This window comes from Ranitomeya imitator, chromosome 2 (genome assembly GCF_032444005.1).
Source record: "Ranitomeya imitator isolate aRanImi1 chromosome 2, aRanImi1.pri, whole genome shotgun sequence".
Lineage (NCBI taxonomy): Eukaryota > Metazoa > Chordata > Amphibia > Anura > Dendrobatidae > Ranitomeya > Ranitomeya imitator.
In genome coordinates, this window is record NC_091283.1 from 443,319,842 (window position 1) to 443,391,930 (window position 72,089).

The 72,089-nt window shown below is 46.7% G+C and overlaps 1 protein-coding gene across 3 annotated transcripts; it reads left to right on the forward strand.

Annotated features, from left to right (window-relative positions):
• Positions 1-6,317: 6,317 nt before the first annotated feature.
• RAE1 (ribonucleic acid export 1) lies at positions 6,318-33,990 on the forward strand. 3 transcript variants are annotated; one of them, XM_069750947.1, is made up of 13 exons: positions 6,318-6,433; positions 6,631-6,727; positions 8,688-8,792; positions 11,002-11,094; positions 11,199-11,285; positions 11,373-11,459; positions 13,655-13,726; positions 13,843-13,950; positions 32,549-32,655; positions 32,731-32,806; positions 32,913-33,107; positions 33,182-33,267; positions 33,618-33,990. In XM_069750947.1, coding segments are annotated over exons 2-13 (1,107 nt in total). In that variant the 5' UTR covers positions 6,318-6,433; positions 6,631-6,637; the 3' UTR covers positions 33,619-33,990. The 3 variants fall into 3 exon arrangements, with proteins under 3 accessions (XP_069607048.1, XP_069607050.1, XP_069607049.1); XM_069750948.1 differs by having other exon boundaries at positions 6,385-6,522; XM_069750949.1 differs by lacking the exon at positions 33,618-33,990 and having other exon boundaries at positions 33,182-33,268.
• Positions 33,991-72,089: the final 38,099 nt, after the last annotated feature.

A 72,089-nucleotide genomic window follows, 5' to 3' on the forward strand; every position in this document is an offset into this window, starting at 1 on the left:
GCTGCGACGAGGCCTATTAACAGGTCCTCCGCCTGTGGGACGGGGTCGGCGGACTCACCAGCTGGTACGGCTTCCTCCATCGCAGCTGGCTCCGGTGGTGGCAAAGGAACCGATGTCGGGGGGTCCTCCGCCGGCGCCTCCTGGCACGAGGCCTTGGTCTCCAGCCGCAACTGGAGGAGCTGCTCCATCAAGTCCTCCATCTCAACCTGCAGGAGACCGGTCCCAGCCGTGGAGATCTGGCTGCTGTGCTCGTCTGGGTAGCTGGGGGAGCCCTCTGCTTCAACCCCGCATTCTGGGTCTGGGCGACTGGCCATGGCATCGTCCACGTGGGTCGCTTCCTGGTCTCTTTCCCGCTCTCTCCTTCGTGGGCGGTTCCGTTTTCTCTGTCTTTGCCCTCCATTGAGAATCAGGAGGCGGATTTCGGTCGCTGACGGACACGTCCTCAAGGTACAGAAATATTTAGACTGGGCGGTCATGGCTTTTCGCGCTTCTCAGTTCTTTCACGCCCACAACTCCATGCCCTTCTTCTTCTCCTGCGCTCCTCATGGCGCTATAATGGCGGCGGTTTTGGCGGGAATCTTGCGGCAATTAGCAATACACAGTCCTTGCAATAAATCACGGTTCAAGCACAATTCAATCACAGTTCAAAGGCACACATGACCCAATTCTTCAGGCTTAAGTACGATCCTGTTCGTGACGCCAAGTTAGAGCGCCCCCAGACGCAGGGCCGCGGGTTACTCGGTACCGGTCCTCTGCTGGCTCAGTTTTTGGGATGTCACGATGGCTGGACCCGGTCCGTGACCTTGCTAAGGGGCGTCCAATGAAAGGTGATACGAGTCTGTGAAGGTTTTGTGACGCCACCTGTGGTATTCGGTCAGAGTGACCGACACTGCTTGGGGTCCACTGGGGTGCTGTGATGGCAGCTAGATGGTAAACCTTCCCACAGGTGAAGTATGTCCCCAGGGCTTCCCAGTAATGGTGATGGTGTGAGGTGCAGACAATAACGAGGACACAGGGTTGCAGTCTCTTTACCTCTTTACTGATGACTTCAGGATCCTCAATCCAGAGCACAGTTAACAGGGCTGTCTGAGACCAGCCAGTCCGAAGGCACATCCAGAGTTCCCTTTGCAGGTGGAAATCGTTGCCTACCACTAGCGCCTGTGTGTTGTAGTGCTTCCTTGCTGAGCATTCGGGATAGTCCTCACAACTTCTATTCTCGTTCGTTCCAGTTCTTTCTAGTTCTTTCTATTCTCCGTCCCCCAGGTATGTTATGGCTAGGACGCACCCGTTTGACGGGTAGGCTCGGAGCTCTTCCGGGACCCTAGAGATGCCCCTCTCCACGCGTTGCGCCCTATGTCTGCTTAGGTGATGTAAGGTAGACAGCCAACCTATAATTAACTGTCCTGCGGTATTTGAAGTAAGGCCTAAAGTCAGTTACTTCCTCGGTGTTCCGGGCACCGGCTACGCGCCTCAGTAGGATGTTGCCGTTCTCCGTGCACGACTCCTACTGGCTCTCCTTTGTGCTTGATCTCGTTTCTCACTGTCCACAATATCCTTCGCTTCGTGTCCTTTCTTAGGATACCGCCGCAAGGTAGTGCAGGCGCGGTTCTGTAACGTTCTGTCTTGTTGCTAGGTACCTGCCAGGTTCCCACGCCTGACAGGGACTCCCCTGATTCTTCCCCGCAACACCCCCTGCCACGGGATGTTGCCTGGACAAAACCCAGTCAGCTTCTGATCTAACTTCCTATCCAACCCCTAGTTTTACCAGTGTGAGGAGTGGCCTAATAAATAAAGCCTTTTGCTCCCCCTAGTGGCCGGAGTGTGAAGTGTAATGTGCGCTGGTGATACCTGGTCAGGTGAACTTCTTTAGTGCCATCAGACGTACCATCACTCCCCTTAGTGGCAGAGCGACATTACTGCAACGACCAGGTCTCTGAGGCACTGCACATTATACTACATGTATTACTATGGACTGTGCATTATGCCACATGGATGAATATGAGCTGTGTATTATACTATATGGAGGACTATAGAGTGAATTATACTATACTAGATGGTGACCCGATTCAGGTATTCTAGAATATGTATGTATATGGATCGCCCCCAGTGTAGGGCAATGGGGTACTCGGCACCGGGTCCTGCAGTTCGGGGGGATGTCACGGTGGCTGACCCGGTCCGTGGCCCTCAGGGGTATCCAGTAAAAGAGTTTATATATGGGCAAGGTCTTTAAAGGGATAGTGTTAGTGACGCCACCTGTGGTATTCGGTCAGGGTGACCGACGCTGCTTAGGGGTCCGCTGGGGTGATGTTATGGCAGCTAGATGGTATACCTTCCCACAGGTGAAGTGTGTCCCCAGGGCTTCCCATAGTGTAGTTGGTAGATGGTGAATGTTGTAAGGCGCAGGGAATAACGAGGACACAAGGTTGCAGTCTCTTTACTTTTACTTAAGGTTTCAACATCCACAGTCCAGGGCACCAGACCACAGGGCAGGCAGAGTCTGGCCGGTCTGAAGGCACAGCCAGAGTCCCCTTATCCAGGTGGAATTCAGTAGCCTTCCTATTAGCGCCTGGTTGTTGTAGTACCTCCCTGCTGAGCAACTCGGTAAGGTCCTCACAACTGTTGCAGATGTTCTAGATGTTATTTCTTCCTCTCTGTCCCCCAGATGGTGTGGATAGGACAAACCCGTATGACTGATGGCCTGAGGCTTGTTTATAGGGACCCTAGAGACGTCCCGACCCCCACAATTTGCCACCGTGTCTTCTTAGGTATTAAGCCAACTTGGAATTGACTGTTCTGCTGGTCTCTGAAGAAAATCGTAGAGTCTATTACTCCCTCGGTGTTCCGGCCACCGGCTACGCGCCTCAGAAGGAGGCAGCCTCTCTCAGGGCAGAACTTCTTCTGGTTTTCTTCTCATTGTGCTATGACTTTGTGTCTCACTTTCTACAATACAATTCTCTTCGTATCCTTTCTTAGGATGCTGCCGCACGTGGGGCAGGCGCAGCTCCGTGTATTTCTATCTAGGCTTCCGACAGGATCCGACCCCTGTCTGGGGCCCTCTGTCCGCAGCTTTGTGGTGTTCCTCCTTTCCTGCTGTCTGCCTGACAGGAACTCCCTGGGTGAAGCCCAGGCAGCGTCTGACTCACTTTCTATCCAACCCACCAGTTTTACCCTAATGTGAGGAGTGGCCTAGTAGATAGAACCTTTGCTCCCCCTGGTGGACTGGAGTGTGAAGTGTAGTGTATGGTTTGTGATACCTGGCAGGGTGAACTCCTTTAGTGCCATCAGACGTAATATCACTCCCCCTGGTGGAAGAATAACATTACTGCAACAACTAGGACTCTAGGGCAGAGGTGTCAAACTGCATTCCTCGAGGGCCGCAAACAGGTCATGTTTTCAGGATTTCCTTGTATTGCACAGGTGATAATTTAATCACCTGCACAGAATGATTCCAGCACCTTGTGCAATACAAGGAAATCCTGAAAACATGACCTGTTTGCGGCCCTTGAGGAATGCAGTTTGACACCTCTGCTCTAGGGCGCTGCACATATAGCAGCCACATAGTATATAGCACAGGCCACGACATATTCTTGAATACCCGATGCGTTAATACAGGCCACGCAGTATATAACAGTGGCCACGCAGTATATAACACAGCCCAAACAGTATATAACACAGCCCACGCAGTATATAACATTGCCCACATAGTATATAACACTGGCCACGTAGTATATAGCAGCCATGCAGTATATAACGTAGCCCACACAGTATATAATACTGCCCACATAGTATATAACACTGCCCACGTAGTACATAGCAGTCATGTAGTATATAACGCAGCTCACGCAGTATGTACAGTAACACAGCCCATGTAGTATATAGCAATGTGGGCACTATATGTGTGGTTAAAAAAGACTTAAAATAAAAAATAAACATATACTCACCTTCCGAAGGCCAATTGAAGACCTGGCGCCTGTGTGCGGTGCACGCGGCAGCTTCTGGTCCCAGGATTGGTATGAGCGCAGGACCTGTGATGACGTCACGGTCACATGACCGTGAAGTCATGGAAGGTCCTTCTCGCATAGCATCTTTGCCACCGGAACCTGCCACTTGCACTGCCGAGGACAGCGCGCACGTCGGAGGGAGAGAATAACCTTTTTTTTTAATTATTATTATTTGTAACATTAGATCTTTTTACTATTGATGCTGCTTAAGGCATCATCAATAGTAAAAAGTTGGTCACACAGGGTTAATAGCTGCGTTAATGGAGTGTGTTACACCGCGGCATAACGCAGTCCATTAACGCTGCCATTAACCCTGTGTGAGGGCTGACTGGAGGGGAGTATGGAGCGGGCACTGACTGCGGGGAGGAAGGAGCGGCCATTTTGCCGCCGGACTGTGCCCGTCGCTGATTTGTCATGGCTGTTTTGCTGCGACCAATCAGCGACTTGGATTTCCATGACAGACAGAGGCCGCGACCAATGAATATCCGTGACAGACAGAAGGACAGACAGAAAGACGGAAGTGACCCTTAGACAATTATATAGTAGATGGAGGACTATGTTATGCATTATACTATATGGAGGACTATGGGGTGCATTATACTATATTGAGGACTATGGAGGGCGCATTATACTATACAGAGGACTATAGGATGCATGATACGATATAGAGGACTATGGGATGTAGTACACTATATGGAGGACTATGAGATGCATTATACTATATGGAGTACTAAGGGATGCATTATACTGTATGGAGGACTATGGGGGTGCATTACACTATATGGGGGATTATGGAGTGCAGTATACTACTATGCTATATAGAGGACTATGGGATGCATTATACTATATGGAGGACTATGGGGTGCATTAAACTATATGAGGACTATGGAGGGCGTATTATTCTAAATGGAGGACTATGGGACATGCATTTTTACTATATGAAGGACTATGGGGTATGAATTATACTGTATGAAGGACCATGGGGATGCATTTAACTATATGGAGGACTATGGGCTGTGCATTATACTGTGGAAGTCTATGGAATGTATTATACTATATGGAGAACTATGGGCTGTGCATTATACTATATGGAGGACTATGGGCTGTGCATTATACTGCATGGAAGACTATGGGATGTATTATACTATATGGAGAACTATGGGAGGTGCATTATACTATACAGAGGACTATGGGCTGTGCATTATACTGCATGGAAGACTATGGGATGTATTATACTATATGGAGAACTATGGGAGGTGCATTATACCATATGGAGGACAATGGTGAGTGCATTGTATTTTTGCTGAGAGGCCCCATGACTTCTATGTACGCCACTGGTGAATATAATCATTTATGTTTTTCTATACATCAAAGAACAGCATCAGAACGGGGGACATATTACCAGAATGGGGGATATATATACCAGGATGGGGCCCAAGATAAGGGATGTATATACCAGGATGGAGGACATATACATATAATCAGGATGGGGGGACCAGTCCAAATCGTGCACCAGGGCCCATCAGACTCCACATCCGTCTGATTATTTTGATCAGTGTTATCAGTTTTTCTCGGATGTGGAACATAAAAAAAAACAAAAACATTTTTCTCCACCTTCTCCTTTCTGACAGCACCGCATTCGGATGTGATACTAGTGTGGTCAGATTTTTTTCACGGACCCATATATTTTGATCCAGCACTCGGCTCAAAATTGGATGTCTCTGATTTTTCCACGGATCACTCAGTCTGAGGAAAAAAATCAGATCTGTGCACAGCCCCATAGAATATGATAGTGAGAACCAGTGATGGCAGTCGTACAGGATAATCACTTATCTGATCTATTTTATCAGTTCATCATTTTTTGCCTGCAGTGTCACTCAAAGATTGATTTCAATAAGATGAGGCGATGATTGTCACTCTATACTGGATTCTCCCAGTTTATGACGACACCAATCCGGATATGTGATCGCTTCTCCATCTTTAGTAGTTTTCAATGGCAGGTGATTCATCTTGCACAAGCTGATACCAGCATTTCACTGAAGCGTTCTATAATATATCATATAGCTGGAATAAATACATTATCTTAACGAGAAGATTAATTCCTGGTCATTATCTACTGATAACCAGCAGCAGTTGACATTCACTTACTCATTAATTCACTCGTTCATTCATGTGTCAATTCCTTCTTATTCCAGCAGGTGGCACGCTGTCACTATTCCTTTGACGACATCAAGCAGTTCTAGCGTGGGGGCGGTAGGTGGCGCGCTGCAACGTGAATACGAGCGACGTTCTAGCACTTCCTCACTCAGTCCACCAGGCGGAGCTACTCTTGTCTAAGAGCTGAGCGTCGCTGCCGTGACGTCACTGGTCGCCTAGGAAGCGTGGAGCGCGGGAGGTACTGCCGGCCGAGTCTGACAACCGGAGAGAGCAGGGTGAGGACCGGGGAATACCGGAAATACAGGCGGCTGTGTAATTCCGCCACATGTGCGATGGTCTAGCTCAAGTCTTCACGTGCTCCCGGGTATTTCCCTCTGCAGCTTCTTCCCCCAGTGTCTCCGCCATTGGCTCGTACATGTGGGATGTGCACATTCATGTCATTCACCCTTTCTTGTGTCTTTTTACCTTCCAGGACCACAATGAGCCTGTTCAGTTCTACAGGGGGATTCGGGACTGGAGGGGCGGGGATGTTCGGCACTACGACCACTGATAACCACAACCCTATGAAGGTGGGTGCTGTGCCTGGGCGGCAGGAGGGTGCGACTGGGGGTGTCCTGGGGCGTATGTAGGGTGCGCGGGGGGTACGGAGAGGGAGCCACCGCAAGGTGCACTGGGAATCACATAGGGGCATCGTGGGTACGGAGGGTATACCGAGGCGTATGTAGGGTGCATCGGGGGGTGTATGTAGTGTTTGCCGGGAGTCATGAAGGGGGTGTCGGAGGGTGTACCCGGGGATGCCTGGGGTATGGAGGAAGTGCTGCAGAGTGTTCCAGGAGTCACTCAGGGGGCACCGGAGGGTGTACGTTGGTGCATCGGGTGGGGGGTACGGATGGGGTGCTGGAGGGTGTACCAGGGCATACATAGGTGTACGGGTGTGAGGGGTACGGATGGAGCGCCGGAGGGTGTACGTAGGTGCACCGGGTAGGGGGTACGGATAGGACGCTGGAGGGTGTACCAGGGAGTACATAGGTGCACGGGTGTGAGGGGTACGGATGGGGTGCTGGAGGGTGTACCAGGGCGTACATAGGTGTACGGGTGTGAGGGGTACGGATGGAGCGCCGGAGGGTGTACGTAGGTGCACCGGGTAGGGGGTACGGATAGGACGCTGGAGGGTGTACCAGGGAGTACATAGGTGCACGGGTGTGAGGGGTACGGATGGGGTGCTGGAGGGTGTACCAGGACGTACTTTGGAGCACAGGTGTGAGGGGTACGGATGGGGCGTCGGAGGGTGTACCAGGACGTACGTAGGTGCACTGGAGGGGTACAGATGGGGCTCCGGAGAATGTACCAGGGCGTATGTAGGTGCATGGGGGGTGGTATGGATGGCGCGCAGGAGAGTGTACCAGGAAGTTCGTAGGTGTACCGGGGGGGGGGGGGTTATGGATGGGGCACCGGAGGGTGTGCCAGGACGTACGCAAGTGCACTGGAGGGGTACGGATGGGGCGCCGGAGGGTGTACCAGGGAGTATGTAGGTGCATTGGGGGTGGTACGGATGGAGTGCCGGAGGGTGTACCAGGAGGTACGTAGGTGCACCGTGGGGTGTACCAGGAGGTACGTAGGTGTACCGGGGGGGTTACGGATGGGACGCCGTGGGGTGTGCCAGGAGTCACGGAGGGGTGTTGTAGGTACGAGGGCTCCGTCTGGAATGGATGTACTATGGAATGATTCTGCAGGGAGATTTGCACTATATCGGGAACAGATTTTTTTATTTTTTTTCCCCGATTTTCTTGCGGAATATACCCTGAATATTTAAGGAAAACCCAATATAACTCCTCAGGTCACGTCCATGCTCCCTGCCATTCTCTACACTCAGCTATTTTTTTTTTTTGTCTGGAACGCTCCAGAGTTTCAGCACATAGTTTGCAGAGCTGGTTGGGGACCTTACGGATAGACAAGTCCTGTCCTGCTCCTGGCAGCTTTTCCAGCGCCGCTCGTAGTGATTGACAGATCCCTTCTATGAGTGTATAAGGGAGATACCTGTTAATCAAGTAGAGCAGTACGGGGAGAAGCCAGCCGGGGGCGGCACTGGACCATTGTGTTGATGTACTGCTAATAAAGCATTTAAACCTATGGATAACACTCCAGCGTCTCCTATAAGCAGCCATAGTTATTTTTTATTGTTTTTTAACATAAAGCAGAAATCAAGCCCTTATAAGCCTCTGTTGGGGATAATCTAAAAAAGTTACAGCTCTTGGAATCTGGAGATAAGTGAAAGTAAAAAAAAGAAAAGCTGGAACCTGACTAAAAAGATCAGCGTGGCTAGAGATGAGGAGGCCTATGACTCTGTTACCTTCTGGGGTCCCCGGCGTGGGATGTAAAGCATGAATTTAAAATGAACAAATCCAATATATGGTTTTAAAACCATGAAGTTGGACCTACCTCCTCTATATTTGACATTGTCCCTGCTCTGGGGGAGTTGGTCCCTGTACATGTGCTCCAGCTTCTAATCTCTGCTCTCCTCATCCCCAGGACATAGAGGTCACCTCCCCCCCTGATGACAGCATCGCCTGCCTTTCCTTCAGCCCCCCAACGTTACCGGGGAACTTCCTAATTGCTGGCTCCTGGGCAAATGATGTAAGTGCTCCCACAAGAATTGAGGTAATGGGTAAATTATAGGTGGAAGCCTACAACTCCCAACATGCCTCCGTGGGTGTGCTGGAAGTTGTAGTCCGGCAGTAGACAGCAGTCTGGTGTGTGATACTCACTTTTGGGGTAATGTGATGTTCCATGGCTTTGATATTCAATGTGCAAGACTAGGATTCTCCATGAATATCCATCAGTTCTCCAGTCTCATGTTCTCTCCCCTCCAGTGCCTCTTTGGACAATGGTCCACAGCTATGAGCCCCCCTACAAATATAAATGACATGAAATTGCCCCCAAGACTATGACCGTGCTTTATCTGTGCCTACAAGGTATTTACAATCCTGTGCAAAAGTTTGTCAGGTTTTGGGGAAAAAAGAATGCTACACAGAATGATTTCAAAAAGTGTTAATAGTTTAATTTTTATAAATTTTGAAAGTGAATAAATAAAAGAGAGATATAACTCACATCAATATTTGGTGTGACCGACCTTTGCTTTCATCAGTTCTTCTAGATACTTGCACACAGTTTTTGGAGGAACTCGGCAGTGAGGTTGTTCCAAACATTTGGCCACGGTCGGTATTTGGTCAGTATCTGTAAGCCAAAACCAGGAGTGGGTGATTGTGATTGTTCCTTTCCTGGTTTTGAGAACTAACCACAGATCTTCTGTGGATGTCATTTGTTCAAATCTTTCTGTTTCTTCATGCAATCCCAGACAGACTGGATGATGTTGAGATCAAGACTCTTTATTCTTTACGCTGCAAATAATTATTTAAAGGGTTTTACACTACTCTGGCAACCTTTTCTCAATTACCATATCCCCCCTCTCTTTTAAAAATAACAGCAGCCTATACTCCCCTCCAGTGTCAGCGCTAATCCAGTGATGACAGCACTGAGGCTCACGTGATATTATGACATGTGTGCCCTGCAACCAATCAGTGGCCTTTTCATTCACTTCCTTGCTGCAGAATAAATTTGGAGCCAATCAGACGCCTGCCTGATGATATTTAATGACCAAAATAAGTATGTGCCTGTATTTCTCAGCATTGAGGACATCATTATTCCTGACAAAATTGCAAACTCCATTTGCTGAATTGCAGCCCCAAACTTGCATGACCCTCCACCATGCTTCACTGTTCCTGCAGACACTCATTGCTGTGCCGCTCTCCAGCGAACAAGCTGCCTTCTGTTAAAGCCAATTATTTCACATTTTGACTCCTCTGTCCAGAGCACCTTTTTCCATTATTTTACACCCCAGTTTCTATGTTTTTGAATAGTTGAGTCACTTGTTCTTGTTTCCATATCCAAGATATGTTTTTGTTTGTTTTTAGCCAAAATTCTTCTAGTCCTAGCAGTAGATGTGAGTTATTGGGTCCAACTGATTGCAGCCAGTTCTGAGTTGATGGCACTGCTGGACATATTTCAATTAGAAAGAGACACAAGCATGATGTCTTTCATCTACTGCACTTTTGCGTCTTCAATCCTCAGTGTTTCCCGTTTCTTGGTGCTTCTTCCAAAGAGCTAGATTAGCACATCTTCAAACCCCAGCCTTCTTTTAAATCTTTACTTGGGAGAGGCGTTGCTGATGAAGTATAACTACCTTGCATCTTCTTACTGTGCTCAGTCTTGTCGTGGTGTTTGATCTTAATGTGATGACATTTGTATCATGTTTTGCTGTTCCTCACCCAGTTTTAATCCTCTTATACAGCTGTTGTTGTTTAATGACTGGTTCATCCTATATATGAAAATGATGATCATTATCACCTGTCTGGTATTGTTGGTTTCTCGTACACCTGACTATAATCCTACAAAATCGCTGACTTTGTGCAAGTGTACCTAGAAGAATTGATGCAAAGGCGACACCAAATGTTGATTTGGTTTAAATGTATCTTTTGTTCCTTCACTTTACATGTTAAATAAGCAGACACTTGAGACTTCAAGCTTAATACACACACGCTGTGGTCAGCACACTGCGAGTAATGAATACATGAGTCCCGCCATTGCTATATACATAGGTACTTTTCACAGCCCCGGTTCTCAGTATCGATGGGGGCCCTAGTGATCAACATAAAGTTATTCCCTATGCCACGGTACAAGGTTCACTCTCAAGCTTGAGAATACCCTTTTAAAATGCGGTGTGTGTGTGCTGGGTTCATTTGACGGTTCACATGTCTTTTAGTGAGAGCGCTCTTCCTTCTTACAGGTTCGTTGCTGGGAAGTGCAGGACAATGGTCAGACCATCCCTAAAGCCCAGCAGATGCACACAGGACCGGTGCTGGACGTGTGCTGGAGTGATGTGTGTATCCCCATTATTAGGTTATACTATAATATGAGACTATGTACAATGTCTGCTCCGAGAATGTGACTACTGAGCCATTCTTGTGTCTTGTGTGTCCTCAGGACGGCAGTAAAGTGTTCACAGCATCTTGTGATAAAACCGCCAAAATGTGGGATCTGAACAGCAACCAGTCCTTACAGATCGCCCAGGTAATGTCCCCTCCATATAGTGTGTGCGTAGATGGCGTACAACACGTACCAATCATTAACCTAATCTCCATCATTTCCTCCTGTCAGCACGACGCACCGATAAAGACTGTTCACTGGATAAAGGCTCCGAACTACAGCTGCATCATGACCGGAAGCTGGGACAAAACTCTAAAGGTAGAATTCACACCCCAGGAGTCCGTTGTCTCTATTGTACGTGGAACAATATTTGTGATTATAGTTTTAGGGTAAGTTCACACAGGGCATTTTTGCTGCGTTTTTTTAATGATAATTTTCAGCTGCTTTTACAGTATCAGCAAAGCCTATGAGATTTCAGAAATCTCATGCACACACATTGGGTTTTTGTGTGATCAGTATTTTGTGCTTGGCTGCGTTTTTTTTTTTTTGTTTGTTTGTTTTTTACATAGGGCATGTCACTTCTTTCAGCGTTTTCCACCCATTGACTTGAATGGATGGTGAAAAAACACTGCAAGGTTGACTGTTCTTGCAGCGTATTTGCTGCAGAAAAGTCAAGGACAGTCAGCTATGACGTCACACTCGGCTCTGCTACATCTAGATGGCGTCCATGCAGACTGACATCCAGCAGAGCGGACCCGATCCCCATTCACTTGAATGGGGGGGTCTAACATTACAGTGTTTGACATGCTGTCATATGCATGACAGCGCCGCAAACACCGCTTCTGATTGTCGAGGAAATCCTGAGCGGGGAGCGCTTAGCTGTGATCAGAGGTATAAACTTACGTCCGATCACTGGTGTCAGCTGATGGGACTACTGATCACATCATCTGACACCTACAGCTGCTAATTACAGTGAGAGCAGGAGCAGCGGATGAAAGTTTTCATCTGCCGCTCCTGCGCTATAAAAAAAAAAAAAAAAAAGCGTGGGTTCCCTCCTAATTTTAATAACCAGTCAGGCAAAACTCACAGCTGGGGGCTGCAACCCCCTGCTGTCAGCTTTAGCAAGGCTGGTTATCAAGAATAGAGGGGTCCTAACGCTTTTTTTTTTTTTTTTAAATGATTTAAATAATTTTAAAAAACGGTGTGGGGTCCCCCCCTATTTTTTGACAACCAGCCTTGCTAAAGCTCACAGCTGGGGGCTGGTATTGTCAGGCTGGTAAGTGGCCATTGATATAGATGCGCCAATTCTGGCCCTTTGCCCTGTGGCGGTGGGGGGGGGGGGGTAATGCAGGTGACATTAACCTGGCTTATTAATGGAGACGCGTCAATAAGACACCTATCCATTACTAATCCTATAGTAATTAAAAGGTTAAATAAACACACACATGCAGAAAAAAGTATTTTAATGAAATAAAACACCACACAGTTTTGACCATCTTTTTATTATTCTGCCATTCCAAAGCAAAGCCTTTGATCTTATGTGATAAAAAATAAAATAAAAAAGCAAAAGTATACTCCCTGATCCGTCGTAGTCAGATATATCGAGTGTCCCACGCAGTATCTGGGGGAGATACTTCTTGGATCCCGGTCAGACGCCTCTCAATCAGCCAAACCAGATCTCCACTTTGCACTGACGAGGGGCAGTACCCCGAAAGTGTCTACAAATTGAGATTTTGGTTTGGCTATTATCCTAAGTCATGTGACAAGGCTCATTAAAGCAGGGGTCCCCAACTCCAGTCCTCAAGGCCCACCAACATGTCATGTTTTCAGGATTTCCTTAGTCTTGCCCAGGTAATAATTGCATCACCTGTGCAATGCAAAGGAAATCCTGAAAACATGACCTGTTGGTGGGCCTTGAGGACTGGAGTTGGGGACCCCTGCATTAAAGGGTCGACATTGACTGTTAGGATTGCTACTTCCAATAGGTGGCACTAGAGTTCTAGTCCTCTTCCTCTCTAAAGAGACAATGTGCATATTTCCCAGAGGAGTATTGCGGCTTTAAGTCTCCTCACCTCGACATGCTTATCATGTCACTCTCCGCAAGGAGAAACGATACTTCTTGGATCCCAAGATGAATGTAAGCATTCCTTCCCTGTTTATTTTTTCACCCTTATCTGTAGAGGAGGAGCTTCACTACTTATCATGAACATAAACTGCAGCACAGATGCATCTCGGCTAAAAGTCTAGACCTTAGATTAGGAAGGAATAGGACAGACATTTATTGGACATTTCATAACTTTCCCAAATTCTTATGAAAAAATATTCCCCACAAACTGCATTGAACTTCTGTACCCAATTTATAATATATTTTAGGAGTCGGCCCATTTTATACCGACTCCAACTCCACAAAAATGGGCTCCAACTCCACGACTTCGACCCCACAGCCCTGATGAAAACCACTCAGTTATACTTCTATCACCGATAAGTCTTGAGTCTTTCTTCTCTTCCTCTAGTTTTGGGACACACGTTCTCCGAACCCACTGATGATGCTGCAGCTCCCGGAGCGCTGTTACTGTGCGGATGTGGTAAGTGTGTCCAGATCTGCTTCATACTCACAATCTTATCTGCTGGATGTGATTTCTGTTAGAAACAAACCACGTTGTCGCTCAAAACATGCTCGTTTTTATGTTCTCCTCCTCAGGTCTATCCTATGGCCGTTGTAGCCACTGCAGAAAGAGGTCTAATAGTTTACCAGCTAGAGAACCAGCCCTCTGAGTTCCGGAGGATCGAATCCCCATTAAAACACCAGGTATGTGACCTGTACTCGCCTAGTCCTATTTACAGGTATAAGGCTTGTAAGTGTCCCTCCGATTCCTGAAAACCGTTTTCATCCTTAACCCCTTTGCCCCCAAGAGTGGTTTGCACGTTAATGACCGGGCCAATTTTTACAATTCTGACCACTGTCCATTTATGAGGTTATAACTCTGGAACGCTTCAACGGATCCCGGTGATTCTGACATTTTCTCGTGATATATTGTACTTCATGATAGTGGTAAAATTTATTTGATATTACCTGCATTTATTTGTGAAAAAATCGAAAATTTGGCGAAAATTGTGAAAATTTCGCAATTTTCCAACTTTGAATTTTTATGCAATTAAATCACATAGATATGTCACACAAAATACTTAATAAGTAACATTTTTCCATCATACATGACGACACCACGAGAGAGGGGATCCGCCCATCAAGGACGGGAAACCTTCAAGATAAAAGGGGCGGCTCCTCTCTCCACATCAGTTGGTTTCCTGTCCTTGACGGGGAACCCTCAAGATGGAAGACATCTGATGAAGATTGAAGAGGATGCCGGGATCTGGGTCGGGTGGATTTGGGCAGGCGCTGTCTGCTGCACCCGTCACCAGGTACCCGTAGTCGCCTCGGGGGTCAATGTATACCATGCCCCCCCTGAGCGAAGCATGGCCACAGCCCGCGAGGCGAATGCCCGGGTGAAGTTGGAGCCTCGGAGGCCCTCCCTTTTATCAAAAAAAATAAAAAAATCCACCTGCCAATTGTACTCGGAGGTCACAAAGGTGCTCCCTCCCTGTTGACTATGGTGGCCATGCAGCCTGTGAGACACATCGGTGCCCAGGCTAGGTAAGGCTCCTTGGAGGTTTTATGCCATCCCTGTTGAGCACTGCAGATGGTCCCCCCAGCCCACCCCCTCCCCTTCCCCCCTCTCCTTCCTTCCTGGATCGGTACCTGAGACAAGCGGAGAGGTGTGGAGCGGTATCTGACAGCATGGATCTGGAGGTGAGCGTGGCGTGTCGGACGGAGGGGACACTGCAGAGTTTCCTGCCTGGCCGGCGCCATGATTCCAGGAGGCGGCCGCGCGTGCGCACATCGCTGGGCAGCAGCGCTCGGAACGTTTGTGCAGGGCACTGGGGCAGAAGGGCAGGAATCTTCGACGCGCACCGGAAGTAAGGGCCGGATGCGCGCCTGGAAGGTGAGTGCATGGACGCTGGAGGGCGACAGAGCAGCGCGCACCGGAAGTAAGTGCAGGGTGCGCGCGCAGAACCCAGCGGTGGCACTTGGGTCAGAGGCAGGATCAACCAGGTGAATGATTAAGAGCGCGCCCCGGAAGTGGTGCCAGGGGCACGCTTTGTTTATACAGCAGCAATGCGCTAGCGGTGGCAGATGCAGGATCAACCAGGTGTTTGATTGATTACATGCACGGAGGTGGTGCAGGCACGATCAGCCAGGTAGTTAATTGGATTAAATACACCTGGTGCTGAGCAGCCAATAAAGGCAGGATCAACCAGGTGATTCATTAAAAAAAAAAAAAAAGTGAATCTATTTAAACGAGCTAGAAGTGCTGCCCTGTGTCACTAAAACCAGATCAGGTTGAAGGTGACTACTCTTGTTGTGTGCTGGTGTGTATAATGGAGAGTTTCTCGCCAGAGCATTTGATGCCACAGCAGGAGGTGCAGGAGAGGCGGTCTCGCTCAAGCGAAAAGAGCCAGACCCGCCATGTCAGCAGCAAAAGCCGCTCGGACAGTATACGGACGGATCGGCGTAACAAGGAGGGGTCCCTAGTCTCATTGGGAGACACGGAGAAAACCAGCCAACCTCCGGATCCGGTGCCCGTACTTTGAAAACGTCCGAGTGGTGAGTGAACTACGAGAAAGTCCAGCACGCTAATGTCTGTTCTTTTCTCTTCTCTTATCTCCGTCTCTCCCCTCTTTTCTTACATACATTGCGGGGTGGAGTATAGGAGGTCCCCAAAAAGTATAAGGCGAAGACGAAAAATAGAGAATGTCCCTTATGTAAAAAACCTTTAATGTCATCTTGGGGTAAAAGACTGTGTCAGGACTGTATTAACCAGACTGTGGCGGAGGAAACACCCTCCTTTACGGACAGCCTAAGATCTCTGATTCAGTCCGAAATCTCTAAGTCCATAAGAGCATTACAGACACCTGACACAGATGCCAGATCTAGGGACAGATCCAGCCCCTCTATAGCATCCCAAAGGGATTCCTCGGGGTCAGAGCAGGATTCTGATATGGCCCGCTCTTCTGATAGTAGCTCTGAGGAGGAAGACACCTTTCCAGCAGAGGCTACAGATAAACTTATTAAAGCTGTTCGCTCTACCATGGGGCTGGTAGAGGAGAAGGCCAAAAAGACAGCCCAAGAACTCATGTTCAGTGGCCTACAAAAGAAGAAACGGAGATCATTCCCTGTTAACGATCAAATACAAGAACTGATCAAAAGGGAATGGCAAAAGCCAGAAAAAAGGTCCCAGATATAACTACCTCCCTAAAAAGAAGGTATCCCTTTGAAGAGGAAGCATCCTCATCTTGGGACAGAGCCCCAAAAATCGATGTGGCGGTCTCAAAAGTGGCCAGGAAATCCTCCCTGCCGTTCGAGGACCTAGGTTCTCTAAAAGAACCTCTGGACAGGAAGGTGGACAGTTCCCTGAAGACAGCTTGGGAAGCCTCAGCGGGAGCACTAAGGCCAGCTATCGCCGCCACTTGTGTCGCCAGATCCCTTAAGATCTGGATAGACAACCTGGAGGAACAGGTGGAGCAAAAAGCTCCCAGGGAAGCTATTTTAGAGTCACTTCCAACTATGAGGGCAGCGGCTATGTTTCTGGCTGAAGCATCAGCAGACTCTGCTAGGCTGGCAGCAAAATCAGCAGCGTTAGCTAACACTGGACGCCGTGCCGTATGGCTTAAATGCTGGCCAGGGGACACTCAGGCCAAAATGAAGCTTTGTTCTTTGCCTTGTGAGGGAAACTTCCTGTTCGGACCAGCATTAGATGAGGTACTGGAGAAGGCCGGGGATAAAAAGAAGAACTTTCCAAGACAGCCGTTTCAGCCCTTTCGTCACTCCTTTCGGAGAGGCCAAAGATTCCGAAGACAGCAGTACAGGGACCGAGACAGAAGCAACCTGGACAAGCGACCCAGGGGAGGAAAGGGCTTCTATTTCGGCAAGTCCCCCAGAGACACCAAAAAACCCTCACAGTGACGGTCCTTCTCAGGTGGGAGGCTCTCTCACTTTCTTCCAGCCTGGGAGAGGATCTCCTCCAGCATATGGATCCAGCAGATCGTAGGATCAGGCCTAAGAATAAAGTTTCACCACTGGCCTCCAAGAAGGTATATGCAGACCCCGGTACAGTCCTCTCAAGAGAAACAAGACAGTCTGGAGGGGGAAGTAACATCACTCCTAGACAAGCACGTCTTGGAAGAAGTTCCTATAGAGGAAAGGAGGGAGAGATTTTATTCCCCTCTTTTTCTCATAAAAAAACTAGACAATTCTTGGAGGACAATTATAAATCTAAAAGGCCTCAACAAATTTCTTGTAGTACCATCATTCAAGATGGAAACCATAAAATCGGCGGTGAAACTTCTCTATCCCCAGTGCTACATGTCCGTCCTCGACCTCAAGGACGCTTATTATCACGTCCCAATCAGACAACAAGATCGTCAGTTCCTCAGAGTGGCAGTTCAGATGGGGTCCCAGCTGCGTCACTTCCAGTACAGGGCTCTGCCCTTTGGGATAGCAACCGCCCCACGCGTATTTACGAAGCTGATTGCAGAGGTCACAGCACATCTCAGGGAAAAGGACACTCTAATAATTCCCTACTTGGACGACTTCCTGATAGTGGGAAAGAACTTTTCTCACTGTCAGGAGCAGGTCAGGATAGTGATGGACACTCTTCAGACACTGGGATGGCAACTAAATCTCAAGAAGTCCAAGTTAGAGCCGGCAATGGTCCAGAATTTCCTGGGGATAACGGTGGACTCCGTGGCACAGGAGTGCCGCCTCCCAGAAGAAAAAGAAGAAAAAATCAAACAGATGATTATGGCCACATTAAAAAAGCCGGAAATGACCTTAAAGGGAAGGTGCCGCGTTTTAATATTGTATAAAAAAAAAAAAAAAAACCTCTTTAATTCCTTATTTTCATAAGTTATTTTCAAGTGCATAGTATTTATTGTTTTTTGTTTTTTTTTATTCATTTTTTTTTTCTGCCACTGGGCGCTGCCATTTTGATTTGCAGGACTGTAAGTGTAGCTGCACGACACTTACAGTCTTCACATACGGCAGCCCTGGACATAGAGATCTGTAGTCGGAAGGCGACCCCATAGCTACCATTATAAGCTTCTCTGCTCTGATGTGGCCACGCCCCCTGGGCGGTCTCCACATCACAGCAGAGGCAGGAGATCGGCGCCATCTTGCTTCAGCCTACAGTGGAGTGTACCTGACTGTGAGCTCCACTGTGACTGAGCTGTGCTGTTGGAGGAGTAGCTCCATCTGTCTCCTCTCACACTCAGCGGCCGTTCCCTGTCCTCTGCTGCCTGTAATCTCTAGAATCGCTAGAGAGGGTGAAGTGCTGCGGTCTGATGTTCTCTTATCAGGAGCTGCAGAGAGGTAACAGAGGGGGATGGGGAGAATCTCTGTGCTGCTCCGACCTTGTCTCACTATAGCTCCTCACAGGACATCAGACCCTGCATCTATCACTATACTGTGCTGAGCCAAGTATCTAATCCTCTCCTGTGTGATACTGTCTGCTGAGCCGTGTATCTAATCCTATACTGTCTGCTGAGCCGTGTATCTAATCCTATACTGTGTGCTGAGCCGTGTATCTAATCCTATACTGTCTGCTGAGCCGTGTATCTAATCCTCTCCTGTGTGATACTGTCTGCTGAGCCGTGTATCTAATCCTATCCTGTGTGATACTGACTGCTGAGCCGTGTATCTAATCCTATTCTGTGTGATAATGACTGCTGAGCTGTGTATCTAATCCTATCCTGTGTGATACTGACTGCTGAGCTGTGTATCTAATCCTATCCTGTGTGATACTGTCTGGTGAACCGTGTATCTAATCCTATCCTGTGCTGACCTGAGTATCTAATCCTCCTGTGGAATACTGACTGCTGAGCCGTGTATCTAATCCTCTCCTGTGTGATACTGTCTGGTGAGCCATGCATCTAATCCTATCCTGTGCTGACCTGTGTATCTAATCCTCCTGTGTGATACTGTCTGCTGAGCCGTGTATCTAATCCTCTCCTGTGTGATACTGTCTGGTGAATCGTGTATCTAATCCTATCCTGTGCTGACCTGTGTATCTAATCCTCCTGTGGAATACTGACTGCTGAGCCGTGTATCTAATCCTCTCCTGTGTAATACTGTCTGCTGAGCCGTGTATCTAATCCTATCCTGTGCTGAGCCGTGTATCTAATCCTCCTGTGGAATACTGACTGCTGAGCCGTGTATCTAATCCTATACTGTGTGCTGAGCCGTGTATCTAATCCTATACTGTCTGCAGAGCCGTGTATCTAATCCTATGCTGTGTGCTGAGCCGTGTATCTAATCCCATACTGTCTGCTGAGCCGTGTATCTAATCCTCTCCTGTGTGATACTGTCTGCTGAGCCGTGTATCTAATCCTATCCTGTGTGATAATGACTGCTGAGCTGTGTATCTAATCCTATCCTGTGTGATACTGACTGCTGAGCTGTGTATCTAATCCTATCCTGTGTGATACTGTCTTGTGAACCGTGTATCTAATCCTATCCTGTGCTGACCTGAGTATCTAATCCTCCTGTGGAATACTGACTGCTGAGCCGTGTATCTAATCCTCTCCTGTGTGATACTGTCTGGTGAGCCATGTATCTAATCCTATCCTGTGCTGACCTGTGTATCTAATCCTCCTGTGTGATACTGTCTGCTGAGCCGTGTATCTAATCCTCTCCTGTGTGATACTGTCTGGTGAATCGTGTATCTAATCCTATCCTGTGCTGACCTGTGTATCTAATCCTCCTGTGGAATACTGACTGCTGAGCCGTGTATCTAATCCTCTCCTGTGTAATACTGTCTGCTGAGCCGTGTATCTAATCCTATCCTGTGCTGAGCCGTGTATCTAATCCTCCTGTGGAATACTGACTGCTGAGCCGTGTATCTAATCCTCTCCTGTGTGATACTGTTTGGTGAGCCATGTATCTAATCCTATCCTGTGCTGACCTGTGTATCTAATCCTCCTGTGTGATACTGTCTGCTGAGCCGTGTATATAATCCTCTCCTGTGTAATACTGTCTGCTGAGCCGTGTATCTAATCCTATCCTGTGCTGAGCCGTGTATCTAATCCTCCTGTGGAATACTGACTGCTGAGCCATGTATCTAATCCTATCCTGTGTGATACTGTCTGCTGAGCCGTGTATCTAATCCTATCCTGTGCTGACCTGTGTATCTAATCCTCCTGTGTGATACTGTCTGCTGAGCTGTGTATCTAATCCTCTCCTGTGTGATACTGACTGCTGAGCCGTGTATCTAATCCTCTCCTGTGTGATACTGTCTGCTGAGCCGTGTATCTAATCCTCTCCTGTGGGATACTGTCTGCTGAGCCGTGTATCTAATCCTATCCTGTGTGATACTGTCTGGTGAACCGTGTATCTAATCCTATCCTGTGCTGACCTGTGTATCTAAGGCTATGTGCACACGTCCGGATTTTTAGCGGGTTTTTTTTGCGGAATTTCGCCATAAAAACGCTATAAATCCACTAAAAAAACGCTAACATTATGCATCCTATCATTTAGAATGCATTCCGCATTTTTTGTGCAGATGTTAGCGTTTTTTTCCGCAAAAAAAACGCATACCGCAAAAAATCCGGACATGCTCTATCTTTTTGCGGATTTCCTATCAAAAAGGACATTCCGGAAAATAAAAAAAAAATAAAAAAACGCAAAAAAAACCGCGCAAATTCCGCAAGAAATCCGCGCAAAGGCTACGTTCACATTGGCGTTCCGCCAATGTGCGTCGCTGTTGCGCCGGCGACGCAGCGGCGACGCGCCCCTATGTTTAACATAGGGGACGCGTGCGTTGTTTTGGTGGCGTTTTTCGCCACGTGCGTCGTTTCCGACGCTAGCGTCGGACGCAAGAAAACGCTACATTGTAGCATTTTCTGTGCGTCCGATTTTCGTCAAAAACGACGCGCGCGTTTGCGCGCGTTTTTACGTGCGTCGCGCGTTGCGTCGCCGACGCAGGGCGGCACAACGCTAGTGTGAACCTAGCCTAAAAAAGCACGCGGATTTCTGGCAGAATTCTCAGGATTATGTCAGGAAAAAATCCTGACGTGTGCACATAGCCTAATCCTGTGAAATACTGACTGCTGAGCTGTGTATCTAATCCTCTCCTGTGTGATACTGTCTGGTGAACCGTGTATCTAATCCACTTCTATGCACTCCTCTCCCCCCTGCATATCTTTCCCCATTGCACACACAACTCAATGCGTGCGATAACAGGAGCTGCGAGCGTCATGCTGTATTATGGCATTATGTGAGATCTATATGACGGTATTATGTGATCTGTATGGTGGTATTATGCTTGATCAGTATTGTGAGAATTATATGGTGGTATTATGTGTGATCTATATGGTGGTATGTGAGAACACTGGCAGTATTATGTGTGATCTATATGGCGGTATTATGTGAAAACACTGGCGGTATGTGTGATCTATATGGCGGTATTATGTGAGAACACTATGGCAGTATTATGTGTGATCTATATGGCGGTATGTGAGAACACTGGCGGTATTATGTGTGATCTATATGGCGGTATGTGAGCACACTGGCGGTATTATGTGTGATCTATATGGTGGTGGTATGTGAGAACTATGACAGTATTGTGTGATCTATTTGATAGTATTGTGTGTGATCTATATGGCGGTATTATGTGAGAACACTATGGCAGTATTATGTGTGATCTATATGGCGGTATGTGAGAACACTGGCGGTATTGTGTGATCTATATGGCGGTATGTGAGAACACTGGCGGTATTATGTTTGATCTATATGGTGGTATTATGTGAGAACTGTATGACAGTATTGTGTGATCTATTTGATAGTATTGTGTGTGATCTATATGGCGGTATTATGTGAGAACACTATGGCAGTATTATCTTCAGAAAGCGGACCCAGCATGACCTCGTTAGGTGCAGTCAGGGGAAGGCTGGTGAGGCAGCTGAAGAGAAGCGTCTCATTTTTATTGTTGCTATATGGCTACATTTCCTTCCCAGCGTCACCCCAGACTGCGCCTGTCACCTCGCTTTCACATATTGCCAGGACAGGATGGGGAAGACAGGATCTGAGGAGGGGAATGGGGTCTGCATGCAAAGTCTGGATCTGACCAGGCCATCAATCCGCAGAAATGTTTCCTGGATTTCTGTGGAGCAAACAAGCAGACTGCCCATCCATGTGTATAAAAGACAGCGCTCTATGTACAATCCCTGGCTGCTCCGCACACGGAACAGGGGGCCCCTATAGACCAGCACACTGCTCTCCTGAAATACTCTGTGCTGCTGTCACCCTGCTCCCTCCACCACATATCTCCCAGAATCCTTGCTGCCTGCCATCCTCGGTGACTGTCTACTTGTCAGTATAAGGCTGCTTTCACACTAGCGTCGGTACGAGCCTTTCGCAGTGCGTCGTACCGACGTATGCTGTGAAAGAAATGTCCGATGTGGGCAGCAGAAGCAGTCTTACGACGCTTCCGCTGCCCCATTGTAAGGTTTGGGCATGAGGGGGCGGAGTTTCGGCCGTGCATACGCGGTCGAAAATGGTGGACTCGACGCACAAACGTTACATGTAACTTTTTTTGTGGCGGCGGTCCACCAAAACATGACGCAACCGTCGCACGACAGTTGTGACGTGTGGCAATACGTCGCAATGCGTCGGTAATGTTAGTCTATGGGGAAAAAACGCATCCTGCAGACAACTTTGCAGGATGCGTTTTTTCTCCTGAATGACGCATTGCAACGTACAGCCAACAACGCTAGTGTGAAAGTAGCCTAAGGCTGCCGTCCACTATCAGTATTTGGTCAGTATTTTACCTCAGTATTTGTAAGCCAAAACCAGGAGTGGGTGATAAATGCAGAAGTGGTGCTTATGTTTCTATTATACTTTTCCTCTAATTGTTCCACTCCTGGTTTTGGCTTACAAATACTGAGGTAAAATACTGACCAAATACTGCTAGTGTGACGGCAGCCATACTCTGCAGTCACCAACAACATGGCTGCTCACTGGGTTCCTGAATATCATCCTCTCTAATCCCTTAGCAAACACCCAGAAGGGGAGGAGAGGAGACATCACACACGTCAGCAGACTCCGCCCATAATTACTGCAGTGCTGTAATGTGAGCTATTTGTACACTAGGTTTTTCTGAAATTTCAGCAGCTGCTCCCCCTAGTGTTGAAAAGTGGAAATTCCAAAACTTTTCAAATTATTTTTCATATTTTACTAAATTATAAACAAATGATAATATTTTTTAAGAAAATGTAATCATTAAAGGGAACCTGTCACCCCGTTTTTTGAGATTGAGCTATAAATACTGTTAAATAGGGCCTGCGCTGTGTGTTCCTATAGTGTATGTAGTGTACCCCGATTCCCCATGTATGCTGAGAAATAACTTACCAAAGTCGCCGTTTTCGCCTGTCAATCAGGCTGGTCAGGTCGGGAGGGCGTGGTGACATCGCTGGTTCTTCCTCAGCTTTACGTTGGTGGCGTAGTGGCGTAGTGGTGAACAAGCAGCGCGCGATCTGCGCTGTCATCCCTTTCGTCGGTGGGGGCGGCCATCTTCCTGGGGCCGCGCGTGCGCAGATCGAGTGCTCTGCTGCACAGGGCTTCAGGAAAATGGCCGCGGGATGCCGCGCGTGCGCATTAGAGATCGCGGCGGCCATTTTCCCAAAGCCGAGTTTGCATCTCGGCTTTGGGAAAATGGCCGCCGCGATCTCTAATGCGCACGCGCGGCATCCCGCGGCCATTTTCCTGAAGCCCCGTGCAGCAGAGCACTCGATCTGCGCACGCGCGGCCCCAGGAAGATGGCCGCCCCCACCGACGAAAGGGATGACAGCGCAGATCGCGCGCTGTGTCTTCACCACTACGCCACCAACGTAAAGCTGAGGAAGAACCAGCGATGTCACCACGCCCTCCCGACCTGACCAGCCTGATTGACAGGCGAAAACGGCGACTTTGGTAAGTTATTTCTCAGCATACATGGGGAATCGGGGTACACTACATACACTATAGGAACACACAGCGCAGGCCCTATTTAACAGTATTTATAGCTCAATCTCAAAAAACGGGGTGACAGGTTCCCTTTAATTCTTTACATTTTTACAATTTCTGAAAAAAAATTTTTTTTTGATGGCACCTTCCCTTTAAGAAGGGCCATGTCGGTGTTGGGGTCCCTAACCTCCTGCATACCGGCAGTAAAATGGGCCCAGTTCCACGCAAGAGAACTGCAATGGTGTGTGCTGCAGAACGACCGAGAACTTCAGGGACAGTTAGAGCAGAAGCTCACTCTCCCACTCTCTGTGCTCCAATCTCTCAGATGGTGGTTACAGATAGTCATCCCCCAGAGGAGTTCCCTGGACATTCACAGCCTCCATGGTAATCACAACGGACGCCAGTCCATGGGGATGGGGAGCTCACTCAGACACACTATGGGTCCAAGACCACTGGGCTCGAGGAGAAAGATCTATTCTCAAACGAGTGGGAGCTCCTAGCAATAGAAAGGGCGCTAGAGAGATTACTTCCACACTTGGCAGGGCATCATGTGAGAGTCCTATCGGACAACCGAACAGCGGTCGCATACGTGAACCACCAGGGAGGCACCCGCTCTCGGGCACTGATGCACATAACCACAAGACTCATGTCTCTAGCCGAAAAGCACTTCCTGTCATTATCGGCCCTGCATATCCGAGGTGTGGACAACATAAAGGCAGACTTTCTAAGCAGGAACCACTTGAGGCAAGGGGAATGGTCCCTAAAAAAGTCCGTTTTTCAACGGATAGTGCACATGTGGGGAAAACCCAGGGTGGACCTCTTTGCCTCAAAAGTCAACAAGAAAGTCCAAAATTCTGCTCCCTGAACCCTACAGACAGGCCGTTGGCAGTAGACGCCTTCAGCATAAAATGGACATCTGGACTCCTGTATGCCTTCCCACCGATATGTCTAATCCCAGTGGTTCTGAGGAAGATCAGGGAAGACAAGGCCAGAGTGATTGTGATAGCGCCCTTCTGGCCGAAAAGACCGTGGTTTTACTGGCTGAGAGTGATGTCAGTGACGGACCCGTGGGTTCTCCCGGAAGACCAGGACCTTCTAACTCAGGGTCCCTTCAACCACCCGCAGAACTCCGGGCTACATTTGACAGCCTGGCATTTGAGCGGTCGTTACTAGAGAAAGAAGGGTTCTCAGCTGGGTTAATATCCACCTTGCTCAGCAGCAGAAAACCAGTAACGACCAAGATCTATGGGAGGATATGGAAGAAATTCCTGTCCAACTCAGGGCCAATACGGGAAGGGGAGGTCCCGATAGTGGCAATACTGGAGTTCCTGCAGAAGGGCTTAGATCTGGGGTTAGCTGTTAGTACCCTCAAAGTACACATTTCAGCCTTAGCAGCCCTATTCAACTGTGACCTGGCAAGCAATAGGTGGGTGGTGAGGTTTATCCGAGCCTGTAGTAGAGCTGACTCTGTCCCATCTCCTACTCCTCCACCATGGGATCTAAATCTAGTGTTAACTGCCTTGACGGAAAGCCCCTTTGAGCCGTTAAATACAACTTCTGATAAAATACTAACATTAAAAACAGCTTTGTTAGTGGCACTTACGTCGGCCCGTAGGGTTGGGGATTTACACGCGTTGTCAGCTGACCCCCCTTACACACAAATTATGGACGATAGGGTTGTATTAAAATTAGATCCGGCATATCTCCCCAAAGTGGTATTGAGATTCCATAGAGCTCAGGATATAACCCTACCCTCTTTCTGTCCCAATCCCAGTAACAAAAAAGAGGAGAGACTCCATTGCCTAGACGTTAGAAGATGTATCCTACAGTATCTAGAGGTGACTAAATCCTGGAGGAAACGGAGGGCTTTATTTGTTTCGTTCCAGGGGTCAAGGAAAGGCCTTAAAGCCTCAAAACAGACTATAGCTAGATGGGTGAGAGAGGCCATTATTCTAGCATATAGTAGTGCAGGCAGGGTTGTTCCACAGGGTCTGAAAGCCCACTCCACGAGGGCCATGGCGACGTCGTGGGCGGAGAGAGCAGATGCTACCATCGACCAAATCTGTAAGGCGGCCACTTGGTCCTCTCCGTCTACATTTTTTAAACATTATAGACTAGACCTATCTGCTACCTCTGATCTCACTTTTGGGAGAAGAGTGTTACAAGCAGTGATCCCTCCCTAGAAGAGAATACAAATCTCTGTAACTCTCTCGTGGTGCCGTCATGTATGATGGAAAAACACGGGTATTACATACCTGGTAATGTGTTTTTTCATGAGACATGACGGCACCCTTATATTCCCACCCTTTTGATCACGTCATTAGTTGGGTGCATTATTAGCATTATTTGTATTATACACTCCCTGGGGTATCGGTGAATAGAACCGTATAGGATGTATTATTTATGTGTACACTAACCAGCGGAGTTCCTCTCGTACTCTGTAAAACAACTGATGTGGAGAGAGGAGCCGCCCCTTTTATCTTGAAGGTTTCCTGTCCTTGATGGGCGGATCCCCTCTCTCGTGGTGCCGTCATGTCTCATGAAAAAACACATTACCAGGTATGTAATAGCCGTGTTTCCCACATGTCTACTTTACATCAGCACAATTTTGAAACCCAAATTTTTTTTTTGTTAGGGAGTTATAAGGGTTAAAAATTGACCAGCAATTTCTCATTTTTACAACACCATTTTTTTTTTTATTTTTTTTTTTTTAGGGACCACATCTCATTTGAAGTCATTTTGAGGGGTCTATATGATAGAAAATAACCAAGTGTGACACCATTCTAAAAACTGCACCCCTCAAGGTGCTCAAATCCACATTCAAGAAGTTTATTAACCCTTCAGGTGTTTCACAGTAATTTTTGGAATGTTTAAATAAAAATGAACATTTAACTTTTTTTTCACAAAAAATTTACTTCAGCTCCAGTTTTTTATTTTACCAAGGGTAACAGGAGAAAATGGACCCCAAAAGTTGTTGCACAATTTGTCCTGAGTACACCGATACCCCATATGTGGGGGTAAACCACTGTTTGGGCGCATGGGAGAGCTTGGAAGGGAAGGAGCGCCATTTGACTTTTCAATGCAAAATTGACTGGAATTGAGATGGGACGCCATGTTGCGTTTGGAGAGCCCCTGATGTGCCTAAACATTGAAATCCCCCACAAGTGACACCATTTTGGAAAGTAGACTCCCTAAGGAAGTTATCTAGGTGTGTGGTGAGCATTTTGACCCACCAAGTGCTTCACAGAAGTTTATAATGCAGAGCCGTAAAAATAGTCATATTTTTTCACAAAAATGATCTTTTCGCCCCCAATTTTTTATTTTCCCAAGGTCACAAGAAGAAATTGGACCCCAAAAGTTGTTGTACAATTTGTCCTAAGTACGCTGATACCCCATATGTGGGGGTACACCACTGTTTAGATGCATGGCAGAGCTCGTAAAGGAAGGAGCGCCATTTGACTTTTCAAAACAAAATTGACTGAAATTGAGATGGGACGCCATGTTGCGTTTAGAGAGCCACTGATGTGCCTGAACATTGAAACCCCCCACAAGTGACACCATTTTGGAAAGTAGACCCCCTAAGGAACTCCTCTAGATGCTGTGAGAGCTTTGAACCCCAAGTGTTTCACTACAGTTTATAACACAAAGCCGTGAAAATAAAAAATCTTTTTTTCCACAAAAATTATATTTTAGCCCCCAGTTTTGTATTTTTCCAAGGGTAACAGGAGAAATTGGACCCCAAAGGTTGTTGTCCAATGTGTCCTGAGTACGCTAATACCCCATATGTGGGGGGGAACCACCGTTTGAGCGCATGGCAGAGCTCGGAAGGGAAGTAGCATCATTTGGAATGCAGACTTAAGGTACCGTCACACTAGACGATATCGCTAGCGATCCGTGACGTTGCAGCGTCCTCGCTAGCGATATCGTCTAGTGTGACAGGCAGCAGCGATCAGGCCCCTGCTGTGCTGTCGCTGGTCGGGGAAGAAAGTCCAGAACTTTATTTGGTCGCTGGACTCCCCGCAGACATCGCTGAATCGGCATGTGTGACACCGATTCAGCGATGTCTTCACTGGTAACCAGGGTAAACATCGGGTAACTAAGCGCAGGGCCGCGCTTAGTAACCCGATGTTTACCCTGGTTACCATCCTAAAAGTAAAAAAAAAACAAACAGTACATACTTACCTACCGCTGTCTGTCCTCCAGCGCTGTGCTCTGCACTCCTCCTGTACTGGCTGTGAGCGTCGGTCAGCCGGAAAGCAGAGCGGTGACGTCACCGCTCTGCTTTCCGGCCGCTGTGCTCACACAGACAGTACAGGAGGAGTGCAGAGCACAGCGCTGGAGGACAGACAGCGGTAGGTAAGTATGTACTGTTTTTTTTTTTTTTACTTTTAGGATGGTAACCAGGGTAAACATCGGGTTACTAAGCGCGGCCCTGCGCTTAGTTACCCGATGTTTACCCTGGTTACCGGCATCGTTGGTCGCTGGAGAGCGGTCTGTGTGACAGCTCTCCAGCGACCAAACAGCGACGCTGCAGCGATCCGGATCGTTGTCGGTATCGCTGCAGCGTCGCTAAGTGTGACGGTACCTTTAGATGGATTGGTCTGCAGGCGTCACATTGCGTTTGCAGAGCACCTGATGTAACTAAACAGTAGAAACCCCCCACAAGTGACCCCATTTTGGAAACTAGACCCCCCCCAAGGAACTTATCTAGATGTGTTGTGAGAACTTTGAACCCCCAAGTGTTTCACTACAGTTTATAACGCAGAGCCGTGAAAATAAAATCTTTTTTTTTCCACAAAAATTATATTTTGGCCCCCAGTTTTGTATTTTCCCAAGGGTAACAGGAGAAATTGGACCCCAAAAGTTGTTGTCCAATGTGTCCTGAGTACGCTGATACCCCATATGTTGGAGTAAACCATTGTTTGGGCGCACGGGAGAGCTCAGAAGGGAAGGAACACTGTTTTACTTTTTCAACGCAGAATTGGCTGGAATTGAGATCGGACGCCATGTCGCGTTTGAAGAGCCCCAGATGTGCCTAAACAGTGGAAACCCCCAAATTATAACTGAAACCCTAATCCAAACACATCCCTAACCCTAATCCCAACGGTAACCTGAACCACACCCCTAACCTTGACACACCCCTAACCCTAATCCCAACCCTATTCCCAACCGTAAATGTAATCCAAACCCTAACTGTAACTTTAGCCCCAACCCTAACTTTAGCCCCAACCCTAACTGTAGCCTTAACCCTAGCCCCAACCCTAACCCTAGCCCTAACGGGAAAATGGAAATAAATACATTTTTTAAATTTTTCCCTAACTAAGGGGGTGATGAAGGGGGGTTTGATTTACTATTTATAGCGGGTTTTTTAGCGGATTTTTATGATTGGCAGCCGTCACACACTGAAAGATGCTTTTTATTGCAAAAAATATTTTTTTGCGTTACCACATTTTGAGAGCTATAATTTTTCCATATTTGGGTCCACAGAGTCATGTGAGGTCTTGTTTTTTGCTGGACGAGTTGACGTTTTTATTGGTAACATTTTCGGGCGCGTGACATTTTTTGATCGCTTTTTATTTCGATTTTTGTGAGGCAGAATGTCCAAAAACCAGCTATTCATGAATTTCTTTTGGGGGAGGCGTTTATACCGTTCCGCGTTTGGTAAAATGGATAAAACCGTTTTATTCTTCAGGTCAGTACGATTACAGCGATGATGCTGTATGGCGGCTCGTTTTTTGCGGGACAAGATGACGTTTTCAGCGATACCATGGTTATTTATATCCGTCTTTTTGATCGCGTGTTATTCCACTTTTTGTTTGGCGGTATGATAATAAATCATTTTTTTGCCTCTGTTTTTTTTTTTTTTTAACGGTGTTCACTGAAGGGGTTAACTAGCGGGACAGCTTTATAGGTTGGGGGCCGTTACGGAGGCGGCGATACTAAATTACTAAATATGTGTACTTTTATTTATTTTTTTATTTAGATAAAGAAATGTATTTATAGGAACAAATAAAATATATATATAAATATATATATATAAGCTATTGAACCCGTTCTACGCCCGGGTGGCGAGCATTTATATTGGTATATGGTCTCCATCCTGGTATGTGCTGCTCCATCGTGCTGCACCCATCCTGCGTCCCCATCCTGTCATGTGCTGCACCCATCCTGCGTCCCCATCCTGCGTCCCCATCCTGTCATGTGCTGCACCCATCCTGCGTCCCCATCCTGGTATGTGCTGCAACCATCCTGCGTCCCCATCCTGGTATGTGCTGCAACCATCCTGCGTCCCCATCCTGGTATGTGCTGCAACCATCCTGCGTCTCCATCCTGCGTCCCCATCCTGGTATGTGCTGCACCCATCCTGCGTCCCCATCCTGTCATGTGCTGCACCCATCCTGCTTCCCCATCCTGTCACGTGCTGCACCCATCCTGCGTCCCCATCCTGCGTCCCCATCCTGGTATGTGCTGCACCCATCCTGCGTCCCCATCCTGGTATGTGCTGCACCCATCCTGCGTCCCCATCCTGTCATGTGCTGCACCCATCCTGCGTCCCCATCCTGGTATGTGCTGCAACCATCCTGCGTCCCCATCCTGCGTCCCCATCCTGGTATGTGCTGCAACCATCCTGCGTCCCCATCCTGCGTCCCCATCCTGGTATGTGCTGCAACCATCCTGCGTCCCCATCCTGGTATGTGCTGGAACCATCCTGCGTCCCCATCCTGCGTCCCCATCCTGGTATGTGCTGCAACCATCCTGCGTCTCCATCCAGCGTCCCCATCCTGGTATGTGTTGCAACCATCCTGCGTCTCCATCCAGCGTCCCCATCCTGGTATGTGCTGCAACCATCCTGCGTCCCCATCCTGCGTCCCCATCCTGGTATGTTCTGCAACCATCCTGCGTCCCCATCCTGCAAGGTGCTGCAACCATCCTGCGTCTCCATCCAGCGCCCCCATCCTGGTATGTGCTGCAACCATCCGGGGGCCTGAGCAGGCGGGGACACCGGCGCGCTGTGGGGGTCAGGTGCCGGTATTGCCGCCAGCTCAGGCCCCCCAGCACTTACTATATTCACCTGTCTGTCCCGTTCCAGCGCTGCGCGCCGCCATCTTCCCGGTCTCCTGGCTGTGACTGTTCAGTCAGAGGGCGGCGCCGGCGCGCATTAAGCGCGTCATCGCGCCCTCTGAACTGAAGGTCACAGGCCGAAGACTGCCTGCGCAGTCTATAAAGGCTTCGGACAGTGACGCTCCCAGCGTTATATTACATATATGTATGTATGTGTATATATATATATATATATATATATATATATATATATATATATATATATATATATATATATATATATATATATAATGTGTGTGTATATATATATATATATGTGTGTGTGTGTGTGTATACACACACACACACACACACACACACACACACACACACACACACACACACACACGTATATATACTATAACATTACCCGGGGGGGGGGGGGGGGGGGGGCATCATGTTATAGTGTAAGATCGCTGATCTGACACTTTGCTGTGCACTGTGTCAGATCAGCGATCTGACATGCACTCCTGGAGACTTCCTGGCGCCTGCTCTAAGCAGGCACTGTGAAGCCACCTCATTGCAAGACCCGGATCCGGCGGCCATTTTGGATCCGGGCCTGCTGCATAGAGGTAGGAGACCCTCGGAACAACACGATCACATCGCGTTGCTCCGGGGGTCTCAGGGAAGCCTGTAGGGAGCCCCCTCCCTGCGCGATGCTTCCCTATACCGCCGGAACACCGATCATGTTTGATCGCAGTGTGCCGGGGGCGGTCCGTGACCGCTCCTGGCACATAGTGCCGGATGTCCGCTGCGATAGTCAGCTGACACCCGGCTGCGATCGGCCACGCTCCCCCCATGAGCGTGGCCGATCGCATATGACGTACTATCCCGTCGGTGGTCACACAGGCCCACCCCACCTTGACGGGATAGTACGTCATATGTCAGAAAGGAGTTAAGGGTCCAGTGCTGAGCCCCCCATCGCTAATCGCTGGATGAAGGGTCAGAAAGGCTCAGTTGAGCCCCTTCAGCTCAGAGATGAGAGCAGAGCTTTGTATGTATCCACATAATTATGAGAATCGGCACAGCCGAACATTGCCTAGAGGGGCTCTCCCCCAAGATTTCACCAGCTGTTGGGGGTCTCGGCACCCAAACTTTTGATATGCTGTTATGATTTATTTTCATAGACATGAGCCTCCATTCTCTGAAATAAAATCCATTAGAAAACCGCAGGATGTTGTATTTTTTGTAAATTTGCTAATACCCTGCTAATTCTCACAATTTGGAGTTTTCTCCTCTGCTCTTCCTCCAGCACCGATGTGTCGCTATATTTAAAGATAAGCAGAACAAGCCGACTGGCTTCGCCCTGGGCAGCATTGAGGGCAGAGTTGCCATCCATTACATCAACCCACCTAATCCGTAAGTGCTCCACCTCCGGGGACTGCGCAGACCGCGCTATAGCGACATAGTAACAGAACTCTCATCCTCTCACAGGGCCAAAGACAACTTCACCTTCAAATGTCATCGATCCAACGGGACAAACACTGCGGCTCCGCAGGACATCTACGCGGTAAGTTCCTGAGACTTTCCATCCTGGGGTATGAGGGAAGGATTGGAGACATCAGTACAGAACAGAACCAGTCCGATCGCTGTCATAGTCAACATTTACCTGTCAGGTAAACGGCATTGCCTTCCACCCGGTACACGGCACTCTGGCCACAGTCGGCTCCGACGGACGCTTCAGCTTCTGGGACAAAGATGCCAGGACGAAACTAAAAACATCAGAACAGCTGGACCAGCCCATCTCTGCCTGCTGCTTCAACCACAACGGGAACATCTTTGCCTATTCCTCCAGTTACGATTGGTCCAAGGTGAGCACTCCCATCATGTACTGTCTGCCCAGTGCAGCCACCTGTCTTGGTCACTAACCCTACTTTCCCTCTAGGGCCACGAGTTCTACAACCCACAGAAGAAGAATTATATCTTCCTTCGTAACGCCGCAGAGGAGCTAAAACCCCGGAATAAGAAATAGTAAGTGTCTCGTCTCCTCTGTCCTAGAACTTCAGGGAATCGGCTGATATTTGCCAGATCAAAGCTGCCGTTACCAACTGTTTCCTTGTTGCAGCGGCCTCTAGTGGGGAAATGTGGTATTACATGTGGCAATATGGGTAAATGTTGGTTAGCGTCTCCAGCACATGTCCCTCCCCTGTAATGTCCATATTCCTAATGAGGCTTATGGAAAGGGGCTGTCGAGATAATGCTATCCCTTTTTAAAGGGGTTTTCTGCTGCTGCTCGGGATACGAGCGATGTCTCATCAATATTCTGCTCCTGTCCTGATCTGACGTATCTCTGTATTAATCCCGGCCCCTTTTTCTCACAGGTGGACCACCATGCCAGGACATCACGTTTTCTGCACTTGTCGGGCTTCACAGAGCTCCACAATATCCCTTGTGTTCAAAATAATCCCAGGATACCGACACCCATCCTGATGGCTGCCACCTCTCCCCTGTACATATCGACCCAGTAAGTACGAGGACCTCAGCCCTGCTTCAGTCTCCATGTCTCCCCCCCCATCCCATGCAGCACACGTGGGACTTTGGGACGGCAAGGCCTCAGCATGCGGACAGCTACAAACTGCCTTAAATCCTGTATCTAAGATGAAAGCTAACCTCACTGCGGTGTTTATTTTCTATCTGAATAAAACAAGTTTTAGCAAGCGACGGCCCCGTGACCTGGCCGAGCATCGCCTTTTACTTTACAGTCTGCAGATACTTTGTTGCCGTCTTGTGATTTGTAGCGCCGACCTCACAGGACACAGATGGTTAAATTAGAGGCTGGTTTCATAATTTGTGATCTTTGTCTATTTTTTTTTTTTTTACTTATTTCTTTTACCCGTCATGATTTCGATTCTGGGTTTTGGTTGTTTGCCATTTTATCGAATCACTAAGAAGAAAATGGAGTTACCTGCCTTGTAACTTTCCACCTCATTGACCAGCTATTGGCAGGAACAGAACTCTTCTGGAATTTGGGCTGGAAGGTAGCATATCATGTCTATGATAGAAAACTACTAGATTTACTTGTTTAAAGGGGTATTCCCATCTCGAAGATCCTATCCCAATATGTAAAAAGTGTAATATTAGAAAATACCTCTAATTAGAAATGTAGTATAGTTCTTCTGATTTGCTATGTTGCTACCCCATGTGCATGGCATTGCAGTAGCTTAGGTATCCATGGTTACGACCACTAACTGCCACGATGAGTGGTTGTAACCATAGATATCTAAGCTGCTGCAATGCCCCGCACATGAGGTAAGCAACATATAAATCAGAAGAACTATACTGCATTTCTAATTGGAGGTATTTGCTAATATTACACCTACTACATATTGGGAGGGGATCTTAAAGATGGGAGAACCTCCTTAAAGTTCTTGTGTCCCCATGACAACACTTCTTTCCTTGTCCCCTGGACTGCTTACTGATGTGTATTTGGCTTTTTTAGTAACCAAGTTTTCCTATCTCTATTTTGCTCTGGCAAGAGTCTGGAAAAGAAAATTTGATGGATTTAAGATTGCGCTACCAAGAAGTGTTATGGGAGCACAGCTGCAGAGTCTTGTTTGAGACTAAAATAAGGGTGTGTTCATTTTAAGTTGTTTTTTTTTTTTGTTTTTTGCCGAGTTCTTTTTTTTTTTTTTTTAACAGAAACTCATCCATCAAAATTCAAGGTTTTAACTCTTCTACTCCAAAAGCGTAGGGGAAAAAATGCGCAGTGTGAACATAGCCTGACTGTATTTTCACATGGCGTAAATTACCGTATCTAGACAAACCACTGGGTCTTATGGATGAGAGGGAACAAATGGCGACGAGTGTGTGGGGGCTGAAAATGCGCCCAAAAGCCTCACCCACTGCCAGGATGAAGAAGCTCACAAATTGGAAGTTGACAGATGTAACCAGGAAACCTCTGCTCTCGTCTTTGTCATCTTACATGTACACCCGTCTGGCAGGTGTAATGATCCGGCACAATGCCGACTTCACCACGCGGTGGCAGCACCGCTCCTATAATTGCATTGTTGGTCTTGTATAAACAAGGAAAAGAACTGCAATGTAATTCTGTTCTCTGCCGACTCATTGCTTTTCTTACTATATCACTGATGCCCGTACAAGTATGTATGTTATATACTCAAGGCAGCACAGTGTACATGTACAATTATATACATGAGATGCCCAGGTTATACCAGAAGGCTCCATATCACTATAAGAAGATGTATAACTTATACCAGCTGTACATATAATTATACAGTCCTGGTCAAAAGTGTTCGCACCCTTAAAAATCTTCCAGAAAATGAAGTGTTTCTCTCAGAAAATTATAGCAATTACTTATGTTTTCTTATACACTTGTTTCTTTTGTGTTTATTGGAACAAAACAAAATATAAAAAGGCAAATTGATCATAATTTCGCACAAAACGCCCAAAAGGGATCGGACAAAATTGTTGGCACCCTGAACTTTATGGTTGCACACCCTTTGGAATAAATAAATGCAATCAATCGCTTCCTATAACCATCAACAAACTTACACCTCTCACCTGGAAATTTGGATCCAGGTTTCTCATATTTAGAGGGTGCCTTCTCCCAACAGCAATTTTAAGACCTATCCACAGGTTTTCAATGGAATTTAGAGCCGGACCCATTGCTGTTCACTTCAGAACACTCTAGCGCTTTGTTTCCATGCATTTCTGGGTGCTTCTTGAAGTATGTTTGGGGTCATTGTCCTGTTAGAAGACCCATGACCTAGAACACAAACCCTGCTTTCTGGCACTACGTTGGGACCCAAAATCCTTTGGTAATCTTCACACACAGTCAAGGCACCTAGTGCCAGAGGCCTCTTCTCTGCTCTCCATGCTTAGTGTGGCACACACAATGCAAAGATTTAGTCAACCACTCCCCTTTTTATCTGGTTTCAGGTGTACCTTTCATATTGCCAACACCTGTTACTTGCCACAGGTGAGTTTCAACAAGCATCACATGCTTGAAACAATGTTGTTTACCCACAGTTTTGGAAAGGTGACAACAGTTTTGTTCAGCCCATGTTGGGGATTTTGTGTGAAATGATGTGCAATTTGTCTTTTTTTTTTTCTCTGTTTTTTTTTTTTTTTTGGTGTGTTCCAATCAGTTCAGGGACAAAGTCATTAGGTGCCCTAGGCAGATGAAGCCAATGGGCACATCCCCCACTCCAAAACAAAGGAATGGCTCAGAGACTAAAGGTACCTTCACGCATAACGATTTCGTTAACGATATCGTTGCAACGTCACGCTTTTTGTGACGTAGCAACGATCCCGCTAACTATCTCGTTATGTGTGACAGCGACCAACGATCAGGCCCCTGCTGGGAGATCGTTGGTCGCTGGGGAATGATCAGGATCTTTTTTTGGTCGCTGATCACCCGCTGTCATCGCTGGATTGGCGTGTGTGACGCCGATGCAGCGATGTGTTCACTTGTAACCAGGGTAAATATCTGGTTACTAAGCGCAGGGCCCCGCTTAGTAACCCGGTATTTACCCTGGTTACCATTGTAAAAGTAAAAAAAAAAAAAAACAGCACATACTCACTCACATTCCGATGTCTGTCACGTCCCCCGCCGTCAGCTTCCCTGCACTGACTGTCAACGCCGGCCGTAAAGCAGAGCACATCGGTGACGTCACCGCTGTGCTCTGCTTTACGGCCGGCGCTGACAGTCAGTGCGGGAAGCTGACGGCGGGGGACGTGACAGACATCAGAATGTGAGTATGTAGTGTGTTTTTTTTTTTTTTTTTTTACTTTTACAATGGTAACCAGGGTAAATATCGGGTTACTAAGCGCGACCCTGCGCTTAGTAACCAGATATTTACCCTGGTTACAAGTGAACACATATTTTCCCTGGTTACCCGGGGACTTCGACATCGTTGAAGACAGTTTCAACGATGCTGAAGTCGTTCCCCTGATCGTTGGTCGCTGGAGAGAGCTGTCTGTGTGACAGCTCCCCAGCGACCACAAAATGACTTACCAACGATCATGGCCAGGTCGTATCGCTGGTCGTGATCGTTGGTAAGTGGTTTAGTGTAAAGGTACCTTAAGGTAACAGGACCTCTAATGCACCCCCCTTCTTCTCCAATGGATTAGATGGCAAACTCTGATAACCACTTCCCTTAAGGTACCGTCACACATAACGATATCGTTAACTATATCGTTGCTTTTTGTGACATAGCAACGATATCGTTAAGGAAATCGTTATGTGTGACAGCGACCAACGATCAGGCCCCCGTTGGTCGCTGAGGAAAGTCCAGCACTTTATTTCGTCACTGGATCTCCCGCTGACATCGCTGGATCGGCGTGTGTGACGCCGATCCAGCGATGTCTTCACTGATAACCAGGGTAAAAATCGGGTTACTAAGCGCAGGGCCGCGCTTAGTAACCCGATGTTTACCCTGGTTACCAACGTAAACAAAAAACAAACACTACATACTTACATTCCGGTGTCTGTTCTCCGGCGCTCTGCTTCCCTGCACTGTCAACCAGCCGGCCGTAAAGCAGAGCACAACGGTGACGTCACCGCTGTGCTTTCCGGCCGGTGCTTACACAGTGCAGAGAAGCAGAGCGCCGGAGGACAGACACCGGAATGTAAGTATGTAGTGTTTGGTTTTTTTACGTTTACACTGGTAACCAGGGTAAACATCGGGTTGCTAAGCGCGGCCCTGCGCTTAGTAACCCGATGTTTACCCTGGTTACCAGGGGACTTCGCATAGTTGGTCGCTGGAGAGCTGTCTGTGTGACAGCTCTCCAGCGACCACCCAGCGACGCTGCAGCGATCGGGATCGTTGTCTAGATCGCTGCAGCGTCACTAAATGTGACGGTACCTTTAGAATTGTTAAGTTTTTTTACATTTTATCTAGAGTTTAAAAAAAGTATACTTTAGGGATGTAACTTAACAGGGAGTGCAATTTCAATCATTTTTGCAGACCTTTTACACAATACAGAAAAAAAATAGCGACATTTATCCCGGACGTCCCAGATTTTAAATGTAGAACCCAATCATAATTATGGAGTCTAATAAAGCGTAACTATATTCGGGGCCCTTTTGGTTTCAATTAAGGTGCCCAATATTTGGCAAATATCTTAATGGAAAATAAACAGACCCTCATAAATAAAGGAATAAGTCTGATGGTTTTGCAAATACAGCTTGCACCATTACCAGAAACATCTTCAGTACATGAATACATCACCAAAACCATTCATACTTAAATACAAGAACCAAGCTTAGTACAACAATCAATTGTAATATCAAGTCAGCCCCATGCACAATTCTTTATCGCATGAACCTTAAACTCCCAGTATATCCTTAACAATGGTAAGGAGATACTGGGAGTTAAAGGGACACTGTCACCTGAATTTGGAGGGAACAATCTTCAGCCATGGAGGCGGGGTTTTTGGGTGTTTGATTCACCCTTTCCTTACCTGCTGGCTGCAATATTGGATTGAAGTTCATTCTCTGTCCTCCATAGTACACGCCTGCGCAAGACAAGATTGCCTTGCGCAGGCATGTACTACGGAGGACAGAGAATGAACTTCAATCCAATATTGCAGCCAGCGGGTAAGGAAAGGGTGAATCAAAAACCCCGCCTCCATGGCTAAAGATTGTTCCCTCCAAATTCAGGTGACAGTGTCCCTTTAAAAGCCATCATCAGAACACCGATCATACAAGAAAGATTCTTTATAGATTACATCTTCTCTGGAGTCTCCATCTTGTCTAGATGCCATGATGAAGTTTCACATCCACAGCTGTTCTCTGCAGACCTCCCTCTTCTCCGGTCTTTTGCATCACATCTCGACACAGTGCCCGTAAAAATAAGTTTTATTACAATGCCCTCTGCATAGAAATATCTGTCCATATTATGACCCTAAATAAGCCTCCTATGGTGTACGGCTTCCACACTATCATTATCGGCTATAACAGCAACACCATCCATACTTATGAACCATGGCTGTCCCCTATCTAATTTTGCATTACACTTTTGATATCTCCACACTCTCCCCCCCCACCATGCTAAAACCTCCATATTGTGCCTCCATTTCACACTGTCCCCACTCTATATCCATTATGTGCCCTTTTGCACACGATGCCCTCTTATTGCCCACCACGTTGCCCTCTCCAACTGTAACCACTCCTCACACTGTCCCCCTACACATGGCCATGAGTTTCCTGAGTTACTTGCCTTTTTTCTAAACCAATTGTTTTATACCATAATTTTAACCATGTTATACATTAAAGATATTTGTTTTTGAATAATTATTCACCGATGGATCTGTTGCTGGATCTCTTTCCTTCTTTGATACTGCTCGTTTGCTGCTAACACGAGCTTCTTTCCGTGCACGGCCATTGATTCCACTGCGGTGAGCTGGATTTTTTTCTACATTTTTTTTTGTCCCGCTACACAGAATGATAGTCACTACAGCCCCCCATACAATATATCCACAACAACCCCCAAATATATAGTATGGTCACAACCACAGCTCCCCATACATAGTATGATGTCCACCACAGACCCCCATAAATAGTATGATGTCCAATACAGCCCCCTTTTTTAGTATGGTCCCCACAACACCCCATATAGTATTAGGAAATGGGATAAGGAATGTCAGCTCTCCACATTCGGATGCCACTTGGCCAGTAGAAGTTAATTTCACACAGCCGTCCTAGTCTTTTTTTCTTGGTGTATAATAGTATTATGGCCCACAAACACCCCAAACAGTATGATGGTCTCCACAGCCCCCAGTATAATGCCCTCCACAACCCCATCTACAGTATGGTCACCACAGCTCCTCAAATACTTTGTTGTCCCCCTTCAAAGCCCCTCATTTCATGGCCCCCTGCACTGCCTCTCATTCTATCCACCCCCCCCCCCCCCCCCCCCCTCTGCACAGCCCCTCAGTTTATTCCCCCCATCTCCACACCCCCTCATTTTATCCCCCAGTCTGCACAGCTCCTCTGTTTATTCCCACATCTGCACAGCCTGTCAGTTTATTCCCTCATCTGCACAGCCCTTTTGTATACCAGTATGCCCCATATCACTATATACAGAAGATGTATAACTTATACCAGCTGTTCATATATAATTATATACAGAATATACCCAGGTTATACCAGCATGCTCCATATCACTATATACAGAAGATGTATAACTTATACCAGCTGTACATATATAATTATATACAGGAGATACCCAGGTTATACCAGCATGCTCCATATCACTATATACAGATGTATAACTTATACCAGCTGTACATATATAATTATATACAGAAGATGCCCAAGTTATACCAGCATGCTCCATATCAATATATACAGAAGATGTATAACTTATACCAGCTGTACATGTATAATTATATACAGAATATACCCAGGTTATACCAGCATGCTCCATATCACTATATACAGATGTATAACTTATACCAGCTGTACATATATAATTATATACAGAAGATGCCCAAGTTATACCAGCATGCTCCATATCAATATATACAGAAGATGTATAACTTATACCAGCTGTACATATATAATTATATACAGGAGATGCCCAGATTATACCAGCATGCTCCATATAACTATATACAGATGTAGAGCTTATACCAGCTGTACGTAAAGAATTATAAACAGAATATACTCAGGTTACACCAGCATGCTCCATATCACGATGTACAAGATGTACATATACAAAGGTGAGTCAAAAAGGATGACAAAAAAGTGAAGGCTTGTAGTGAAATCATCCGTAGTGGAAAATAGCCGTTGACTGATGACACAAAACATGCTTAGTTGCCTGTAGTGACCAATAACAGTGCAATTCTTCAAGAACCACACTGGAATTGTGCTTACATAGTGTGACATAAGACGTCATTAAAAGCGGTTTACATGTTGGAATTTGCAAAAATGGGGTCTGTAGTGACAGTAGAACGAAACTTTCGCAATAAATTTGGGAAATTTGCTTTGCATGGAAACTGCATTTTACATTGGGCAAAGCAATTCAAAACCACTATGTATTTATCTCACGGGATAAGGTCGGGCCCAAAGTCTTCAGAAGAAACTGTGAACTGGATTCAAGCAATGTATGAGCGTAGTCCTAGAAAGTCTACCAGGCCAACATGTGCCACAAACCAAGATATGTCATATCTTATGAAAACGTCTGCACGATAAACCATAACATTACGTATTAAAAGTAATCTGTCACACACCCTCTGAACGTATATGACCTATTAATATGGGCATACAGGTAATAGAAATGTTACATTAGTCCTACCTGTATGCCTCATATTAATGGTCTTGCTGAGAAATGTTATAATCTGTATGTTAATGATTTCTTCCAGGCTTGCGGCGTGCGGTGCCCTGAAGACATCCCTGCCTGGTATCTTCATTGTAATATTTACCCTCTCCCGTGCACATCAGTTACGGCCACGGAATCCCACGCCTGCGTCCTGCACTTCTTCAGAAATCCATACCTCGTCCTCCCTTCTATGGACACTGCATTCAGGGATCTTCTGCGCAGGTGCCAGCGAGTCACTGTGACCTCCAGTGTGCTCGTGCCGATAATATGTTCTCCCCATTTCCTACGTAGTCATCGATAGCAACCATGTGTATGAGTCGCCCAGCCAGGGCAGTGGGGTACTCAGTACCGGGTCCGGTCTCAAGGGGGATGACACGGTGGCTGCGACCCGGTTAAAGGGGAATGGTCTTTAAAGGGGAAAATGTTCAAAGTCTGTCATGACGCCACATGTGTTGTTTGGTCAGTAGTGGGACAGATGCGGTGGTGAAGTGGTCCCCTGGGGGATGTTGCGGCAGCATGGATGTTACACTTCCCACAGGTGAAGCGGGGTCCCCAGGTGTCCTATGGTGTAAGGCGTGGATGGTATGTGCCGGTGAATAAATAGAGGAGACAAGTTGTAAGTCTTTACCTGGTAGGCCACAGTCCAGGGCACCGGCAACAGGTACATTAGGAGTCCAGGCAGTCCAGAGACAAGTGGAATCCCCTTGGCAGGTCAGGTTTCGGGGCCTTCCACTCTGCGCTTGCTGTGTCTGAGGTCCCTGCTGCCACTAAGTGCTTCAAACAAGGTCCTAGTAGTTTCCCGTCCTAGGACAGGTACCAGTATGGTAGGCAGCTTGAGCCGTCCTTTCTGGGGGTCTCCGCACGGTGACTCCAGGGTGCTGCTGTACCACAGGTGTAAATGGGTAATGTCCATGTAATCCTATGCACTCCGGTTCTGCTCTGTGTCTTAGCGTTTCCACAAAAGCCTCAGGTTCCCGGTACCCGGTTTCTGCGCACCGACTCCTGGGAGGCCTATTCTCAGCCTCCTTGAGTCCTGTATCTCCTCTCTGCTCCCTTCCTGTCCTCACTCACAGACTCTGTACAAAATGAACTGCACTCACTGGTCTCCTGGGACCAACTGTCTAGCTCCTCCAAACCAGGATCTTTATTCAGGGAAGCTGCCCTAAAACAGGGTTTTGAGCTCCTAGCCTGGATTTGGAAGGTGTTGTGTATGTGTGATAACCTGCCAAAGGGAATCTTGCTTGTCTCCAGGCATAGCACTACCCCTCCCCGAGAGGAAGGCAGCACTACTGTGGTACCCGAACTCCTGGGGTGCCACATTCCCGCCCCCCCCCCTTCCCCATTAAGTCCAGTACTCCTGGACTGGGAAAGGAAACATAAACAACAGGTTAGAAAGACATTTTTGCAAAACATATGAAATAGATTAGAACAGGTTAATAACTTTTCATTCCTTACAGGAGGCACGGTTCTTGACCGTTGCAAACAATTTATAATTTCCCTGTTCATAAGTATGTCCATGTTCATAAGTATAGCAGTACTGATGCGAGGGACCCGCCATAAACCCCCAACGTAGGCTTGGGCGGGCTTCAAGGCATATCCAGACTCTGTATTCGCCACGCCAGATGGTTTTATCTTCGGTCTGCTGAAACAAAGAAGGCACTACCCACGCCGGCAAAACCTGGATGCACCTTGAGGGTGGTAAACTATTTACAAAAACAGTTTTTGGGTAATCCACTGTCCATTACCTCAATGTCCATTATAAAACCTGTAACGGAATACATGCAAACATTTTAAACAGGTAACACCAATTGACAGTCCCTGTAACGGGCTGGGATTTGACCCTTGGTGCTACGAGTATACGTAATTCCTGGTCTAAGATGTTTGCTGATGTGTACCCACTGGTGCATATACTATTTGTAAGCCTGCACTGTGTAGGTAAATTAGGTAATTGTCTGCGGCTTCTCAGATTCACCATAGGTCTGACAGTTTCACCAATAGCAGAGGGTGGATTCTCTGGTTCCACTGCTGGGGTAACATTTGCTGTGTGAACCTGCTGGCATAAAGTCTCCTCTGGTTCAGGATGGTCTGGAATCACATTTTGTTCTGGTATTTCCTGCTGGGGAAAAGTCAAAACAGGTATCACTATGGCCTGATGTACTTAAGTCCAAGACTGGGGAAAATCTCCAAGAACGGTGTGGATTCTTTTTTCTTCTTCTACCACGGTTTGAGTAGTTCCTGGATTTTCTTTGTTCCTCAGTTTGTCAGGGCATATTTTGAGATGATCTCTGGATACTGCAGTTGAAGTTTCTCCTTCATGTTTACTTATAAGGCATACTTTCGTGTTGTCGAAGTTTGAGGGTAGGATAGTATACAGTTCTGCTTCACACTGGTCGTCAAGTTTGTGCATTCTCCTTTTACGTTTTAGCACTTGTTCACCTGGTGACAAGGGAATTGCAGGGGCACGTTGGTTATAGTCTCTCTTGTTTTTGTCTCGCCTGTGATAGATTTCTTTCGACGCACTCTTGTACTTGGCGGTACTTTTGTTGTACTTTTCTGGAGTTAGTACTCCCATGTCTAGATCAACTGGTAGTTTGCTAGATCTTCCTCTCATCAGGTATGCTGGAGTGCAGTTGGTGGAATTCACTGGAATGTGGTTATACAAATCTACCAAGTCTGGTAACTTTTCTGGCCATAAGTTTCTTTCATGTAAAGGCAAGGTCTTCAGTAAGTCAATCACTACTTGGTTCATCTCTTCACACATTCCGTTGGTTTGCGGGTGGTACTGTGTGGTTCTGATCTTTTTGCATCCGTACAGGTTGCAGAATTCTTGAAACATTTCCGCTTCAAAGGCTGGTCCTTGGTCAGTAAGTACCTTCTTAGGATATCCATGTGGTCTACAGAAGTGCTGTTGGAAGGCTTTGGCTGCCGTCTTTGCTGTTTGGTTCTTGAGAGGTACTACTACCAGAAATCTGGAGTAATGGTCCACAATAGTCAAAGCGTAGACATAGCCTGACCGGCTTGGAGTTAGCTTCACGTGGTCTAAGGCCACCAGTTCAAGTGGCTGTTTGGTGACTATGGGCTGTTAGGGAGCCCTCTGGCTGTCACAGTCATTTCTGCACAGGTTACATGGGCCACACTCTCAGCACCGCTTTTTGATGGCTTTTCTCATGCCAATCCAGTAAAACCCTCCACGTAGCAGGATCTCCAACTTCCATCCGAAATATCCTGCTCCATCGTGGTATGCTTCCAGAACTATTTGCGCATCTTGTCTTGGGACAACCCTTTGACCTGCCCAAAATCTAGTGGGTGTTTACTGAATACCCGTTCATACTCATGGACCACCCAGTAAGCTCCTTGTTTCTGGTGTGAAGGTGTAGAATCAGTGCCCACGTGTAATTTCTGAAACCAATTTTCCATTTGTCCTGCAGAGCCATTGTCCTCCGCCTGATTGGACACGACCAAGGGTTCGGTTGCCTGTTTTACATTGTTATCAACAGTAAACAGTTTGGCGAGTGTGGCATATCTGGTTAGGTGAACGTGCTTCTCTCCACAGTTGAGAACATGTACTGGTACCCTCCCCTTGCGGACTTCAACCACCCCTCTGGCTGTCAGGATTGTGGGCCTACTATGTGAATACACAGGTTCGACCAGGGCCTGGTAGTATTGCTACCCCACACCATATTAACATTTCACTCCTGGGGGGTATTGCAATGGGGATCGGATCACTCACTGTGACTGCCAATTTCTCCACCAGATAGTTCTACCTGCTGTCTCTGTACCAGGGCTCCAATTTCTTTTTGCAGGACTCTCTGCTCACTGGAACCAGCAGTTTCAGCCACCTGTTGTAACTAGACAATAACCTTGGCAAGACAATTTTCAATAACATTAGTACCAGTAGCGCTGCGCTCCTCCCATCATTCCCCTGTCAGCGTCTGACTTCGCAGAGGCCGACACTGACAGCGGGTGCGATGATGTCCGGCGCCGGCTGTCAAGACAAGAGCGGGAGCACCGCTGGAACAAGGAGGATGAGAGGTGAGTATTTATTGTGTTTTTCTTTATGGGGGCTGCCTTAGACACTACAGGATCTGCCTATGGGGGGTGCTGCCTTATACACTACAGAATCTGCCTATGGGGTGGTGCATCCTTATACTACAGGGTCTGTCTATGGGGGGGTGCTGCCTTATAATACAGGATCTGCCTATGGGGGGATGCTGCCTTATACTACAGGATCTGCCTATGGGGGGTACTGCCTTATACTACAGGATCTGCCTGTGGGGGGATGCTGCCTTATACACTACAGGATATGCCTATGGGGGGGGTGCTGCCTTATACACTACAGGATCTGCCTATGGGGTGGTGCAGCCTTATAGTACAGGATCTGCATATGGGGGGTACTGCCTTATACTACAGGATCTGCCTGTGGAGGGGTGCTGCCTTAAGGTACCGTCACACTCAGCGATGCTGCAGCGATATAGACAATGAGCCGACCTAAACTAGATCGCTGTTTACGTCGCTGTAGAGACGTCAAACACAGCAACTCCAGAACGATGCAGGAGCGATCCAGTGACGTATCGGCGACTCACTTCTCGTTCTCGCTGGTTGTTAGCTCCATGTCAAACAGCCGGAGTGTACCGATCCGACACACATCCAGGGGCCCTATGCTCGTTGCTGGCGTCGTTGCTTTTGATGTCAAACATGACGATACACGCCGACCTGGCGACGAAATAAAGTTCTAGACTTCTAGCTCTGACCAGCGATGGCACAGTGGGATCCAGATCGCTGCTGCGTGTCAAACACAATGAGATCGCTATCCAGGAAGCTGCAACGTCACGGATTGTTGTCGTTCTCTTTGCAAAGTTGCTGAGTGTGACGGTACCTTTATACACTACAGGATCTGCCTATGGGGGAGTGCTGCGTTATACTTCAGGGTCTGCCTATAGGGGGGTGCTGCCTTATACTTCAGGGTCTGCCTATAGGGGGTGCTGCCTTATACTTCAGGATCTGCCTATGGAGGGTGCTGCCTTATACACTACAGGATCTGCCTATGGGGGTGCTGCCTTATAATACAGGATCTGCCTATGGGGGGTGCTGCCTTATACACTATAGGATCTGCCTATGGGGGAGTGCTGCCTTATACTACAGGGTCTGCCTATGGGGGTGTTGCCTTATACTACAGAATCTGCCAATGGGGGGTGCTGCCTTATACACTACAGGATCTGCCTATGGGGGGGTGCTGTCTTATACTACAGGATCTGCCTATGGGGGTGCTGCCTTATACTACAGAGTCTGCCTATGGGGGGGTGCTGCCTTATACTACAGAGTCTGCCTATGGGGGGTGCTGCTTAATACAGGGTCTGCCTATAGGGGTACTGTCTTATACTACAGGGTCTGCCTATATGGGAACTGTATTGTACTATATTGAGGACTATCTGGCACATTATACTATATGGAGGTTATCTATTGCGCCATCCTACAGTGTGGGGATTGCAGGGAAGGGGCCATCATACAGTGTTGGAGCCATCAAACAGTTTGGAGTCTACTAAGGGGTCAGCATACTGTGTGGATGGTACTATACAGTGCGGGGGCATCATACTGTATATAGAGGAGCTGTACAGGGGGAGACTCGAGACATTAAATGTAAAGTGGGCACTTATTATAGGGGAATTCGGGTTACTGTGACTATCAAAGGGGCACACAGGGCAGTATTACTTTCTAGGGGCAAAATATGGGCTTTGTTTTCTAGGGCACTTGCACCCGGTATTACTACATTATAGAGGGGTGCTTTAGAATTTACACAGCAGGTGCAGTAAAGGGTCACATATGGCAGCAGAGGATCAGTATCGGGGTATCAGGTGCAGTAATAGGGACACATACGGCAGCAGCGGCTCAGTATCGGGGTATCAGGTGCAGTAATAGGGACACATACGCCAGCAGTTGCTCAATATTGGGTTATCAGTAGGATGAGGAGTTTGTGCAGGTTGGGAATAGATGGTGATGGGGCTAAAATGTGAGAAGTGAAACATGTCTTTGTTGTATTCTCTGCAGATGAGTACTGGCTGGAAGAAGTTGTCATGTCGGTCTGTGCCAGATGGAAAAGACGGGAAAAGTGAACGAATCCATCAGAGAACGTCAGAGGTAAGTCATTATCTGTAACTGTGCTGTGATCTCTTATATGTTCTGCAGGGCGGGTATCTACCACTGACCATATGGCGGTAATATTAATGTTAGTCTTTATATAGAGATTATCTTCAGTAATAGAGCGGTCATCTGCTGAGGTTCTCCACTATAGGGTGCGTCACCGAGTTGTAATCAAGGTTACCTGGTTAGGGGCCCGCTCAGAAGCTTCGTTTCCCCTGAACCAAAACCCTAGCTACACCTCTGATTAGTACCAATGGTCATCATAGGGTTAAATTCACGTCGGTCAATATCAACAATCACCATTCCTTGGGCCTTTAATTCCACCCGCCCCACTTTAATGGTGACTTTTTTGTATCCCACCTGTGGCAAAGGCTGACCATTACTGGCAACTATGGTTAAATCACGATCTGGACCACGGGTAATGTCTGTGTCAGCCCAATAACGCTTATAAAGAATGTAAGGCATAGTTGTAACAACAAAGAGTTAATCGGGATGCAATCTGGAGAACTGGTCGTCCTCTGACGCACTTGGCTCGCCAGTTGTGTGGGCCTGCTTGTCCTATTCCTGGGGGATGACCCTCTGCCCCAGGGGTCGCTTGTTTAAATGACAGTACCTTGCAATATGTCCTGCCTGGTTGCAGCGGTGGGTTGTCCATCAAGGTGATAGCGGTCGTTGTCTCTCCCTCTGGTCGGCGGGATCCTCTTCTGTCATCGCCAGGGGATGTCCTCCGGTCTGGAAGCCAGCTTGATCTTCTCCTTAGGGGATTACTGTAGAGACTGTACAATCCGGGCTAATGCAGCAACACTTTTGGTCAGTTCTTGTACCCAGAGGCGTAGTCCTGTAAAAGAATCTTCATCTAGGACCTGTGCATCAGCTTCAACGGGGACCTGTGTATATGATGCCACCTCCTGTTGGTACGTGAGGGCTGGACGCTTAAGAGGCACTGCACGGCTGAGTGGAGGTTCGTGCAACACCCGGATGGCTCTGTCCTTAAATTGTGCAAAGTCCAGATCAGGGTTTTGCAAGGCCAGGATGTGTAGCTGAGTCCTGTTGGTGCTGGACAGGAGTCTCTCAACGAACTGCTCTTTTAAGAGTCTATCTCCATCCTGCAAGCTGCTAGGATCAACCTGTTTGACAGCCCAAAGTGCCTCTTGCAAATTAAGGGCATAGTCCCGTATGCTGTCTTGTGCTTTTTGCTTTACACCCGAAGAACTTCATTTTTATCTCTGCAGCGGTGCGGGTGTCAAAGGTGACATTGAGTTTAGCAGAGATCTGCTGCACAGTCTTTTTTTCCACATCTGGCCAGGATTTTACTCTTTTAGGGCCGCACCAAGGTCAAAGGTGACCTTGAGTTTAGCAAAGATCTGCTGCACAGTCCTTTTTTCCACATCTGGCCAGGATTTTACTCTCTTAAGGCCGCACCAAATAGTTGGCCAGTTAAAATGTTAATTTTCTGATGCTCTGTCAGGGGATAAACTTCAAATAGGCTGCAGAGCCATTCCTTAAAGTCATTTAATGTATGGGACTCTCCAGAATACTGTGGAAGCCAAGCTGCTCCTGGTATATATGGCATGGACAGGGACATTATGGGCGCTGTAGCTGTGGCGGCGTGCAGCCGGCTTGTTGGAGCTGCGAGCATTGCAGGACCTGGTAGCGGTATAGTGCCTGCGGCTGCGTCCACCCTGGGCCTGGGGGCATCACTGAGCCTGCGGGTTCGTCCACTGCGGCGATTAGGGTACTATGGGGCCTGCTAGTAGAGGCCGGGTCTCCTTTCCGGAGTCTGCAGCGATTTCTACGGTGCTCCGTCCAGCACTTTGCGGCACCCTCACTTCTGGCTTCGCTGTACAGTGTCTTCACTTCCTGCGTTCCAGGCAGCGCGGCACCTTTTCTCCTGCTTTGTGCTCTTTTCCGCCAGCTCCGCCCACGAAGTTACTTCTCCTTCCCCTTGTGCTCCACGCGACCCGGCAATGGTGGTTTATGGCGGCAAACTGTCACAGTCTCTGGCACACAGTACCTGGCGATGCCAGGGCACGAAATCCTGTTTGTGATGCCAAAGTTGAGTCGCCAAGCCAGGGCAGTGGGGTACTTGGTACCGGGTCCGGTCTCAAGGGGGATGTCACGGTGGCTGCGACCCGGTCCGTGGCCCTGGGGCTTAACGTTAAAGGGGAAAATGTCCAAAGTCTGTCGTGACGCCACCTGTGCTGTTTGGTCAGTAGTGAGACCGACGCTGCGTTGAAGGGGTCCCCTGGGGGATGTTGCAGCAGCATGGGTGTTACACTTCCCACAAGTGACCCCAGGGGTCCTATGGTGTAAGGCGTGGATGGTATGTGCCGCCGAATAAATGGAGGAGACAAGTTGTAAGTTTTTACCTGGTTTACTGCAGATGGTAGGCCACAGTCCAGGGCACCGGCAACAGGTACATTAGGAGTCCAGGCAGTCGAGATACAAGTGGAATCCCCTTGGCAGGTCAGGTTGGGGGCCTTTCACTCTGCGCTTGCTGTGTCTGTGGTCCCTGCTGCCACTAAGTGCTCCAAAAAAGGTCCTAGTAGTTTCCCTTGTCCTGGGACAGGTACCTGTATGGTAGGCAGCTTGATCCGTCCTTTCTGGGGGTCTCCGTACGGTGACTCCAGGATCCAGGGTATTGCCGTACCATAGGTGCAAATGGGCAATGTCCGTGTAATCCTATGCCCTCCGGTTCTGCTCTGTGTCTTAGAGTTTCCACAAAAGTCTTGGATTCCCGGTACCCGATTTCTGCACACTGACTCCTGGGAGGCCTATTCTCGGCCTTGAGTCCAGTATCTCCTCTCTGCCCCATTCCTGTCTGTCCTCACTCACAGACTCTCTGTACAAACTGAACTGCACTCAATGGTCTCCTGGGACCAACTGTCTAGCTCCTCCTCCAAACCAGGATGTTTATTCAGGGAAGCTGCCCTAAAACAGGGTTTTGAGCTCCCCCTCCTGGCCTGGATTTGGAAGGTAGTGTATGTGTGATAACCTGCCAAAGGAATCTCACTTATCTCCAGGCATAGCACTACCCTCCCTGAGAGGAAGGCAGCACTACTGTGGTACCCGAACTCCTGGGGTGCCACATGTACATGGCGATGACTATGCAGGAAGGAAGTGGGGAGAGCACCTTATCGGAGCGGAAGTCACTGGCGCCTGTGCAGACAATCTCTGAATGCACTGCCCACAGAAGGGAGGATGAGGTATGTGTTTCTGAGAGAGTGCAAGGCCAGTATTCTGGGGCTGTAACTGACGCTGTTGGGAGAGGGTTAGTATTGCAATAAGTAGAGTAGGCAGGAATTTCTTCCTGGCACCGTATGTCCTGGAACCTGGAAGAAATCATTAACATAAAGACAGAATATAACATTTTTCAGCAACAAGACCATTAATGTGAGGCATACAGGTAAGACTAGTGTAACATTTCTGTTACCTGTATGCCCATATTATTAGGTCATATGTGTCCTGGGGGTGACAGATTACTTTTATGTAGCTGGAACCCATTAATAAGCTGAAACGCTGTGAGTTTTGCATAAAGGTCCAGTTGGAGGAAGGTGAATTCGCTAACAGGCTGGTGTTAAGCGATGAGACAACCTTTCACCTCAGTAGAAGGTCAGTTAGATGTTGGGGCTCAGAAAGAACATGTGCCCTTGTTGTGCACAAGAAGGATTTGCCCAAAGTAAACGTGTTCTGTGCAATGAGCAGGTGCAAAGTCTATAGTCCCTCTTTTTTTGTGCTGAGGATACTGTCACTGGCCAGTCATGCCTGGACATGCTAAAGGAATGGATTATGTTAGAAGAAGATCTGATAAACGTCTGTCTACAGATCTTGCACTTCCATATTACCGTTTGGATGTTCGCAGATACCTGAATTAAAGGGAACCTGTCGCCCCGAAAATCGCGGGTGAGGTAAGCCCACCGGCATCAGGGGCTTATCTGCAGCATTCTGTAATGCTGTAGATAAGCCCCCGATGTTACCTGAAAGAGGAGAAAAAGACGTTATATTATACTCACCCAGGGGCGGTCCCGCTGCTGGTCAGGTCGGATGGGCGTCTCCGATCCGCTGCGGCACCTCCCATCTTCATTACAAGACGTCCTCTTCTGATCTTCAGCCACGGCTCCGGCGCAGGCGTACTTTGCTCTGCCCTGTTGAGGGCAGACAAAGTACTGCAGTGCGCAGGCGCCGAAAAGGTCAGAGGCCCGGCGGCTCCCTGCATGCTTCCCTGAGACCCTCGGTACAAGGCGATGTGCTCACTTTTTACCAAGCGTCTCCTCACTGCAGGCCCCGGATCCAAAATGTCCGTGGGGCTACATCCAGGTCCTGCAGGGAGGTGGCTTACCAGCACCTGCTCAGAGAAAGCGCTGGTAAGCCTGCAGCCCTGACACAGTGCTCTGCAAAGTGTCAGATCAGCGATCTGACCCTATAACATGATGCCCCCCCCTGGGGCAATGTTCTAAAGTAAAAAAAAAAATCCTAAATAAAGAAAAAAAAATATTGTTCCCATAAATACATTTCTTTATCTAAATAATAATAAAAAATAAAAGTACACATATTTAATATTGCCACGTCCGTAACGACCCCACCTATAAAACTGTCCCACTAGTTAACCCCTTCAGTGAGTGCGGTAAAAAAAAAACCGAGGCAAAAAACAATGCTTTATTATCATACCACCGAACAAAAAGTGGAATAACACGCAATCAAAAAGACAAATATAAATAACCATGGTACCGCTGAAAACGTCATCTGGTTCCGCAAATAACGAGCCGCGATACAGCATCATCAGCAAAAAAATAAAAAAGTTATAGTCCTCAGAATAAAACGATGAAAAAATAATTATTTTTTCTATAAAATAGTTTTTATCGTATAAAAGCGCCAAAACAAAAAAAAAATAAATGAGGTATCGCTGTAATCATACTGGCCCAAAGAATAGAACTGCTTTATCAAGTTTACCAAATGTGGAACGGTATAAACGCCCCCCCCAAAAAAAGAAATTCATGAATAGCTGGTTTTTGGTCATTCTGCCTCACAAAAATTGGAATAAAAAGCGATCAAAAAAGTCACGTGCCCGAAAATGTTACCAATAAAAACGGCAACTCATCCCGCAAAAAAACAAGATCTCACATGACTCTGTGGACCAAAATATGGAAAAATTATAACTCTCAAAATGTGGAGATGCAAAAACTATTTTTTGCAATAAAAGGCATCTTTTAGTGTGTGACGGCTGCCAATCATAAAAATCCGCTAAAAAAATGCTATAAATAGTAAATCAAACCCCCCTTCATCACCCCCTTAGTTTGGGAAAAATAATAAAATTAAAAAAATGTATTTATTTCCATTTTCCCAATAGGGCTAGGGTTAGGGCTAGGATTAGGGGTAGGGATAGGGTTGAGGCTAGGGTTAGGGTTGGGGCTAGGGTTAAGGTTTCAGTTAGAATTGGGGGTTTCCACTGTTTCGGCACATCAGGGGCTCTCCAAACGCGACATGGCATCCGATCTCAATTCCAGCCAATTCTGCGTTGAAAAAGTAAAACAGTGCTCCTTCCCTTCCGAGCTCTCCCGTGCGCCCAAACAGGGGTTTACCCCAACATATGGGGTATCAGCGTACTCAGGACAAATTGGACAACTTTTGGGGACCAATTTCTCTTGTTACCCTTGGGAAAATACAAAACTGGGGGCTAAAAAATAATTTTTGTTGGAAAAAAAAAGATTTTTTATTCTCACGGCTCTGCGTTATAAAAGTACAAATACCAAGACAGCAATAAAACAGTCAAAAACAAGGGGGAAGAACAGGAAAAGACAATGATCACCAAACAGAGGCAGTGTGGTATCAGCAGGTAGTTACTATGTCAAGGACTACTGTGATGATATAACATGTACTGTATCATGCAACATACCGTAACACCATAGCCTAAGAAAGTGCATAGGTGCATAAATGGTTAAATAGCATCAGTGCAATATATAGCACCTAGACATGCACAGCAAGGCCAGTGGTGATATGAGCAAAAAGGTAAATCACCCAAAATTTAGTCAGTCATGTTACCTGAAGGGGAGACCACACTGCCACGAACCCCAACGCGCGTTTCGGCACGGTGCCTTCTTCCGGGGGTGGCAATGTGACGCCTGCAGACCATTCCATCTAAGTCTGCATTCCAAATGGTGCTCCTTCCCTTCCGAGCTCTGCCATGCGCCCAAATGGTGGTTCCCCCCACATATGGGGTATCCGCGTACTCTGGATAAATTGGAAAACAACTTTTGGGGTCCAATTTCTCCTGTTACCCTTGGGAAAATACAAAACTGGGGGCTAAAATATAATTTTTGTGGGAAAAAAAAATAATTTTTATTTTCACGGCTCTGCGTTATAAACTGTACTGAAACACTTGGGGGTTCAAAGCTCTCACAACACATCTAGATAAGTTCATGAGGGGGTCTACGTTCCAAAATTGTGTCACTTTTGGGGGATTTCAATGTTTAGGCACATCAGTGGCTCTCCAAACGCAACATGGCGTCCCATCTCAATTCCAGTCAATTTTGCATTGAAAAGTCAAACGATGCTCCTTCCCCTCCGAGCTCTGTCATGCGCCCAAACAGTGGTTTACCCCCACATATGAGGTATCAGCGTACTCAGGACAAATTGCACAACAACTTTTGGGGTCCAGTTTCTTCTTTTACTCTTGGGAAAATAAAAAATTGGGGGCGAAAAGATCATTTTTGTGAAAAAATATGATTTTTTATTTTTACGGCTCTGCATTATAAACTTTTGTGAAGCACGTGGTGGGTCAAAGTGTTCACCACACATCTAGATAAGTTCCTTAGGGGGTTTACTTTCCAAAATGGTGTCACTTGTCGGGGGTTTCAATGTTCAGGCACATCAGGGGCTCTCCAAACACAACATGGCGTCCCATCTCAATTCCAGTCAATTTTGCATTGAAAAGTCAAATAGCGCTCCTTCCCTTCCGAGCTCTGCCATGCGCCCAAACAGTGGTTTATCCCCACATATGGGGTATCAGCATACTCAGGACAAATTGTACAACAAATTTTGGCATCCAGTTTCTCCTGTTACCCTTGGTAAAATAAAACAAATTGGAGCTGAAGTAAATTTTGTGTGAACAAAAGTTAAGTGTTCATTTTTATTTAAACATTCCAAAAATTCCTGTGAAACACCTGAAGGGTTAATAAACTTCTTGAATGTGGTTTCGAGCACCTTGAGGGGTGCAGTTTTTAGAATGGTGTCACACTTGGTTATTTTCTATCATATAGACCCTCAAAATGACTTCAAATGAGATGTGGTCCCTGAAAAAAAATGTTGTTGTAAAAATGAGAAATTGCTGGTCAACTTTTAACCCTTATAACTCCCTAACAAAAAAAAAAATTTGTTCCAAAATTGTGCTGATGTAAAGTAGACATGTGAGAAATGTTGCTTATTAAGTATTTTGTGTGACATATCTCTGTGATTTAAGGGCATAAAAATTCAAAGTTGGAAAATTGCGAAATTTTCAAAATTTTTGCCAAATTTCTGTTTTTTTTTCACAAATAAACGCAAGTCTTATTGAAGAATTGTTACCACTATCATAAAGTACAATATGTCACGAGAAAACAATGTCAGAATCATCAGGATCCGTTGAAGCATTCCAGAGTTATAACCTCATAAAGGGACAGTGGTCAGAATTGTAAAAATTGGCCCGGTCCATAACGTGCAAACCACCCTTGGAGCTTAAGGGGTTAATCACAAAATCTTTACACTGGTTTTTATTTCCAGCAGTGGTAACATTGCACACTGTTTTCTAATTCAAAACACAAAGAGAAATGTGAATAATTTTTAACTACTTTACAGAAAATAACAAAAAATGAATGTTGGGCGCTTAAAAAAAAAAAAAAATATCAGTGCATTTGTCTTTACAAACTCATAATATGTACTATTTTTTTTTTCTTTTATGACGATTTAGCATTGCTGCAAATCACTATCTTAATATCTAGTTGTACACCCACAGTTTTGTTTAGAACTGCTTCACATGTGTGTTGCGTGGAGTCAACCAACTTCTGTTACCTGTTATTCCAGCCCAGGATGCTTTGACTACATCCCACAATTTTTTTGTACTTGCTTTGCCTCAGAAACTGAATTTTTAATGTCACCCCACAAGTGTTCTATCGGATTAAGGTCCGGGGATTAGACTGGCCACTCCAGAACCTCAATTTTGTTGGACTGGAACCAATATTTTGCTTGTTTACTGGGGTGTTTAAGATCATTGTCTTGTTGAAGCACCCATTTCAAAAGCATATCCTCTTCAGCGTAAAGGTACCTTCACACTGAGCAACTTTACAACGAGAACGACAACGATCCGTGACGTTGCAGCGTCCTGGATAGCGATCTCGTTGTGTTTGACACGCAGCAACGATCAGGATCCTGCTGTGACATCGCTGGTCGCAGCTGAAAGTCCAGGACTTTATTTGGTCGTCAGGTCGGCGTGATTCGTCATGTTTGACAGCAAAAGCAACGATGCCTGCAATGTTTTTTCACAGAGCTAACAACCAGCGAGAACGATAAGTACGTCACTGGATCGCTCCTGCATCGTTCTAGAGTTGCTGTGTTTGACATCTCTACAGCGACCTAACAGCGACGCTCCAGCTATCTAGTTTAGGTTAGATCGTTGTCTATATCGCTGGAGCGTCGCTAAATGTGACGGTACCTTAAGGCAACATGACCTCCAAGTATTTTAATATATACAAACTGGTCCATGATCCCTGGTATGCGGTAAATAGGTCCGGCACTATAGTAAGAGTAACATGCCCATATCATGATGCTTGCACCACCATGCTTCACTGTGGCTTGAATGCAGAGTTTGGGGGTCGTCTGGTGAACTGTCTGCTGCCCTTAGACCCAAAAAGAACAATTTTACTTTCACCAGTCCACAAAAATGTTTCTCCATTTCTCTTTAGGCCAGTTGATGTGTTCTTTGGCAAATTGTATTTGCTTCAGTCAGGGCCGGCTCCAGGTTTTCGAGGGCCCCGGGCGAAAGAGTCTCAGTGGGCCCCCCCCCCTTTAACACATACCCCGATTTATGATGCACAGATACGGCAGAGAAATGTATAGTACAATGCCAGATTTCACTTCTTACATGAGTGACAGCTATTGTAAATTCTGCAGTGTATATATACAGGACAGGAGGAGTGGTACTGTGCAGTGTATATATACAGGAGGAAAGGTGCTGTGCAGTGTATATATACAGGGGGAGAGGTGCTGTGCAGTGTATATATACAGGGGGAGAGGTGCTGTACAGTGTATATATACAGGGGGAGAGGTGCTGTGCAGTGTATATATACAGGGGGAGAGGTGCTGTGCAGTGTATATATACAGGGGGAGACGTGCTGTGCAGTGTCGTGAGCAGGGCGTTGTTGTATCAGAAAATCTTTTCTGTTTTGAGTTTTCCTATGAAACAAAGACTTTTCTAAATAAACAACTTTGTTTGGTTTTGCGGCCCGAACAGATCTGTGCTACAAAGTAACAGGTGGCTCGGGCATTAATGAGGGACCTGATGCTGAATCCTTTCCACAAACCCTAATGACCCAATTGCTGCCCCATTATTAGAACCTCATTAAACACCTCCCTGTCCTGAGTAGTCATGTACAGTATGGAGGATCCTGCAGCCCACCCCCTGACTACTCCATACCATACACTGCCCTCTGTCGCTCTCACTATTATCCTGTGCATTTCTCCGTCATCGTTACCCCATGTTACACTTGTCACCCCCCACTACAGAGTAGCAGGGCAGCCAATGTCACCCCCTACCGGACCCTAATGGCAGCAGGAAATGTCTGCTCCTCTATTGGGTTGGAATCTGATTTAATCAAGGAATAATGTGGATTTGTTGCCGGTGGCCGCAGGGGAAGGGTTAAGTGATGCCATGTCCTCGGTGGGAGCAGTGGCAGCTGCTGGGACCTGGACAGACACAACCAATGTTGCTGTGACTGCAAAGTGTGATGTGGAGGAGAGAAGCTGAGACTCCGGAGCAGAAATCACCCACATGCCAGCACTGGGCAGAGTCCCTCCAGTCACCAGCCTGGGGCCACGGGGCCCCTTGGGGGATAAAGGTGCTCACCACACATCTAGATAGGTTCCTTAGGGGGTCTAGTTTCCAAAATGGGGTCACTTTTCGGGGTTTTCCACTGTTTAGGCACATCAGGGGCTCGCCAAACGTGACATGGAGTCCGATCTCAATTCCAGCTAATGTTAGGTTGAAAAAGTCAAATGGCGCTGCTTCCCTTCTGAGCCCTGCCATGCGCCCAAACAGTGGTCCCCCCCCCACATATGGGGTATCGGCGTACTCAGGACAGATTGGACTACAACTTTTGTGGTCCAATTTCTTCTGTTACCCTTGTGAAAATAAAAAATTGGGTACTAAACGATCATGTTTGTGGAAAAAATATGATTTTTTATTTTCACGCCGGGGCGTTATAAACTTCCGTGAAGCACTTGGGGGATAAAAGTGCTCACCACACATCTAGATAAGTTCCTTACGGGGTCTAGTTTCCAAAATAAGGTCACTTGTGGGGGTTTTCCACTGTTTAGGCACATCAGGGGCTCGCCAAACATGACATGGCGTCCAATCTCAATTCCAGCTAATTTTAGCTTGAAAAAGTCAAATGGCGCTCCTTCTGTTCTGAGCCCTGCCATGCTCCCAAACAGTGGTTTCCCCCCACATATGGGGTATCGGCGTACTCAGGACAAACTGGACTACAACTTTTGTGGTCCAATGTTTTCTGTTACTCTTGTGAAAATAAAAAATTGGGGACTAAACCATCATGTTTGTGGAAAAAATATGATTTTTTATTTTCACGCCCGGGCGTTATAAACTTCTGTGAAGCACTTGGGGGATAAAAGTGCTCACCACACATCTAGATAAGTTCTGTAGGGGGTCTAGTTTCCAAAATGGGGTCACTTGTGGGGGTTTCCACTGTTTAGGCACATCAGGGGCTCACCAAACGCGACACGGCGTCCAATCTCAATTCCAGCTAATTTTAGCTTGAAAAAGTCAAACGGCGCTCCTTCCCTTCTGAGCCCTGCCATGCGCCCAAACAGCGGTTCCCTCCCACATATGGGGCATGTGCACTCTGGACAAATTGGACTACAACTTTTGTGGTCCATTTTCACCTTTTACCCTTGGGAAAATAAAAAAATTGTTGCTGTAAGATCAATTTTGTGACTAAAAGATAAATGTTCATTTTTTCCTTTCACGTTGCTTCTGATCCTATGAAGCACCTGAAGGGTTAATAAACCTCTTGAATGTGGTTTTGAGCACCTTGAGGGGTGGAGTTTTTAGAATGGTGTCACCTTTGGGTATTTTGAGCCATATAGACCCCTCAAAGTGACTTCAATTGTGAAGTAGTCCCTAAAAAAAATGGTTTTGTAAATTTTGTTGTAAAAATGAGAAATCACTGGTTAACTTTTAACCCTTATAACTTCCTAACGAAAAAAAAAAGTGGTTCCAAAATTGTGCTGATATAAAGTAGACATATGGGAAATGTTATTTATTAACTATTTTGTGTGACATATTTCTCTGTTTTAAGTGCATAAAAATTCAAATTTGAAAATTGCAAAATTTTCGCCAAATTTCCGTTTTTTACACAAATAAACGCAAGTAATATTGAAGAAATTTTACCACTATCATGAAGTACAATGAGTCTCGAGAAAACTGTTACGTGTTATGGAACCACTCAGCACCCAGAATATGTTATGCAGTTATATGTATGTATAATAGGTTCCATGTGAGATGCTGCGCCCCTGGGCAGAGGGGACACAATATTCCCCTTTTTGTCCGCCCTCACCTTTGTAATTCCCACAGTAAATATCGGCAGGCTCCAGCCACCTGCGGCTATTGTAATGTGTGTCTGGCCTGTCGCTTTTCTATTGGCCTGCCCTCTGTATTTGTGATAGATTCTTTGTCCTGTGAGTAAAGTGTTGTCAGACTGGAAATACGTGAAGAAGCAGTGATCTTTTATATGCACCCATGTAACCAAGCAATTCCAGCCAGCGTCCTTCATTCAGACTCCAGCCAAAGCAGAGTGGACCTCCTGAAACACGGGGTGTGTTGTGAATTCTGTTGTCGGGCTCCCTCCTGTGGTCATGAATGGTACTTCAGCTGGTTCTGTCCATGGACTTCCTCTGGTGGGTGTTTCTGAGTTTCACAGGTGACGAGGTTAATTCGTTAGCTGCTGCTCTATTTAACTCCACTTAGATCTTTGCTCCATGCCACCTGTCAATGTTCCAGTATTGGTCTAGTTCACTCCTGGATCGTTCTTGTGACCTGTCTTCCCATCAGAAGCTAAGTTCCAGCTTGTATTTCTTGGGTTTGCTATTTTTCTGTCCAGCTTGCTATTTAATTTGTTGTCTTGCTTGCTGGAAGCTCTGGGACGCAGAGGGAGCGCCCTCTGCGTCTGTGTCTTTTTGCGCCCTCTGCGTGGTCTTTTTGTAGGTTTTTGTGCTGACCGCAAAGTAACCTTTCCTATCCTCGGTCTGTTCAGTAAGTCGGGCCTCACTTTGCTAAATCTATTTCATCTCTGTGTTTGTATTTTCATCTTTACTCACCGTCATTATATGTGGGGGGCTGCCTTTTCCTTTGGGGAATTTCTCTGAGGCAAGGTAGGCTTTATTTTTCTATCTTCAGGGCTAGCTAGTTTCTTAGGCTGTGCCGAGTTGCATAGGGAGCGTTAGGCGTAATCCACGGCTATTTCTAGTGTGTTTGATAGGTTTAGGGATTGCGGTCAGCAGAGTTCCCACGTCCCAGAGCTCGTCCTTATTATCAGTAACTATCAGGTAATTCCGTGTGCTCTTAACCACCAGGTCCATTATTGTCCTGACCACCAGGTCATAACAGTACAGGTGGCCCAAAGTACTAATGCATCTCAATAGAGGGATAAGAGAAGTTCTGAGACCATTTTTTTTTCTTTGCAGTGTGTTTTGTCTCTATTTTCCCCTTTACCTCTGGGTGGTTCAGGACACTGGTGTAAACATGGACATTCAAGGTCTGTCCTCTTGGATGGATAATCTCACTACAAGGATACAAAACATTCAAGATTTTGTGGTTCAGAATCCGATGTCAGAGCCTAGGATTCCAATTCCTGATTTGTTTTTTGGTGATAGATCTAAGTTCTTGAATTTCAAAAATAATTACAAATTGTTTCTTGCCTTGAAACCTCGCTCCTCAGGTGACCCTGTTCAACAAGTAAAGATCATTATTTCTTTGTTACATGGTGACCCTCAAGACTGGGCATTTTCCCTTGCACCAGGAGATCCGGCATTGCGTGATGTTGATGCGTTTTTCCTGGCGCTTGGATTGCTTTATGACGAACCTAATTCAGTGGATCAGGCAGAGAAAATCTTGCTGGCTCTGTGTCAGGGTCAGGATGAAGCGGAGATATATTGTCAGAAGTTTAGAAAGTGGTCTGTGCTCACTCAGTGGAATGAATGTGCCCTGGCAGCAATCTTCAGAAAGGGTCTCTCTGAAGCCCTTAAGGATGTCATGGTGGGGTTTCCCATGCCTGCTGGTCTGAATGAGTCTATGTCCTTGGCCATTCAGATCGATCGACGCTTGCGTGAGCGTAAAGCTGTGCACCATTTGGCGGTACTATCTGAGCATGGGCCTGAGCCTATGCAATGTGATAGGACTTTGACCAGAGCTGAACAGCAAGAACACAGACGTCGGAATGGGCTATGTTTTTACTGTGGTGATTCCACTCATGCTATCTCCGATTGTCCTAAGCGCACTAAGCGGTTCGCTAGGTCTGCCACCATTGGTACGGTACAGTCTACATTTCTATTGTCTGTTACTCTGATTTGCTCTTTGTCATCCTATTCTGTTATGGCATTTGTGGATTCAGGCTCTGCCCTGAATTTGATGGACTTGGAGTATGCTAGGTGCTGTGGTTTTTTCTTGGAGCCCTTGCAGTATCCTATTCCATTGAGAGGAATTGATGCTACGCCTTTGGCCAAGAATAAGCCTCAGTATTGGACCCAATTGACCATGTGCATGGCTCCAGCACATCAGGAGGATATCCGCTTTCTGGTGTTGCATAATCTGCATGATGTGGTCGTTTTGGGGTTGCCATGGCTACAGGTTCATAATCCAGTATTGGACTGGAAATCTATGTCTGTGTCCAGCTGGGGTTGCCAGGGGGTACATGGTGATGTTCCATTTTTGTCTATTTCGTCTTCCACTCCTTCTGAAGTTCCAGAGTTTTTGTCGGATTATCGGGATGTATTTGATGAGCCCAAAGCCAGTGCCCTACCTCCTCATAGGGATTGCGATTGTGCAATTAATTTGATTCCTGGTAGTAAGTTTTCTAAGGGCCGATTGTTCAATTTATCTGTGCCAGAACACGCCGCTATGCGGAGTTATATAAAGGAATCCTTGGAGAAAGGCTATATTCGCCCGTCGTCATCACCGTTAGGAGCAGGGTTCTTTTTTGTGGCCAAGAAGGATGGTTCTTTGAGACCTTGTATTGATTACCGCCTTCTTAATAAAATTACAGTCAAATTTCAGTATCCTTTGCCGTTGCTGTCTGATTTGTTTGCTCGTATTAAAGGGGCTAGTTGGTTCACCAAGATAGATCTTCGAGGGGCGTATAATCTTGTGCGTATTAAACAAGGCGATGATTGGAAAACAGCATTTAATATGCCCGAGGGCCATTTTGAGTACCTGGTTATGCCATTCGGGCTTTCCAATGCTCCATCAGTATTTCAGTCCTTTATGCATGACATCTTCCGAGAGTACCTGGATAAATTCCTGATTGTGTATTTGGATGATATTTTGGTCTTTTTGGATGATTGGGAGTCTCATGTGAAGCAGGTCAGAATGGTGTTCCAGGTCCTTCGTGCGAATTCCTTGTTTGTGAAGGGGTCAAAGTGTCTCTTTGGAGTTCAGAAGGTTTCATTTTTGGGGTTCATTTTTTCCCCTTCTACTATCGAGATGGACCCTGTTAAAGTCCAGGCCATTTACGATTGGACTCAGCCGACATCTGTGAAGAGCCTGCAAAAGTTCCTGGGCTTTGCTAATTTTTATCGGCGCTTCATCGCTAATTTTTCTACTGTTGCTAAACCGTTGACTGATTTGACCAAGAAGGGTGCTGATGTGGTCACTTGGTCTTCTGCGGCTGTAGAGGCTTTTCAGGAGTTGAAGCGTCGTTTTTCTTCTGCCCCTGTGTTGTGCCAGCCAGATGTTTCGCTTCCGTTTCAGGTTGAGGTTGATGCTTCTGAGATTGGAGCAGGGGCTGTTTTGTCGCAGAGAAGTTCGGATGGCTCGGTGATGAAGCCATGTGCTTTCTTTTCTAGAAAGTTTTCGCCTGCTGAGCGTAACTATGATGTTGGTAATCGTGAATTGTTGGCCATGAAGTGGGCATTCGAGGAGTGGCGTCATTGGCTGGAAGGAGCCAAGCATCGCGTGGTGGTCTTGACAGATCACAAGAATTTGACTTATCTTGAGTCTGCCAAACGGTTGAATCCAAGACAGGCTCGATGGTCGTTATGTTTCTCCCGTTTTGATTTTGTGATTTCGTACCTTCCGGGCTCTAAGAATGTGAAGGCTGATGCCCTGTCAAGGAGTTTTGTGCCTGACTCTCCGGGTGTTCCTGAGCCGGCGGGTATTCTCAAAGAGGGGGTAATTTTGTCTGCCATCTCCCCTGATTTGCGGTGGGTGCTGCAAAAATTTCAGGCTGATAGACCTGACCGTTGCCCAGCGGAGAAACTGTTTGTCCCTGATAGATGGACTAGTAGAGTTATCTCTGAGATTCATTGTTCATTGTTGGCTGGGCATCCTGGAATCTTTGGTAACAGAGATTTGGTGGCTAGATCCTTCTGGTGGCCGTCTTTGTCGCGGGATGTGCGTTCTTTTGTGCAGTCCTGTTGTTCTCGTACCAGTGGGTTGCTTTTGCCCTTGCCGGTCCCGAAGAGGCCCTGGACGCATATTTCTATGGATTTTATTTCGGATCTCCCCGTCTCTCAAAAGATGTCGGTCATTTGGGTGGTTTGTGATCGCTTTTCTAAGATGGTCCATTTGGTACCTTTGTCTAAATTGCCTTCCTCCTCTGATTTGGTGCCATTATTTTTCCAGCATGTGGTTCGTTTACATGGTATTCCGGAGAACATCGTTTCTGACAGAGGTTCCCAGTTTGTTTCAAGGTTTTGGCGATCCTTTTGTGCTAGGATGGGCATTGATTTGTCTTTTTCGTCAGCTTTCCATCCTCAGACAAATGGCCAAACCGAACGAACTAATCAAACTTTGGAAACATATCTGAGATGCTTTGTTTCTGCTGATCAGGATGATTGGGTGTCCTTTTTGCCGTTGGCTGAGTTCGCCCTTAATAATCGGGCCAGCCCGGCTACTTTGGTTTCGCCGTTTTTCTGCAATTCTGGTTTCCATCCTCGTTTCTCTTCAGGGCAGGTTGAGTCTTCAGACTGTCCTGGTGTAGATACTGTGGTGGATAGGTTGCAGCAGATTTGGACTCATGTGGTGGACAATTTGACATTGTCCCAGGAGAAGGCTCAACGTTTCGCTAACCGCCGGCGCTGTGTGGGTCCCCGACTTCGTGTTGGGGATTTGGTTTGGTTGTCGTCTCGTTATGTTCCTATGAAGGTTTCCTCTCCTAAGTTTAAGCCTCGTTTCATTGGTCCGTATAAGATTTCTGAGGTTATCAATCCTGTGTCATTTCGTTTGGCCCTTCCTGCTTCTTTTGCCATCCATAATGTGTTCCATAGGTCGTTATTGCGGAGATACGTGGTGCCTGTGGTTCCATCCGTTGATCCTCCTGCCCCGGTGTTGGTTGAGGGGGAGTTGGAGTATGTGGTGGAAAAGATTTTGGATTCTCGTGTTTCGAGACGGAAACTCCAGTACCTGGTCAAGTGGAAGGGTTATGGTCAGGAAGATAATTCCTGGGTTTTTGTCTCTGATGTTCATGCTGCCGATCTGGTTCGTGCCTTTCATTTGGCTCATCCTGGTCGGCCTGGGGGCTCTGGTGAGGGTTCGGTGACCCCTCCTCAAGGGGGGGGTACTGTTGTGAATTCTGTTATCGGGCTCCCTCCTGTGGTCATGAATGGTACTTCAGCTGGTTCTGTCCATGGACTTCCTCTGGTGGGTGTTTCTGAGTTTCACAGGTGACGAGGTTAATTCGTTAGCTGCTGCTCTATTTAACGCCACTTAGATCTTTGCTCCATGCCACCTGTCAATGTTCCAGTATTGGTCTAGTTCACTCCTGGATCGTTCTTGTGACCTGTCTTCCCATCAGAAGCTAAGTTCCAGCTTGTATTTCTTGGGTTTGCTGTTTTTCTGTCCAGCTTGCTATTTAATTTGTTGTCTTGCTTGCTGGAAGCTCTGGGACGCAGAGGGAGCGCCTCCGCACCGTGAGTCGGTGCGGAGGGTCTTTTTGCGCCCTCTGCGTGGTCTTTTTGTAGGTTTTTGTGCTGACCGCAAAGTAACCTTTCCTATCCTCGGTCTGTTCAGTAAGTCGGGCCTCACTTTGCTAAATCTATTTCATCTCTGTGTTTGTATTTTCATCTTTACTCACCGTCATTATATGTGGGGGGCTGCCTTTTCCTTTGGGGAATTTCTCTGAGGCAAGGTAGGCTTTATTTTTCTATCTTCAGGGCTAGCTAGTTTCTTAGGCTGTGCCGAGTTGCATAGGGAGCGTTAGGCGTAATCCACGGCTATTTCTAGTGTGTTTGATAGGTTTAGGGATTGCGGTCAGCAGAGTTCCCACGTCCCAGAGCTCGTCCTTATTATCAGTAACTATCAGGTCATTCCGTGTGCTCTTAACCACCAGGTCCATTATTGTCCTGACCACCAGGTCATAACAGGGGTGGTACTGAAAGAGGTACCCCAGCTTGGTAACCCCCGTTACAAAAACAATGTCAGAATCAACAGGATCCGTTGAAGCGTTCTGGAGTTATAACCTCGTAAAGGGACAGTGGTCAAAATTGTAAAAATTGGCCTGGTCATTAACGTGCAAACAACCCTCGGGGGTAAAGGGGTTAAAGAACAACCAAAAGATGGATTTCATCCACCGAGGTATCAATTTAATCAGTATAACGGCACCGACCTGACACTGTGTGTAGGTTACTGTGCACAATCCTGCTGTCAGGTTCCCTTTAAGGAACACTGTAGAATACATCATCCAAAAATGGAAGGAGTAAGGTTTGCAGTTGTGTCATTCAAGACATAAATGTTCACCTAAACTGACATCCCAATCAAGGAGAGCACTAATTAGACGAGCAGCCAACAGGCCCATGGTCACTCTGTAGGAGCTGCAGAGATACACATCTCAGGTGGTAGAATCTGTATACAGGAGCACTTTTAGTCATACACTCCATGTAGGGAGCACTACTAGCATGTCAAAGAAGTTGCTCTGCTGAGATGAGACCAAAGTAAAACTGTGTGGGCTAAATTCAAAATGCTATGTGTAGTGGAAAACACCATCCTCAATGTCAAACATGGTGGTGACAGGATCATGCTGTGAGGAGGCTTTTCTTCAACATAGACAGGAAAGCTGGTCAGAGTTGATGGAAAGATGGATGGAGCTAAATACTTGGCAATCCTAGAGGAAAACCTGTTAGAGGGTGCAAAATACTTGAGACTGGGGTGTAGGTTCACCTTCCAGCAGGACAACGGCCCTAAACTTACTGCCAGAGCTACAGTGAGATGGTTTATATCAAAGCATATTCACGTGTGAACGGCCAATGCACAGACCAGACCTAAATCCCATTGAGAATCCGGTAAGACTTGGAAACTGCTGTTCACAGACGCCTCCATCCAATCTCATTGAGCTAGAGCAAGTTTGCAAAGAAGGGGCAAAAATTTCAGCCTCTATATGTGCAAATCTGGTAGAGACATACTCCAAAAGACTTGCAGCAGTAATTGCAGCGAGAGGTGATCCTACAAAGTATTGACTCAGGGGGGCTGAATATAAATGCACGTCACAATTTTTAGGTTTATATTTTTTAAATATTTAGAAAACCATGTATCATTTCCTTTACACTTCACAAACACTTACTACTTAGGCCATGTTCACACAGTGCGTTTTTTACTGCGGAACCGCAGCGGTTTTGCCGCTGCGGTTCCGCAGCTGTTTTCCATGCAGGGTACATAACAATGTAACCCTATGGAAAACAGTCACTGCTGTGCACATGATCCGTAATTTCGTTTAAAAAGCCGCGCAGAATAGCTGCGGCAAAAAAGAAGGAGCATGTCACTTCTTTTTCCTGAACCGCAGCGGTTCTGCACCCATAGACCTCCATTGTGAGGTCAAAATCGCAGTAAAACCCGCAGATCAAAAATATATCTGCGGGTTTTACTGCGATTTGATGTGCAGAACCGCTGCAGCAGGAAGTGCGGGGGAGCGGGCGGAAGTGCGTGGGCGGAGTGTGGCTGCCCCCCCGTGCTCCGATCCCGCCCCCCCGTGCTCCGATGCCCCCCCCGTGCTCCGATGCCCCCACCCAGTGCTCCGATGCCCCCCCCGTGCCCTAATCTCCCCCCCTTATACTTACCCGGCGTCCCGGTGTCCGTCCGGCCGTCTTCTCCCTGGGCGCCGCCATCTTGCAAAATGGCGGGCGCATGCGCAGTGCGCCCGCCGAATCTGCCGGCCGGCAGATTCGCTCCAAAGTGCATTTTGATCACTGAGATATAACCTATCTCAGTGATCAAAATAAAAAAATAGTAAATGACACCCCCCCCACTTTGTCACCCCCATTGGTAGGGACAATAAAAAAATTAAGAATTTTTTTTTTTTTTTCACTAAGGTTAGAATAGGGGTAGGGTTAGGGGTAGGGTTAGGGTTAGGGTTAGGGGTAGGGTTAGGGGTAGGGGTAGGGTTAGGGGTAGGGTTAGGGTATTTTCAGCCATTTTAGCCCTAAAAAGCTTCCTAGGAAACACACAGTCTCTGCATAGAAAACTGCATAAAAAAAGGATAAAAAAACGCATAAAAAAACGCATCAAAAAACGCATCAAAAAAGGACAAAAAAAGGACCTGCGTTTTCTGCCAAGAGCTGCAGTTTTTTAAAAAAACTGTCCTGAAAAAAAAAGGATGGAAATCCTGAACGTGTGAATATACCCTTAGCCCTAAAAAGCTTCCTAGGAAACACACAGTCTCTGCATAGAAAACTGCATAAAAAAAGGATAAAAAAACGCATAAAAAAACGCATCAAAAAAGGACAAAAAAACGACCAAAAAAAGGACCTGCGTTTTCTGCCAAGAGCTGCAGTTTTTTAAAAAAACTGTCCTGAAAAAAAAAGGATGGAAATCCTGAACGTGTGAACATACCCTTAGTGTTAGTATATCACATAAAATCCTATTAAAATACATTCAAGTTTGTGGGTGTAACGTGACAAAATATGGAATATTTCACAGGGTAGGAATACTTTTTTAAGGCATTGTATTTACATTGTTCATATTTCATTGGCTTATTGCCAAAAGCAGAACGTTTATAAATTTTGCTAATAAACCAAATTTTGATTGTAACTGTAATGAAATCCTGAACGAGCCCGGATTTTAACAGCAAGGTCCATATTATGGTATACAGTAAGATGTATAGTGGGTAATTATATCCAGGAGTCACCCAGGTTATAGCAGCATGGTTTATAGCTAAGTTCTCCTGAGGCTCCTCTGTCCTCTGTTTTTGGACTCTCCATTTGCAGCTTCTTTTTATCAGATACCTTGCAGCCAAAACAAGCAAGAGACATTTGGCAGTGGTGACTCTTATCTGCAGCGGAGAGACCAATCTTAGTAATTCATGCTATATTTGGTGATCCAATCAAGGCAGAATGAAAGGATATTTGTGGGGGCGTCTGTTGGGTTCTACTGTAGATTTCACTTCTGACTCTTTAAACAAAGAGAAAAAAAAAATCAAGATCACTTCTGTTCTACCGCTTCTACAATGAGAACTTCCTCTGCGCGCTCCCACACCCAGGTTTGAGCATTTTCACAGCCTGTGATTATGTGTTCAGTAGACCCCCATCCACCAAACTGTGCCCTACATCACATTTCTGCATATTATCGTTTACAGTATGTCACTATTTCATTTGGTCTAATGTGTTTACTAGAGTTGAGCGACCTTGACCTTTTTAGAGTCGAGCCGGGTTTTGCGAAACCCGACTATGTCCAAAGTCGGGTCGAGTGAAATCGGCCGATTATGACGTAAAGTCGGGATCGACCGAAACACGAAACCCAATGCAAGTCAATGGGGCAGCATAGTCGGCAGTGAGTGGGGGCCAGGAAAACACCTAGAGTGCCCATTTTAATGTCAAAACCATCCATTCTTCTTAATGAAGCTTGTCAAGCGTAATTTACCTTATAATAATTGGAAGGCATTTGAAATTGGGGGTCATTTGGCTAAAGTTGTGGGGGGTAGGGCTGGTTCAAGTAATTAGTGGGCCCAGGAAATCTGGACCACGTCACGGCAGTGGAGCAGGGAGAGGTAAGTATTTGAACTTTGCAAGTGCTGTGAACCTGAGCAAGCAGGGGGGGCCCACTCGTTGGCATTGGCACTGGCACAGGGCCCCTCAAAGTACAGCGGTGTGTTTGCACGGCGGGGGCGCCTCCCACCGGCAGCAACACTTTTGCGTACTATGAGAGGCCCTGTGCCAGTGACGTCGCCAACTAGTATTCCTCCCCCCACCTGATGAAGGAACCTGCACTTTCATCTGCACCTTCCTCTTTGTCCCCGTGTAAGGTGGTATGGTATGCGGGAAGAGCAACCTGACTTTCAGCAGGGTCACAATGTTGTTGTGTAGCGTGCACGGGGAATGTTGCGTTATGGGTCAATGTACCAGCAGACTCATCTATCACTGGCTGGGCAATGGGCACGATGAAGTGGAAACACAGATATAGGCCCAAAGAAGAAAGTGGGCTAAATGCAGTTCAAAATTGGTAACACAGGAATAACCAGGGGGCATTGCAGTGGAGGACAACTGGAATGAGAGGCTGACACAGAGAGTAGGGCCAAATCAGTAAGTAGTCGAAATGCAGTTCAAAATTGGCAACCGTAGTAAACAGGCGGCACAGCTTTGTTCAGTGGAGGAGAACAGCAAGGAGTGGCAGACACCGATAGTAGGCCCCAACCCAACTAGTAGGCCAAATGCAGTTTAACATTAACAACTACTTAACGAGAGGCTGAAAATGGAATTTCAGGACAGGAAACCAGGAGAACAGCAAGGAGCGGCAGACACCGATAGTAGGCCCCAAACCAACTAGTACGCCAAATGCAGTTGTTCCATTTAACCACAATTTAATGAGAGCCTGAAGATAGAAGCTCAGGAAAGGCAACCTGGTGAAAACCTTGGAGTGTAACACAACCTGTCTCTACACCCCATACCAAATTTGTAGGCCTAATGCAGCGTAGTTTCCACCAACTACTAAACGAGAGCCGGAAGATCGAAGCTCATGAAAGGCAACCCGGGGAACACCTTGGAGTGTAACACAACCTCTCTCTACACCACGAAAGGGCTGATTCTTAGGAAGGAAGGCTGTTGTAAATAAGCATTGCGCGTCCGAGGGTGATTATATTCTTATTCGGTATCTACTCACCCTCGGACGCGCCATGCTTCTTGATTTGTAATTAATGTTTATTTGCAATGTGCTTTTGACTTACTCAATTATTTTTTTAATTATTGATTTTATTAAATTAATAGTTTAACATCTTATTGGAAATAATTTAAAGGAGACGCGACAGGACAACACTCGGTGGATGCCATATCTGTGTTAACAACTCCAAAAAACTTTCAGTTAACTTCTTGCAGGAGAAAGAAATTGTAGCTGTTGGACCTTTGTAGTACAGTTCCAGATATTTGTTGTGTGTTTGTTTTGATTGTTAAAATGTCTGCATTTGAGATCTCAACACGATCTTATTTTTTATAATCAAATTAATTTTTTAAATATTTTATTAGGTTGGTTCAAGGGGTACACGGGCCGCAGTAGACAGGTCAGTGGAGGCCTAGTGGAAGGAGGGACCGCAGATGCGCCACTGTTTCACCCATACACAATTAGTAGGCCTAATGCAGCGTAGTTTCCAACAGCTACTAAACGAGAGCCGGAAGATCGAAGCTCAGGAAAGGCAACCTGGGGAACACCTTGGAGTGTAACACAACCTCTCTCTACACCACGGAAGGGCTGATTCTTAGGAAGGAAGGCTGTTGTAAATAAGCATTGCGCGTCCGAGGGTGATTATATTCTTATTCGGTATCTACTCACCCTCGGACGCGCCATGCTTCTTGATTTGTAATTAATGTTTATTTGCAATGTGCTTTTGACTTACTCAATTATTTTTTTAATTATTGATTTTATTAAATTAATAGTTTAACATCTTATTGGAAATAATTTAAAGGAGACGCGACAGGACAACACTCGGTGGATGCCATATCTGTGTTAACAACTCCAAAAAACTTTCAGTTAACTTCTTGCAGGAGAAAGAAATTGTAGCTGTTGGACCTTTGTAGTACAGTTCCAGATATTTGTTGTGTGTTTGTTTTGATTGTTAAAATGTCTGCATTTGAGATCTCAACACGATCTTATTTTTTATAATCAAATTAATTTTTTTTATATTTAATGATGTTGGTTCAAGGGGTACACGGGCAGCAATAGACAGGTCAGTGGAGGCCTAGTGGAAGGAGTGACGGCAGACAGGCATCAAAGGCCTAACATTGGGCTGGCTGTAGGCAAGTTAAAATTGGTTCCAGGGGAACACGGCCATCAGTGGCCTGGTCAGTGTAGTTGTAGTTGAAAGAACGGGACGCAGACAGGCTTCGAAGGCCTAACATAATAACATAGGGCTGGCTGTAGGCAAGTTAAAATTGGTTCCAGGGGAACACGGCCATCAGTGGCCTGGTCAGTGTAGTTGTAGTTGAAAGAACGGGACGCAGACAGGCTTCGAAGGCCTAACATAACAAACTTGGGCTGGCTGTAGGCACTTTTAAATTTGTTCCAGGGGTACATGGGCAGCAGTGTATGGTCAGTGGAAGTCTAGTGGAAGGAGTGACCGCAGACAGGCTTCCAAGGCCTAACATAACAAACTTGGGCTGGCTGTAGGCACTTTTAAATTGGTTCCAGGGGTACACGGGCAGCAGTGGTCTGGTCTGTGGAAGTCTAGTGGAAGGAGTGACCGCAGACAGGCTTCGAAGGCCTAACATAACAAACTTGGGCTGGCTGTAGGCACTTTTAAATTGGTTCCAGGGGTACACGGGCAGCAGTGGTCTGGTCAGTGGAAGTCTAGTGGAAGGAGTGACCGCAGACAGGCTTCGAAGGCCTAACATAACAAACTTGGGCTGGCTGTAGGCACTTTTAAATTGGTTCCAGGGGTACATGGGCAGCAGTGTATGGTCAGTGGAAGTCTAGTGGAAGGA

What these genes read in the sequence shown, in the direction of transcription:
- RAE1 (XM_069750947.1), top strand. Translation starts at nt 6,638, where the DNA reads ATGAGCCTGTTCAGTTCTACAGGGGGATTCGGGACTGGAGGGGCGGGG. An exon ending in ATAACCACAACCCTATGAAG is followed by an intron (nt 6,728 to 8,687) that starts GTGGGTGCTGTG and finishes CCTCATCCCCAG; the next exon opens with GACATAGAGGTCACCTCCCC. An exon ending in CTCCGCAGGACATCTACGCG is followed by an intron (nt 32,807 to 32,912) that starts GTAAGTTCCTGA and finishes TTTACCTGTCAG; the next exon opens with GTAAACGGCATTGCCTTCCA.